General features: G+C 40.4%; 1 protein-coding gene across 1 annotated transcript; it reads left to right on the forward strand.

Annotated features, from left to right (window-relative positions):
* The first annotated feature begins 16,845 nt into the window (after positions 1-16,845).
* ALG6 (ALG6 alpha-1,3-glucosyltransferase) lies at positions 16,846-55,746 on the forward strand. The gene is made up of 14 exons (XM_063427867.1): positions 16,846-17,003; positions 23,496-23,580; positions 24,026-24,115; positions 24,886-24,974; positions 26,535-26,617; positions 27,038-27,102; positions 31,249-31,434; positions 36,965-37,100; positions 47,680-47,765; positions 48,777-48,861; positions 52,102-52,172; positions 53,309-53,377; positions 53,795-53,993; positions 55,501-55,746. Exons 1-14 carry the CDS (start codon positions 16,922-16,924, stop codon positions 55,696-55,698), a joined length of 1,524 nt encoding a protein of 507 aa, XP_063283937.1. The 5' UTR covers positions 16,846-16,921; the 3' UTR covers positions 55,699-55,746.
* Positions 55,747-72,089: the final 16,343 nt, after the last annotated feature.

Consider the following 72,089-nt stretch of genomic DNA (forward strand, 5'->3'; position numbering starts at 1 on the left):
AAAGCGAGAACTCACTGGCGGAGGACGAGTCAGTGCTTACAAGCCGCCCGATCGAATGGCACACCCTGGTGGCAACGCTCACGAGCACTAGAAATACCTAGAGGCCCGGGACCGGTTAAGAGACTCTGCTACTTGTCTGTGGGTGAGAGGCAGGAGCATGCAGGCATGCAAGGATGGCAGCGACCCCGCACACTGAAAGGTGGACTTACGATATCAGGGGCTGGCAGCCTGCCATCAATGGGCATCGGCTAAGCAAACCCACGCGCTGGACTATTCAATGCATAGTTTATTAGCCTTAGCATCAATCGATACACTGCTATTAGAACACATTACTATATGCCAGGCAAATTTCAAAGTGTTTTTCTTTTCTTTTTTTTTTTTTAAGCGTATTTTCAGCGTCTTTTAAGCATGTTTAAGCAATATTAAGCATATTATACTAGGGTGCAATGGTTAGGGGCAAATATGTATGGTAGTATTACAGTCGATTTACATGATATAATCTGTGCCCGTCCTGAAAGCTGGCTCATAAAGTAACACACGCGCCAGTATTACCACTAGTCTAAGCACTAATACGTGCTGTAATGCCTTAGTCAGCAATAGCCATACTTGGAGAATGCATGAAAACCCTCCCCCCTAGGAGCATATGTTTAGTGCATGAGAAATGTTTAAAGGTAGCCAGTTTAATGTTATGTTGTGTGCATTTTAGTCATATGTTCGCTCTCACTACAGACGCTAGAAAAACTTGGTGATTACTGTGATAAACTAATGGTTAAGCAGCCTACTCTGATACCCAGTCATGACTATTGTGCCTCTTAGGCAAACTCACTATGTGCTCTTAGAAAGCTGCAAAAGCTTGTTTCAGCATCCTACATTACACTCATCCTGCCTCAGACTGCATTGATGCCTAGCTCAGCCTGATAATATGTGCATTTAACATGAGGTCCATATACCCTACACTTGCCTAAGCCAGAAAGACGACCAACAGGACACTCACTCTCACCTTGCACATAGCCTGCACTACCGACACAACTCACCTACACCACACTCCTTCCTCACGAACATCGAACACTCTAACTCTACTCTGGAAACTCATCTACTCTGAAAACTGTTCAGTTAATCTTGTTTTATGTATCCTAATATAAAAACGTGCATTTACCCTTGCCACTGTTTGACTTGTATAAAACGTGTACGCTTTTGTGGCGTTTAATCTTGCAATGTACTCACCTGCACGACAAAAATAAAGAATTAAACCCCCCCCCCCCACAAAAAAAGGGGGAGGCAGGGGGTAAGTGAAAGGGGAGGAGAAGAGAAAAGGAGGGGGTGAAGAGAGGGAAGAAGGAGGGGAAAAGGTAAAGAGGGAGGAATATAAAGAGGAAGGGGAAAAGAAGGGAGAGGGAGAAGTTAGTAAGGGGGGTGGGGGGAGGTTGAAAGAAGGGTGGAGAAGAAGCAGCCACAGACGATTTGAAGGCAATAAAAGGGGCCAAATAGTGAGACTAGGCTGGCACCAGACAACTTCAGAAATCAACCGCCAGACGACTACATCACTGTTCATGTGTGAGGTAGATATGTCGTCAGGTTACGCCTTAGTTACAGCAGCTCTAGTAGTCTCTTGTCTAAGCCTCCTTTCCTGCTGTGGTAGGGTAGCAGGGTGTTCAAAACCAAGAGAGTAAAAATGCAGGGGGTCCGGCCATTTCATATTTAAAGAAGGCAGATAAAAAAAGCCTCCCAGGCATACAAAATCTGCAAGAGTGCGGACAGTGAGAGGCCACTCAGGAGTAGTGACTAGCAAACCAGTTAGAAATAGCCAGTGGTATCTGGATTGTTGAGACTGAAGTGTCCTTTTAGGGACCTCCTATAGAGCAAGGTGGACAGAGAGAGATCAGAATATAATTGCAATTCATGTTGTTGTTGGCTAACCTTCCTGGTCTCCCAGGCCACTCTAAGGATTTCCCTCCTTCACTAGAAATGCCCCAAGGCAACACACAACATCCTGTGGTGGGTAATCTGGAGTTTCCCTTGGTCAATGTGCCCTTTGACTGAGCCAGGACAAAATCAATGGATGCATCAGCATCCTTGGCTAAGAGGCCGTTAAATATCTACTTCAATATTGCGCAAAGGTGGTCGGGTGAATCCTTAATTTCTGGGAGGCCCTGGAGGCCCAGCTACTCAGTCTCCCCCTAGTCTCTAAATGCAGGGCCATGCTATGGAGGCCAACATAATGTGAGATAATTTCGGATGTCAGGGTATGTGCAGTCTGAAGCTAGTCACACGTGGCCCCTATGCAACCCACAAGGCCTTAGTGATATTTATGTTGGGCCTGTATATCGAGGCTAGTAGTGTCCCATGCACAGCCGCCAAATGCTCCCAGGTTGGGAGGGTCTTCAGTAGGGGCAGCTAGTCCCGGTTCTTCAAGCTTGATGACTTGCTGCTGGATGAAGCAGTAGGGGAGATCTCCTGTGCCATCCGAAGCCCTCACTGACATTGGCTGGATCGCAAGGTTCAGCAGTGACAAAAGGAACTGCCAGAGCATAGGAGTAATAGTACCCCTTTTAGCTTCAGCATGTTTCTGTGTACTTGAGCATCTATGAATCTTCCTCATAATCAGAGTCAAGCAGTGATTTCAGCCTTCTGAAAGGTATCATGCAGGCATCTTCCTCAACAACCAAACCACACACCCCATTTGCATGTTTTTACACATTGAACAAGAAGGAGGAACATGAAATCTCCTTACCTGTCTCAGAAAAACCCGCAACTCTGACGGAGGATGCAAAATTTGTCAGGGAAAAAAAATGCACATTCCACCTCGTTTTAGCCGCTGGAAGTGATACATTTATACGCCAAGTAAATATGAAAAAGTAATGGGAAATAAACGACAGGAAAGGCGAACTAAGGAATATTTCTGCACAAACATGAGAATAAAAAGGTGTAAATAGGAGAAATGCCAGAAATAAAGTATAAAAACTAAAAAACAGCACTTTTTATAAATAATTCCCATTTTTTTCTGATGATTGTGACATAAAGTGATTTATTAGATGGTGCACTTTTGCCATTACCTTTATACATCGCCAGTTTTTTAACCGCGTAAAACATAATTAGATCGCTTTTCGGTTTTAGCCAGGCTTTGCAAAAATTTTCAATTTGCAAAAATTCTCTTAGTTAGCTATGCCTTCCATTCAGCTACTCAGCCCTAAATGTGAAATTCACTTAGAATCCACTCTGACTCCTCACATTAGTTAATATCTCCGACAATTTCATAGTCAGTGAAGTTGTACATATTTTTTTTCTAAATCTTGTTCCACCTTATATTTTGGAATATGGTTACTTAAACTATTTAGTGAGTAGTTTGAAATTATAATTGTAATATTTTCACTGCCCAGTAACGAGGATATATGTCCCACCTAATAAAAATAATGGGGCACAATTCTGTAGGACGAACACCCTCCGTTTTTTATTTATTTTTGAAACCGAGCAGTTCACTGTTTCTCTTTTTTTTAATTTCCGCTGATACATCCAGCTGATTCAGTTAATGAACATATAGCTAAATGATTTGTTAATGTGTTATATTATAACCGTACATAAAAAAATAAACGCTACATGTAAAAATTTAAAAGATATTATTAAAGGAGAGAGGATAAAGTGAAGGTAGTGTCTAACAATTTAGTAGGCTATTGAAATAACATGAATTAATATTGATTAACAATTAGAGGAAAATCACTTTTAGGTACATGGTTGTATTTAATTATGGCAAATTATCTCTGAAATGCACACAGTAAAAGCAATAAGCTCTCAATTGAAAGATAAATAAATGATACACACAAGAAAAGCTGCAGTAACGGGTAATAATTTGGAGATCTATCAATCTATGCACTGCATTCTAACCGATAATTTGAGCATTCTAACCGATAATTTGATCATTTTGAAAACAGGATCCAAAATTGGAATTACATTATGATATGATAGAAAAGGTCTGCAAATTCTTATTTTTTTCCCCCTAAAATAATTTAGCACAGCTACTTAAAATAGATCCTTAGGAGTCAAGGTAAATAAAATTGTCATTGTTTGGTTTCTAAAGCATTTTTCAGACAAATACAGAACCAGGTAGCTTTACATTTAACATGTATTGCTAAATAGGTTATAGGATCATAAATTATACAAATATACAAAAACATATATCCTTCTAGTTTTAAATCTATAAAGACTACTAAAAAATTATTCTTTCAAGATAAAAATATTGAAATGAACTTACATTGTATTTTCACACGGTGCTGTTCTCTATAATGTCAAAGTATTTTTATATTGGTGGCATAATTAAATATGGAAATTCGATGTGACAAAATCTACGTCATTTTGTCACTTTAAGTAGAGAAAAAAAAATGTAAACTTTATTTTTGTTTATTTGGAAAGATTTATGGTTGCACTAAATTATACTCTGAAACACCCAGAATAGAATGTGCACCATGAAAAACCGGTTCAAGCCTCCGAGATCCTCTGTGCTATTTACACTACGCTGTGTGCTGAGGTCTTCTTCCTGTGATTAACCAGGACCTTGTCCTTCTCACATGCTCTTTTTATAGTCACAGGGGAAAGTCCCCAATTTATATATTATTGGATAAGCATTTTTGGATAACATTTTCAGATACAATTTTAAAATATTGTTATTCAAAATATTAAAATATTAAAATAATTTCTCATATATACAAAAATCAATATATCACAAAATATAAAAAATATTACAATACTTAAATATTTTTCCAGATATTAAATTATTTTGACTCTATCCAAAACTATTAAATCATTTTTAAAGTTTATCCAAAAATATTACATTGAGGCCTAAGTCATAGGGTAAGACCTAGCTGGGAAAAGAGCTTAAGGGAGGAGGCTGGGGTGCATGATGACAAAATAAGGGTGAAGAAAATTTTAAAAAAAAACTGTCGCAGTGGTCCGGAGAACAAGGAATTGCCTGGAGGGTGTGCAACAAATCAAAACCAGTAAATTCCAACAGATGTTCTTTTGGTTTAATATTGAACATATACTCTTATATCTCTTTACTGAGAAGCTCTTTTTTATGAATATCCAGAGAAGTTTGAATAAAAAATATCAGTACAGGAAATCTGTCATTGTCTATGCACCTTTTCTATATGTGTTTGCCAATATCTTGTTCATTACACAATCTGTACAAGATTCCATAGTACACCTCTTTCTGAACATCAGATCTGCTAAAAGACTGAATGGCTACAAAATCGTGTTATGAAAGATATTAATGTATCTAAGATGTTCGAGCTTCTGTAAAGCATGCTTTGGACCCCGGCAATATCTGAAGATTTGGCAGGAATGAAAGCAATTACTTTTCCTAATTCATATTAAAGTCATTATTGGCTGACCCCGACTTTGCATTAAATCTGTTTTTAGTGCTTATTTAATTTGATTGAGTGATGCCTGCTGAGAAATCGGATACCTCGTTGATCCAACAAGGACCAAAAATAGCTGTCCCCCCACTTAGATTTCCTTTGGTCCATTAAACCCACCTCTTACATGGGAACTGAAGTGTGGACTATAACCGTCTATTTTATATATTCCATTCAAGTTCTAAGCACTACAGCGGTATCATACTTAAGGTCAGTTAAAAAAAAATATTTCTAATTACATCTGTCTGAAGTTTATTACATAATCTGTGGATTAAATTCTGATCTTGGACAGGACAATGTGTTTGTGATGGGTTTTGCCAAAAATAAAAATGACTGGATATGGATATGTTGCTGTATAATATTTCAGGGGGATTGCTACCAGAAACAGCCATAAATTATACAAAACACACATACCTACACGGAAGTCAAGGAGATCATGTATTTTATATCTCGAGAAAACAACATGTTCTCTCTCTATTATAACTTGTTCTCTCGAGAAAACAAACATCTTGTTGTTTTCTTGACATAACAAGTCATAAACAATATTAGAAATACATGGCCTTTCTGACTTCCGTTTACTTCCATATTGAACAAGTTATCAGTCTTTTAATGGACAATACTCTCACGGCCTCCAATATTCAATTGGCTCAGTTCAAACTTCAGACAAATATATTGTAAGTGTACTTACTTAAAAAAGGCTCTGCTTTATTACCGTTTTAGTGTTAGTTGTAATAAATCAGTACTTTACAATATAATGTGCTGCGCTCAGTTCTTTTTGTTCAATCTGGAGATTTATATAAATCCATGTCATGATTAATAAACAACTGTACACATTAGTTTCCAAATAACATACATTGGAGGTTAATCCTGTAGTCTGGGTTACGTAGATTAACTCAAAGACCTTTGACTTAACTAACACACTCCTACGATGTATATACCTGCTACTTGGACATTCGTATTGTCTTTATCTTGTTCCCACCTTCTCGATCGGTAGAGATTAACGTGACAAAGTCAGTTCTGAGTTTTCTTTAAAGATACAGTTTTTACGTATCTCTTCAGAAAACTCCACGTATCATCATGCAAGTAGATATGTTAGGTTTGGGGTTGGTCACTAAGCTCGGAATCTGATTGTGGAATATCTATATGGAGAAATTTCTCCAAAAAGCTGATTTAAATCAATGCGATAAATGGGTGCAGAATCCATTCGAAATTATTTCATTTTTTTTTTTTTTTTTACTAAATGCTGAATTGACTTAAACTGTGCCCATTTATGGATTGTCAGCGGATTAATCTAAGCCAATGATTAATGTCCAAAGTTGGTATACTAATTTGGAAATGTGAATTTCTGTTTTAGCGTATCACTGCAGACTGGAAGGACAGTAGGCACTCAACAAATCAAAGTAAGCATCAGGCTATTAGTTAAGATTTGAAAGAGTACCTTGGCACAGTGTCAAGGGATTTCTGGCAAAATAAACATTAAGTGGCGTCGCCAGTGATGTAACTCGAGTAACTAGTCACGCCCATAATGGACGGACCGCCCTACTGTAGGGAGCTGTGAGCCTTACAAGAGGGAGCGGAAAAGACTCCTCACAGGAGGTCCCTCTGCTCTCCTCCCATTGGTAGTTGTTGTCCTGGCTAGGGAATATAAAAATGAAGTGATGTGATGTCACTCAATTCCGACACTGGCAATGAAGCCAGCATGCCGAAATCACTGATGAAATTTGCCGTGCTGGGGATGCATCCTAAGCAGGGCAAATCAAAGAAGAACAGAGGTGGAGCGCAGGCAGAAAGGAGGACAGCCAGGAGTTGGGTGTTACTTGAAGAGTACCCACAACACCCACAACGCGTCGCTGGAATGGAGGAAAAGTGATTAAATCTTTACACTGAATACACCATGTAGCTTTGTGATATAAGGCACATTCAAAGTGTCTTTCTTTGTCCATTCGTAATGTTGGGAGATACGGGAATGGTGTTTCCAGTGTTGAGTGGAAACCTGCCACAACAGCAGTCACACAGTCGCAAGCACAAAACAAGACACATAATACAAACACTAAGATACGGAGATAGAAACAGAACTGAGCACAGAATTGTCATCAATGTCTACATAATTCAGCTATTTTTCAAACATGGCTAATTTGGCTTAAATTAGCTTTTCATTTCTTTTCTATTTTTTAATTCCGCACAATTCAATTTTTTTTTATTTATTAATGGACTGCTAAATTAGTTTTTATCAAGAAGTCACAGCTTTATACTCAACTATGCCACAGAAGCCCCTCAGTACCCCATTAGTCCTCAGCTCGCTACAGCCCTGATCTCAAAAGGTCTCGATTTAATATTTTTGTCTAAACCTTTTTCAAATTGTTTAATATTTTTGGATAAACTTTTAAAATTATTTGGTCAAAAATATTAAAATATAAAAAATGTATAATAAGAAAACAATGCATCAATATATACAAAAAAAATCTAAGTATTAAAATGTTTAAATATTTTTCACAATATTAAATCATTTTTAAAATGTATCAAATTTTTTTAATATTTGGAAATGTTTCCAACAATATTATATCGAAGCCAATGATATTCAAATTCCTAGTAAGACTGCAGTTGTGCACATCAAAAAATGTTGCTGCCCGTTGATACTGCATATTTCTCAAAGGGAGCGATGGCTAACTATTTGTCTTGAAGGGGGCGGAATGGGGGCTCTTAATTTATTAAAAAAACAGAAGTCCGAATAATTCCAGGACGTTTTGATACATATGATAACTGACACTATATTACAATGTAGTCCCAAGAGTCTAATATTTCTATGACACCAATAAGTGAGCAGAGCCCTGTTTTATAACCTTATCGCCTACTCGAGTTTCTTCCCTTGCCAGCTGAAGTCAGCAGAGCGGTAAAGATCATTCGTATAGCAGGAGCGAGTATGACTGTGAAAATATTCAGGAATGCAGCAGATGAAAAACTTGGACAAGTCTATAGTATAAATATTCTCCGCTGTTGTATCTGTTACGTTGACTTGGATTTTAAATTGCTCTTGACCTCTTGGATGTCAGTATGGAAATATATTTTCCTCCGAAGGCAATACTAATCATGCTTGGAGAAATATCGGGCTTCACCCAGCACAGGCGGATGGCATCTGGTAAGGGGTACAAGAGCTAATTTAGGAACAGGGTGCAAGCCCTTTCAGGGAAACATTGGAGGTTTCATTCACTAAACTTGGAAAATTTAGCAAATCCAAATCCGAATGGAAAAATCCAGTCTAAGATAGCCAAGCTAGTCAATAGGGGTGGTGAGGCAAATCTGATGCCACCTGTACCTCCCAGATGTGATCCAAACAGTGGGATATCTAACAAAAGGGCCAAACACAGAATAGGGAAGAATTCTGAGTGTTCTCAAAACTGGTCTGCTTTATGTGTTCAAAATTATTAGTGTCTTCTGAAAGGAGTCTGAAAAGTTTCACCAAAAGGAGTAAAGATAATTAACGATCGAGGCCAATTGCTGATAAATAGTATACAGAATTAGGACATATCAATATGTACACCAAAATAGTGTGTACGTCAAAAATCAATTTGTGTAGGAGAGGGGGGAAAAATACAACCCCTTTTTTTTTTTTTTTAGAATAATGAATAATAATAATAAATGGAATGCACCTGCCACAAACTAACACAAAATAAAATAAAAAATAAAACAGCTGAAGAGCAAATTAGGTGAGTATTCAGAAAACACACCATAACTGATAAATTGTGCAAAAAAATATTCCAAAAAAAGGCACAAAAATAATCTAAAAATGGTTTCATAAATCTCCCCAGTGTATCATTTCCTCTCCTATGTGGACTGATTCTACTCTAATTGCCATTCCATGAAATTTGGGAGGCTGTTTGTTTCTAATGCAAGGGAATTGATTAGAGTATTAAATGGGCACTATCACTTATCTGTAAATTACACCATTACATAAAAACCTTGAAATCCCCAATAATTTGTGTTAACCTTTGTTCATGTAATGTCCTGTGCTATTTTACATATATACCAAATATTTAGCAACTACCATCACAATCCTGTTCAGTCCTGGCACAGCCAAGGCACATATTGTTCCTGTTTCTCTTCATTCCTCAGTGCTCTCACTATCCTGACTGCCAGGTGCAAAGGGCAAAGCTTATAACAATGACTGACAGGGAGACACGATGGAGGCACCCAGTTGCAGGATAAAGGTAAATGCAGTGATGTAGCTTTTATACATTTTATTCAGGGACATGTTTTTTTTTACAAGATGTAATAAAGTATAGATAATCCTTGAAGAGGGTTCCTTATATAGAAATGTATTTCTGATTTTGATGTAAACGAGGCGTTCTTATTACACAGTCAACATTTTTATCTTTAATTGATGACACGGTCAAAATGATTAAGTTAAAGGGACACTCCACTGCCCAAATACAAAATATATAAAAATCACCGATTAGTAGCTATACCTAAATGAACTCTTGCATGCATTTAATTGTGCATTTTTTTTCCACCAGGAGTTATATCTAAAAACAGCTTGCAAAAACTGCAGTGCTCTTGTCTGTTGCTTTTGTAAGCCCTTCCCTTCCAAACCGCACCAAGATTTTCTGTGGCTGTCCAATCACAGACTTCAAAATGCAGCTCAATTAGAGGTATTTGCAAGGCAGGTGCTCTGGGCAATTGCTGCCTTTTAAAGCTCAGTGCAAATAAGCTAACCAACCAGGAAGTAACAGGCCCTGTTGTCTGTATGAAAAAGCAGGGGGTGTAACCAGTATAATTTATAAAAGTGTAAATTTCTATTGAAATCTGCACTTTTTTTCACAATGAAAGAAATAGGACACACTATTCACACATAAAGTTTCTCAGCAAGCTAAAGTTCTTTAGGGGTCTGGAGTGTTCCTTTAAATTTATGATCTAAAGTTAGCAACACTACAACAGTTAACTTTATAGTACTCCAGTAGCAGTACAAGGCGCTGAAATTTAAAGAAAGTTCTTGCCTAATGCAGCTCAAGTTTTCTCAGAAGTAGGAAGAGCTCTAAACAGATAACTCTTCTCAGTCCATCATACGGAGAATGGAAGATACAAAATCTTTTAGAATGTAGAAAATTCAAACACTATAAGGGTTCTGTTCTGTTTATAATATTCACTTCAAGTGATTGACAGCTGTCAGGGCTTTTCACTAAACACTACATTTCAACGAATGTAGGACTCGGTTTAATGTTTTTTGAGTACGTAAATTTTTTAAAAGATATTTTTGGATAAACGTTTAAAATTATTTTTTCAAAATATAAAATATTAACAACGATATCATGTATAAAAAATATATCAACAATTTGAAAATATCAAAATATTTTCAAACTACTAATTCATTTTAACAATCTATCCAAAATTATTAACCCCTTAAGGACACATGACATGTGTGACATGTCATGATTTCCTTTTATTCCAGAAGTTTGGTCCTTAAGGGGTTAAACCAAGGCCTACATCTACAAAATTGAGACTAAATTATAGTTGATTTCCTAAAATTAGCAATTCAGGTTTAGGCCTCGATTCAATATTTTTGGATAAGCGTTTCAAATGAATTCATATTTATTCAATAAACTTTTGAGATGATTTATTATTTTAAAAAATCTTTTAATATTCCATTATATATTAATATCATTTTTAGATGAAATATTTTTTTTATACTTTAATATTATGAAAAAAAATTTTTTAAAAATGTATCCAAAAATATTTTAAAAAAAATGTAAAAACCGCATCCAACAATATTAAATCGAAGTTTGCAAAGATTTGGTGCTTTAAGAGGTTCTGCAGCAGCTGAACTATTTTAGTTCCCCTTATAGGTGAGAAGCCTCTAGTAGACAAGTTTACTCCGGTGCTTCCTAATTATAGTACGCTTGTTTGGAGGCTGGTGAATTCCTCAAATCTGGGTAGTGAAGAAAGATGTGTTCAGCACTGTCAGGCCTGCCAGCGTGGCACAGTTGCCTCGTATTTAAATTTAACTGTGATAATGGTGCTGACCATATAAATGTTGATTGGAGACAGTTTGTGCTGGCAAAAGCATTTAATGGTAATAGTTATCTAGTTCAAACAAGTTTAAGTGTGTGATAATCACTGGAAATGCGTAATGAATTGGGGATAGCATGGTAGCCAGGAGCTAAAATGACTAAGCCAAAAAAGGAAAGATGAGGGTTAAATCTCAGTAATAATTTTTTTACAAAAAAGAAATGTAATGAGAGAACAGAATGATAGTTGGCAAAAGCCGAGGATGTTTAATCTATATTATATACTGTGCAAAATAACTGTTTGTTGCCAGAGTTATGATGTCAAGAACTGGGATGGAGGATGAGCCAAGTTTATGGGTGTGTTGGCTAAACAGTGAATTGCATTTTTATAATGAGATACAAATAATCAAACAGTAGTTTAAATCACTATAGTAGCTTGGATTTTGAAACAGGGTTGTGTCACTTTACTGTCAGATCACTGTTTAGTAAATAAACCCCACTGTTGAATGTATTCTTAGTTATGGCTAGGTGAGACAACAACAACAAAAAAACACAACAATTTTAACTCAGGAAGAATGCATTGGAGGCATTAAAAATACAATTCTTTAAGTAATGAAAAAGGTGTCAATGTCTTCTCCGCTACCCTGATATCATTATTGAATTATTATAAGGCTGTTGATTGGAAAGAAGACACTCCTGGCTCTTAGAAAATTGAAAACATATATTGTGATATAAACTTAAATGTGGTTCAGGAATAGTGCTATTATCAATTCAATACTAAATATAATAATAATAACCACATGCAGGAAAAATATTTTAAAAGCTGTGGGTAATTAAGTTAAAGGAAAAGAGACGTGAATAAAAAGATTAATGGCTTATTAACTAAACAGGGAAATTGTGTTAAACACAATTGAGTAAATTTGGCCCAGACTGCTGACGCCGACTGTCAGGATTATCGACTAAATCTGGGAGCTAAGGAAATGGGACATTCTCAACTCAGCTTTAATCAAAGTTTGACTTTTGTTGCTGGAATTCTGTATTCTAATATTTAAGTTACCAGAATTCACTAATTAGTAAGTAAGGGCCGTAGTGTACATTTTTCAAATTTACATTAAGGCAGATTCACTAGAATGTGAATTCTCAAGAAATGACTGGGAAATTTAAAATTGTAGCCAAAAAAAAGCTGAGATGGAGACATTTTCAAATTCATCCATTTTGGCCTTAAGTATAAATTTCCCAATCAGTTCATGACCATCCACAGCTTAGCCGAAACAATATCCCTATGTGCAGAGACTGTAGGTGAATATCCTACGCTGGGTACGTTTTACATATACAGAGTTTATTTCTTTTTTCACTCACAATTTTTATTCCATGACTCTTAGTTTAGTGATTAAGCCCCGAATGCTGGTTTTTTTTTTTTTTTAATCTCCATACTCTACAGATAAAAGGAGCTTTAATTTTGGATCGCACATTTAAAGTCAAATAGCCGAACTGTAGAACTCAGCTAATCTCTTAGAGAATGTGGCCAGATTTTTACATCCCTTTAGAATTCTCTACAATTCTCAGTTTAATTAATATGCTCTCTGTGTTTTGCTGTTTTAATCTATTTCTACCACAAAAATAAAAATCTCAGTACAACTGTAAATCATGTGGAGGTTCCAGTTCTGCACAAAACACATAAAATCAAACATTAAAATCCTAAAGCCCTACATGATACGGTGAAGGAATTACTAGATATCTAAACGAACAGCTCAGCATTTAACCACATGTCCATGCCTGGAAAATCCCACAAATCACATTGTCGCCACCAACCCAGGACCCGGTTAGTAACTCCTGTGTTTAAAATGTAACCCTGCGTTGTCCATTAGATCAGGATAATTCAATATATATTAGCACATATGCAAAAAGTCCAATAAAAGTGAATTTTGTTAAAACACAATGTCCCCTTGCTTTCCATCATAGCACAAACACACAATGTGTAGTGTCCTTACTTTGAACCAAGCTGATCGACCCACGCAGAAATCCGTCACCTCCTCTCAATAACTAAATTTCATGTAAACCCATTGAAGCCTAATTACTAAAAGCTAGAGAGGACAGGATCGAACCCCCCTAAACTCCCCATGTATTCACAGATATTAGTGGGCTGAGTTTAAGATAGTTGTGGAGATGTTTATTAGATCTATGTATTTAGAACTACACTTGGGCCTTTGATGTGAGATCAGGACCAAGCCCTTTGAAATCTTACACTCGTTATTTCACATCTTCTCAGGGAACAGAATGCAGCTTGCAATCCCAGAAACCTTAGAAGATGTAAGAGAGGATCTAGGCATTTCAAATCTCCAGTGAAGGAGGGAGGGAGCCATTACAGACCCCTCTAACTCGAATCGACGGCCTTCGACCTTACATGGACTAGAGCAGGCTTCCCCAAACTCCAGCCCTGCAGATGTTGCTGAACTACAACTCCCATGATTCTATGAATGAAATAGATAGGCTGAGAATCATGGGAGTTGTAGTTCAGCAACATCTGGAGGGCCGGAGTTTGGGGAAGCCTGGACTAGAGCTTTCTAATGTCTACAAATAAGGCGGAGGAAGCACCCAACGCCATCTTTAATCTGGTCAAAAGAGAAAATAAAGTTTAATCCTCGATATTTAGGAACATGCATGCTTAGACAAATAAATTGGTGGTTAAAGGGACACTATAGGCACCAAATCAGCTTTAGCTTAATGAAGGAGTTTTGGTATAGAGACCATGCCTCTGCAGTATTGCTGCTCAATTCTCTGCCATTTTGGAGTTAGAGCACTTTGTTTATAAATCCCTAATCACACCTTCATGCATGTGACTTGCACAGCCTTCCTAAGCACACTGTAAATCTAATGTTTAATCTTCCTTTATTGCACATTCTGTTTAATTTAGAATTCATTATCTCCTGCTCTGTTAATAGCTTGCTAGACCCTGATGGAGATGCCAATATGTGATTAAAGTTATAATTTACAGAGCAGGACAAATAAACTTATAAAGTAAGTTAACACCTGAAGATTAAGCCATTCATTTTTTCATGCAGGCTATGTGAGTCACAGTCAGGGAGGTATGGCTAGGGCTGCATGGACAGAAATAAAAATTAACTCTTAAATTGCAGAGAATTGAGCAGTAACACCCTAGGGCATGATCTATCCACCAAAACTGCTTCATTAACCTTCAGTTCTGTGGGTGCCTAAAGTGTCCCTTTAATAAACCATTGAAATGAAATTAAAATGCTGGTGATGAACTTGGTTTGGAGGCAGTCATGTTTAAATAATTCTGTGAGTGCACCATTGGCGCGTTCAAGATTCACTGTAAAAATATTGACGATTAAAAGTCGTCTAAATTATTTCACTGTAATGAGGATGATGCTTTGTTATACTACATTAAAAACACTGCGACAGCAATTATTATTATTATTATTATTATTGCCATTTATATAGCGCCAACAGATTCCGTAGCGCTTTAAGATATTATGAGAGGGGGGATTTAACTATAAATATATAGGACAAGTACAAGAAACCTTACAGGAACGATAGGTTGAAGAGGACTCTGCTCAAATGAGCTTACAGTCTATAGGAGGTGGGGTATTAAACACATTAGGACACATGACACAATTCAGTAAGTTTATAATGGCAGGCATCATTACAGTATGGTATATATATATTATCAAGTAGTTTTAGGGGTCATTAGAGTTATGGGGGGCAGGGGCTTAGGATAGTGGGTACCTGCCATTAAGATGCTGTGAACTGTAACACTTACTTATCCAAGACAGATTTCAACTTATGTTCCTCTCCCTAGCTAGAATAGCCAGAGCCAACATTTGTTCCTAGATACATACCATTTCATACTTCTCAAGTGTCCTGATTTAGGAGGGATAGTCTCTATTTTTTGCCCAAATCCTTCTGTCCCTCTTTTCTAGGAGCTCCATATTGTAGTTGTGTCTGAGTGTATAAAAGAGCTCCACAGCTCTAATACTCACAGTTTTGTATCTTCAAACTACAATAAACATGTTCAGAAATCAAAGTGGTGCTGGGATACAATCAAAAAGTGTCATGATCCCTGCCGCCCTCACATGCAAACTCAATGTCCTGCCACTACTAGAAAAGGTAAAGTAAGACCTGCGTTCTTGGATGTCCCCACATAATACATGGTTTGGTAAGATCAGCATTTTAAGAATGGTTGTGCTGCCGCACTTCCTGTAATTATTCCAGATTCCCTAGTTCAAGCCCTAAACAACATGGAGGCCTAGGGCTCTCTGATCTCTCCAGATACCACAAAGCAGTCCACCTCCAACGAATACTAGAGTGGGTAATTGAACTCAGGATCCAGTGGGAAGCTAGCTTTTCTGATACTCCTTTATGTGCTATACCCTGGCTCCCACCAAACCAAAAAAACAGAAAACAAGCAACCACTCAGCCATATCTGATATGTTATCCCAGGGATTGAAAACCTTCGGCACTCCAGATGTTGTGGACTACATCCCCCATAATGCTGGAAAAACATCATGGGAGGTGTAGTCCAAAACATCTGGAGGGCAGAAGGTTGCCTATGCCTGCGTTATCCATTTGGAGACGGATGTCAGGGTCAAGTGGCCTGTCTTCCCCTTTGTGTCCCCCCTGTGACTGGAAACCCTGCCTTTTCCCCAGCTCGCAAATACTCACCATACCCGGGTCCCAGAGGACTTTTGCTACTTCCCTGCTGAAACTTGCTGCTGTGATTTATTGACATTGTTTGTCATGTTTTGTTCACAATTTTATTTCTTACTGTCTTTGCAAAAGAACATATGTACGAACGCTCTACGTTGACACTGCATCTCTGTATTGTATTGCGTTACATACTAAATAAATTCTAATCTAAAGAATCAAAACAAAAACAAAAAATAAGTCAGTCTGTGGAAATAAAACACATTGTTTTTGTTCTTTAGTTGCAGAAATTGTAAATAGTAAGTCACCTGAAATCTCTCAGAACAGCCTAACTTCTGCTCTCACACCCCAAATATAAAATTGTCCATTTGAAATGTTGGGAGGGATGCCATATCTTCACACTGATACTTACTAAGCAGTGCTTATTATATATTGAATGTGCTGCCCTATAGTATGCAGCAATCATATATTGCAGTTCCCTATCTGCACCATGTGAATTCAACTATTTTTATTTGCTGCCCATAAATGTGTATTCATGTGTCTGAAACACATATATTAAAAAAACAAAAAACAAAACAAAAAAAACACTATGTTATAATGCTGTTTGCTATAAGTGTAACTTTCTCCATGGGGTTAAAAGGACACCTTGCCCTCATCCAACATGGCTGCCTGGAAACCTGTTTGCCCAGGCTTTTGTATCACCATGGTAACGCAGGCAGCGTTTGACCTCATAGCATGGCGCCGGCTGGCGGAGGCGTCGCCCTCGTGACGTGGAGCTAATGCTGAGTGGCTTAGTTGGAGGATGAGCTGAAAGAGGAAGAGAAGGGCTGAGTGTGAGAGTGGGAGGGAGCCATGGAGACCCGGGCACTGGCAGCTCTGGCTGTGCTGCTGGCAGTCACTGTGAGATGGGCAGTGTCCCTGGGGCCCTATTCAGGTAAATTAGCTGTACACCTGCAGGGGAGGGCATGCAAAGGTTGTGCTTGGCTGAAGAGCTGACAGTCTATTCCTTATATTTCCATTGTTTGGAAAGCTTGCATCATGGTACAGTGCTAGCGTGGTAAAATAATAATAATAATAATAATAATAATAATGTCCAGCCAGTGGAATACATTAAATTGGGGTTTTAGTTTCTATTATTAATTATTATTATTATTATTATTTTATTTATTTAGAGGGGGAGAGGGGGATATAAATACTGTTATCTCCAAGGTAGTCCTTTTTGATGCTTGTTGCTCTGGATTATGCCTCCTATTGTGCATAGTCAGCTTTGAGAGTGTTAGCTCTGTACATATTGTGTGTCAATGTGCACAAACCATAAGCACAACGTGAACTGTGGTCTCTCTAATGTCCCCTGCTGTCAGTCTCTGAGGCTGCACACACCTGATTCACTAAACTGGACTGGACTACTGTGGATAACTGCAGCATTATGGCTGCTCTCCATTTACAGTGTACTACCACCCTTCCTATATGATGAGTGGAACTTTCTACTGAGGATTAAATGGTTATTCTTGAATCACCTGAGTGTTTTGGGGATAGCACCAGACCACATAGACCAAAACCAGAGGCTCTTGATTGGGGAGGGGTCTGTCTCTGTTTCTGATTTATGTTAATTCTCCATCTCCAATTGTTTCATTCTTTATATTTGATTTTTAACAAAAGAAAACAAAACAAAACATTAAAACAGGACTGGACAAACTGCAAATCCCCAGATGTTATAGAACTACAATTGCAATGATGCTTTGCCATCCATTAGGATATAAAAGCATTGGAAGTTGCACTTCTACAACATCTGATGATCTACTGTTTGCCTACCTATATTTAAATATAGGGGTTCAGTTTGTAAGTATACATTCTGTCTATAGCTAGCTATTTTTTGAAAATTTGCTGCAGCTGAAATGAAAACCATAAAACGAAGATAGGTACCTCCTTGCACTGTGAGTATCCCTTTAAGCACCAACACATTCTGCATCATGGGACAATATATAAGGGGTTAAGTGATACAAAAAGGAAACAGAACTCTCCCTTTAAAGGGGCAAACTAATCACCATTATACTGTAAAATGTAAATACATACCATTGTCGTGGTTATGAAGCTGTTAGCCCAACCACTTACTTTGCATCAAAAAGTTTTTAATATATTTGACAAAAATGGACTCTCAAGGCATCTGTGTCTGTATGTTAATACAGAAGATCTATATCAATTTCATCCATATTTGACTGCCATAAATAGGCTGACCTATGGTGGAGGATGGTGCCCACCGCCTAATAGCATCAAAACCACTAACATGTGCTTGTAGAGGTTATGGTACTTAGGCAGATCCTTTAAACATCAGATTGTTTGGTATATGCTCATATCTAATGGTGGGATGTTTACCTTTAATAAAGCATACTTCATCCAAGTTTATAATGGAATTTAGCAGAGTATGTGGTTAGAATCTGTATCATATGATCCTCAATATATCCTCTAGTTTCACTTGTGTCCACAAAGGTTGGATGACATTTTATACATAAACTGAAGTATTTATTTATATATTTTTTTTTTTATATTTTTAATGTTGCACAATTGAAACTTGTATGATTATTTTACTTTAAACAATATGCATTTGTAAGGTGGGAAAAATAAAATGTAAAGGTAGACATCCACACCCCTGCAACTGGGTGCCTCCTTCTTTACTCCCTGTCAATCACTGTTATAAGTTATGTTCCTTGTACCTGGCAGCCAGCATAGAGAGAAGAGGAGAAATGAATCATTGGAAATATTTCTCCTTCTCATTTGAAATCTGTGCCCTGGCGGTGGCTGGACTGTACTGGGTTATGATGTAATTTATGAAATCTTTAATTGAAACTTAAAAGTAAACTGAGCGTCACATAAAACATGTTAAGTTATAGCCCATTTTAATTGTTTTATTTGTGTAAATTTCAGAGAAGTGACTGTATCCCTTTAAGTGTTTATGTATAATTTTATATAGTATTCACAATGTATTTATTGTGCATTATTTGTGGCGAAAACTCCACAGACCTTGTGTTGCCATTGGCTGGAAAATACTTTGTCTATTTGCAATTTGTGTATCTGCACACTGTTTTGTTATTGTCGGGAAAGTGCATTATTAGAATATCCTTTGTTATGTCTCCGTTCATCACTTTGTGGTGTCCGATCCGCATGCATGGGTACTATATGGCACCTTCGTTCCTGTGCGTCCAACTTATCTTGTTGCAGCTACTTGTTTGTTAGTCCACCTATTGTCCATTGCTGTGGAGTTTAATAAATAACAATACAAACTCTCATACATACAAATTTATTTTGTAAATGGATTTATCTTTCCAAACCTCAAAGAAGTGGTATGGGTGCAGTGGTCCTGTTACTTTGACCCTGCAGTGTAAAAAAATAAATAAAATATTTATAATTTTTTTTTTTTTTTTTTAGAAACTGCAATATTTACATCACAGAGTTAAATCCACCTCTAATGTCTGTCTTCCTGACCGCTACAAGAGGCCATTCCTCCTCCAGACAGAGTAAAACTCAGTCTGGGAATTAAATGCAGCTGGATAACATTTGATTGCAGGAGCGCGGTGTTCGGCTGCATATGCGTAACTCCAATCCATCGCTTCTCTATGAGAAGTGGTCATTGTGCCTGGAGCCTGTATCTGCAAACACAGAGTTTAACACCTTTGCTGCCGGAGGTCTAACTCCACATACGGCAGCATCATTGGGCAACCTTAGCCAGCCCGGAGCAATAGTTCATGGGTGGCTAATATTAATTCTATTCATATTGTTGGTTGGGAGCAGTCAGCGGACGCTTTCCGTCACTGAAGGGCCAGCTAGATGGACTTTTGGATTCTGCACTGCAGGGACCCAGGTAAAAGCAGGTAAGTTGGAAAACTGTTTGCCCCATTACCGGGACACAGGGCTAGGGTACTCCTGGCATCATCAGCACTACAGTGGGCTTTGATGCTTTGACTGTTTAATGCTATATTTCATTGGATTTATATATAGTTCTAATCTAGTCCTAAAACACAATTTTTTTTTTTTAACAAGGCAAGAAATATTTCTTAATTTACCTAAAACACTATTTAAAATCTGTATTTCTTTTTAAGTCAGAGCATTCAGTTTAATGAATTTTGATGAGCATCCTCCTACTGTAAAGAAGTGATAAGAGATTTCATTGAACTGGAAAAAACATATCTCGGTGATGACTGGTTGACACAGCCAATTATAGTTCAGGCATCCTGATACCAACCAGCGATTTGTCCGGCCCTTCAGTATAGCACTGCGATTGTACAAGCTTACAAGTCGAGGGTGATAACAAGCCTCTGCAGATGCCGTTACGCTGATGGATATTCGTTCCTTAAGGAGCCGAATGGACTGTTAAAAAACAGAAATAGAATAAAGAGGTTAATCACATTAGTCATGTTTTGATTTCTGGTCAAAGGAACATTAATGCTGAAGCGAACAGGTGCAAGGCTATGTAAGCCAAGAGCTCTTTTTCAACTACTGAAAGACATGCCTGAGTTCTTAAAAGGAATTCTACAGTGTGACACTTTCCACCGATTAAATGATTTACTGCAAGAGGTAACTGGTATTTGCTGCAGCTTTGCTAGGCCAGGCCATTGGGGCACTGTGAAGGTGCCTGTCTCACTGCTGGGGTACCAAGCAGTAAAGATACCTACATGGTAGAGACTTTCCTTGCCACAGGATGGAAGTAGCTTTGTGAATCCACAAGAATGCAGCTATCATTCAGCGACTGACAGGCAGACCACCCACCCATTAACGTGTGACTACTGCTGCCTGAAACTACAGTGTCAAAATGCTATCAATAGCAGTGTAATCATGTACGGCTGTTGCATCACTTGGTTGAGTTGTCATGGTAACCCTATTAATATAGACTGCAAAGGGCAAACCCATCAAAACAATAAATATAAATAAACACATTGAGGATGGTTAACTTAATTTAAAAAAAATATCTAAAAAGTAATGGTTTTCTTCACGTGGCTCAAAGATTGATAAAATTAATTGCTGGAAAATATGGCATATATTCAAAAATGATTTTCAGGACGCAAAAGAAAGTACTACTAAATAAAATAAAACAGTGCTTTACTAAATTGTTAAGAAAATTAGACCTGAAACTGTTGGCATGACATTGATAAATCTGTCCTATTGTCGTTAATGCACAAAGAGATTTTTTTATTTTATTTGAAATATAAGTAACTATATTACTAGTTGTTGTTGTTGTTGTTGTTGTTGTTGTTTTGCTTTGTTTGTTTTGCTTTTTTCTGAATGAACGAGTAAAAGCTTTAACCCCTTAAGGACCAAACTTCTGGAATAAAAGGGAATCCTGACATGTCATGTGTCCTTAAGGGGTTAAAGGCTTTTATCCCCCCTGTCCGTCTAGGGCAGACAACGCAAGGTGTATGGAGGATCCTCCGAAGATCAATGTCTGAATCCCACAGCTATCAGTTGTGACAGCTGCTGGGATTGGACATAACTTGATGGCGAAACTCCTCTTCTTTTCAACCTCAAATTTACCATAAGACAAAATGGTCCCTACTTTGTCTTCCAGTATCTCTGGATTGTGTTGGAAGTTCAGTGTAATTCCAACGCAGTCAGGATCACTATTTCATAAAGAATGTATCTTAATTGAATACTGAAAAGCGACTGATCCGCTTTAAATGGAAATATTGTAGGAAGATCTAAATGGGGAAGTTCCACTTCCAGTCCAAGTTGTGCATGTCGTGGGCACGGTGCTGCATGTAGCAGTACAAACAGAATGACACTTATTAGCAGCGTTGTAGAGATTCTAAAACCAATCTGCAAAATTCAGGCTCAAATGGCCTAACCACGGCTAAAGCTGAGTGGAGCCTGGAGTTTGCAATTCAGTTCTCAATTCACTACACTTTGCTGTTGAGTGAACTTGACCTGATTTCTGTTTTTAACTACAAATTATTTCGTAGCCAGTGCCCTACAAAGCATGGCGTTCAAAACTTTTTATAGCATCAACTTTGAACATATTTCAAAGTACATTCGGCTAGTTTATAGTGGCCTGGGCCACATCTGGATGAAGCATTTTATAACAAATGTTTTCAGTATACTCTTTGTAGTATTAATACTTTTTTTTTTTTTTTTTTTAATAAGCTAAATCTCAGTTTAGTGGTCTGGGTGCTATGTCCCTGTCGGTGTATCCCTGGAATGTTAAACATTGCCATTCTGCTGAAATGGCAGTGCTTACAGTACAGGGTTTAAATGCCTCTAGTGGCTGTTACACTGACAGCCACTAGAGGCGCTTCCACAGAAATAGGAGTGAAACAATACTATTTCAATTAGATCTGATTGGTGAAGCACAGCTCTTTGCAGTGCATGCGTATTAGCCTCCCATGAAAAAAACATTGGATTGGCTTAGATCATCAAGATTGAATATCTCAGTCAAAAAGGGGAGGGACTGGGAGGGTGAAGCCAGACCACCATGCTAGCTGGCCGCAAGTCAGCATAGCTCCTGCAATTTATGTATAAGTTTGTATTTGAGTAAACTCCATAAACTCACCCAAAGCCAGGAAATTAACAGAAGACAATATAAGAGACTACTGGGGCCACAGAACTCCTCTAAATCTGGTGCCTTGGCGCTACTACGAAACACTGCAGATTCTGCGGCCTACTTGAGCTGGAAGTGCAGTGGATGGCCGCCGCTTTTCTCTCTAATGCCTGAGGGCTGTGCAGTGGCGCATTGTATACCATCTTCCTGGCTCTTCCCCCTCCCCCCCCTCTATGGGCCCGCTGGAGGGAGAGGAGAGCTATAAACTACATGGCTACAGGACACGGGTATATACATTTGTATTTCTAACACTATAATGTTCCTTTAAGTTAACTTTTAAAGAGTCTCACATTTTTTTCAGGAGTACTAAAAAGTGGTGTAACAAACAACTTTAAAGGGTTATTCCAAGCACCATGACGATTTCACTGACTTGGAGTCGTCATGGTACTTGGAGTCTATATGTGGTACACATAAAGAGTTTACCCCTCTGCTGCCGTAGGTGTAACTCCAGCTCCGTCAACACATATGGCATGGTGACAACAGACACTCGATGACTGCACACCCACCTTCATGTCACCCATGTCCCCACTGGCCTCCCTGACATCTCTCCACCTCCAGCAAGAAGGAGTGATGCTAGCATTGGAGGATCAGGCTGCAGGGAGAATTTAGCTCGGGGCTGGAGTAGAGAGGTTTATTTTTTTTTTTTTTAAAGTAACCCTTTAATTAGAAAGAACAGTTTTTTCGTTTATTTAAAAAAATAAGTCAGAATAAAATAGTTTTTTTAAAAAAAAAATAATGTAAAATTGTTCTACCTTGAAATGGAAAATGTTTTATGTGAAGAATAAATGCACCCATTGCAATGGATTGCTTGTTCTATATTTTCCCCTTTCCGTGTCTTTTCAGGAGCTGGGAAACCACCAATGTTTGGAGATTATGAAGCCCAGAGACATTGGCAAGAGATAACCTTCAACCTTCCAGTTCACCAATGGTTTGTAGACTTTACTTAACATCAAGTATGTCCTGGCAATGTATTCTTTAATCGAATAAACCATAGCATTGCTGGCGAATCATACGTAGCAAGAACAATTGTAACTTTTTATTTTTTTTATATACTAGTAATTTATAGACAAGTGCAAAAGTATAGAAGATAAACATACCATAGCTGAGGAAAGGATGGAGAATGCTCTTACCGAGCAAGGGACCAAGGACCAACCATATTTAAAAAAACAAACAAAAAAAAAACATACTTCAAAACAGTGGATGGCAACCACAGACTTGTAGCGCCATAACCACTACAAATGAGCTGTAGTGGTTTTGGTGTTTAGAGCGCCTCTTTGAGCTCTCATACACTGGTAATTGGGCAGAAGACGGCTCCTCTTATGCTGCTGCCCCTGCTTGCTTTGCTTGTGCTAAATGTGTGCATTTATCCACAGGTACTTTAATACTACGGACAACAATCTTCAGTACTGGGGGCTTGACTACCCGCCGTTGACTGCTTACCACAGCCTGTTGTGTGCTTACATGTAAGTCATCGTTCTAGCTAATGGTCCTTCCGGGAGAGTGGAAGTACTGCAGCTAAAGTAGTTTCTTAGGATTTAATAATTGTTTTCCCACAATCCAATATGAAAACCATGCTGTCAACCTTTGAATACATGTATAAGGGGGATTATGAATGCACTGTTTTACTCACCCATTTGGGAGTCAATGCGTGCAAAAGACTTTATAATTTTGAAAGAAAACAATATTTTGTTAGATTTTTTTTATTTTTTTTTCCAATTTTTTTTTTTTTAAATATATTTTTTTTTAGTGGGTAAATGTTAGATGCTTTCTGTTAACTGAGGCATTCTCAAAACAATTGTCGTTTTTTGGGGGAGGGGGGGGGAATTCTTGTATAAGACACCTGAAATATGCATACAAGGAAAAAAACTAAACAGATTTTAGCTAATCTTAAGTAGGTTCTGGAAAAGTGTTTAGAACTACTGGGTGATCCCCCAAGAGAGGCAACAGTGGAACTGCTCATGTGTGATTTTAATGTGTTCTGGAGATTGCAGATCACCGTGTTTTTGAGCAGGTTTACTGGTTTTATTTACAAACCTGTGAATCGTGCAGTAACTGGGCAAATAACTGATTTTGAATGTTCAGCTGTATTCCAAAGTTGCTTTTTATCCTTCATTCTGCAAGTCAGCTTAGTAAACAAACTTCAGTGTTACAGTGTATTAAAGCCAACCTTTAATACGTGGCTAGCTGTGGGTCATTGTTGGCTAATTGTGATTTTTTTTTGATTTTTTTTTAGTGCCAACGTGTTGGAGCCAGACTGGGTCTCGCTGAACACCTCCCATGGGTATGAGAGTCTCCAACACAAGCTGTTTATGCGGGCAACGGGTACGCATATTTTTTTACTCTTTCTTTCTTTAATTTTGAAACAAAATGTTAAACAGTAAGCAGTGAAAAGAAATGTGTACACTAAACAGTACAAAGGAGTTGAGTAGCTTGCAAATATCCAAGTATCATTCATATAGAAGTAGCAACGTTGTTTTAAACAACCAAAAAAAAAACCACAGAAACACAACAAACCAGTAACCGCCCAACATGAGACTTGAAAGAAAGTCACTTTAGTTAATGGCTACTTTTACATTGCTGTAATTCATTTGTATTTACAATAAAGTATACGCAAATCTACCTGTCCTCTCCTGATCTCTCCCCGTCCCTCCCCGTCCCTCTTGACTAGTGTCTCTGACTGCCTCTCTGCTGTTTCTAAGTTGATGGCTGCCCACTTCCTTAAGCTCAAATTCTGGTCTTTCCTCCCTCAAGTGTTGTTACTCATGTGTCTGTCTCCCTCCAAGTCAACGGTGCTACCATCAGCTCCACCACGCTGGCTCGCTGCCTAGGTGTTCTCTTTGACTCCGACCTCTCCTTCAAGCCTCATGTTCAATCTATTGCCAAATCCTGTCATTTCCATCTCAAAAACATTGCGCGCATCTGCCCCTACTTACCGCCAGATGCGACTAAGGTGTTGGTCCATTCCACTGTCCTTTCTCGCCTTGACTACTGTAATCCGCTTCTCAGTGGTCTTACGTGCTCCCAACTTGCGCCCTTACAGTCCATAATGAATGCGGCGGCGAGGCTCCTCTTCCTGTCCGCCCGCACCTCCCATGCCTCACCCTTCTGTCAGTCCCTACATTGGCTTCCTATAAAATATAGAGCTCAATTTAAAATTCTGGTTTCAAATCTCTACATAATGCTCCTACCTTATACACAAGTATGTCCCGTCTAGGCCCTTATGATCTGCTGAAGACTTACGTCTATCTTCTGTCCGTACTCCCACCTCTGATGCTCGCCTTCAAGATTTCTCGAGGGCTGCACCGTTCCTGTGGAAATTGCTTCCCTCCTCCATTAGATGCTCACCCAGTCTCCACTCCTTCAAAAAATCGTTAAAAACCCACTTCTTCATAAAAGCGTATCAATTAAACTGTTAATAGCTCCCAACTGGTTCCTCTTCTGTCACTAGTCTAATACTATCCTTACCTTTTGTGTCATTTACCCCAGTCCCTCTAGCATGTAAGCTCATTGAGCAGGGCCCTCAACCCCTCTGTCCCTGTGTGTCCAACTTGTCTGGTTACAACTACATGTCTGTTCGTCCACCCATTGCAAAGCGCTGCGGAATTTGACGGCGCTCTATAAATATCATAATAATAATATATTCATTGAATAAGGAACTGTAATCGAAGATAATTTTACCAGTTGACGTAATCAGAACATGGGGATCTAGTCTGGTTTGTCCCTTTAAGTAATCTATTGACACTGAAGGTTTGGGGTATTTCCTTTCCTTTTTAGTTAGATTTGTATTTTCTTTTGCCCCACAAAATGTAATTTTTTTTTATTATTTTGGCACTGTGCTCAAATGTCATGTATAAATGTTAATCACCTAAATGCTTCGTGTAGTTCTAGTTGCAGATTTGATCATCTACATCCCTGCTGTTATCCTGTTTTGTATCTGCCTGAAAGAAACACCGGCCAAAAGAAAAGTAAGTTTGCGTTGCAGACACAGGAACCTGGCTAACTTGATCTCAGCCTATGTATGCCTTCCAGGGAGAATGGAATTTAATGGTGCCAGGGAAACCTGTTTTTAAAAAAAAAAAGAAAAAATTCTCCTTAAAGCGGCTCCAAAACGAGCATGGTGCCTATAGACCTATAGCACCATAACCACTTCAGTAAGACGTAGTGGTTGTGCTGCTTAGAGTGTTGCTTAAAGTTACATGCATTTAAAAACAAGGTTGTCTTACTGACACATCACTATCTCCATCACTGATTGGTGGAGTGTGTGCTGAGATCACACCACATTGAATGTAAAAGTACATTGAACTAAAGCTTGATATCGCTAGTGCAGTGGTTATTTAAAGATCATTTTGTTTCATAATGCTTTTTTTCTTTTGCTTTTTTTTTAGATCTCATTGTTGTTCTGCATTTTGCTGTATCCTGGTCTTATCCTCATAGACTACGGCCACTTCCAATATCCTTTTTATTGTGGACATATATACAGCATATAAAATGACCTAAGATCTAGGAGAAAAAGGAAGCTACAGGTAAGAAGGAGCACATCAAGGTGCCTCCTCCAACGTTGCTGGGGGGCAAAGCAGCTCACACCCTCTGGGAACTGGGTTACCTTATCCTTCCCAGAACCTCAACCTGGATCGGTATTTAGTAAAAGATAGAATTTATTATTCACAAAGAATAAAAATTAAATGCTCTACCAACGGTCCTATGCGTTTGGTCCATGTTGTGTACTTCCTCATGGGCCAGTGTTATACAATCAGAAAAAACTAACTTACAGAGCCATCAGGTGTATAAAGCCCTCCAGAGTTTCATTTAAATGTCCCTACTTGGATCTCATTAGTCCAGCCATCAGCGTAGTGTCTCTACGTTAAATTGAAAATACCTTCCTCCGTTTCTTTTTTTTATGTCAATATTTCCCTTCCCTGACTGCTTTACTCTCTTCCGCTCTTTTTCTTTTTAGGAGAGATTCCATCTGGAGAGATGTAATCCTGTTGTAATGGTCGTATGTCTCTCTTCTTGGGGGGGAAGACATTTTGTGATCCTGTTTTCTTTTGGGTTTCGACCCCTCTCAAAAAACACGGTCGGGAGATTTTCTCTTAATGGGGACCCTTCTTTTGAGGCCCTTTTGATTTATTAAAGTTTTTCTAACCATACAGGCATAAGAAGAGTGTTGCTCACTGTTCTAATAAGCACCTTCTTTTGGTATATGGGTATTCTCTCTCTGTTATACGGGATGTTAAGAGAAGAGCTGAGTATAATACGGGTGATGTTTAGGGGCTCAAAAGTGTCAAGGTAGTTAAGTCTAGATTTATCACAATGATGGGTAGCGTCCATTAAAGGGACACTATAGTCACCTGAACAACTTTAGCTTAATGAAGCAGTTTTGGTGTATAGAACATGCCCCTGCAGCCTCACTGCTCAATCCTCTGCCATTTAGGAGTTAAATCCCTTTGTTTATGAACCCTAGTCACACCTCCCTGCATGTGACTTGCACAGCCTTCCATAAACACTTCCTGTAAAGAGAGCCCTATTTAGGATTTCTTTATTGCAAGTTCTGTTTAATTAAGATTTTCTTATCCCCTGCTATGTGAATAGCTTGCTAGACCCTGCAAGAGCCTCCTGTATGTGATTAAAGTTCAATTTAGAGATTGAGATACAATTATTTAAGGTGAATTACATCTGTTTGAAAGTGAAACCAGTTTTTTTTTTCATGCAGGCTCTGCCAATCATAGCCAGGGGAGGTGTGGCTAGGGCTGCATAAACAGAAACAAAGTGATTTAACTCCTAAATGACAGTGAATTGAGCAGTGAAATTGCAGGGGAATGATCTATACACTAAAACTGCTTTATTTAGCTAAAGTAATTTAGGTGACTATAGTGTTCCTTTAACTAAACTCCTCCTTTTTATTATTGTCAAATGAATAAGCAAACATGACAGTCAAACGATATAGCAGTGGGACACGCAGGTCTCCATTCAAGGTACATCAGCAATAGTCATTATGGATGCGCAGATCCACAGCGGGTAGGCATACAGATGAATGTGGAGCGAAAGTGGCTGCCTTGCTCTATGTGGTCTTGGTGTGTATAGTGACCAGTTTGCCTTTGTACAAATAAGAAAGCGGTGGAGAACAACATAATCGTTTACGAACTACGGGACGCGGAGGTCCCTAAAAGGGTAGGTCAAAATGGCTATAGTAAGTGGATCGTAGCGATAGCATGTAGCATTTCAGTATTATTTTCAACAGCTGATCATTAGCTGAATATGTGTGGTTGTTGTCGTCGGTATAGTTAGTGTGGTAGACTTGGAGCTTTATGTGGCGGTGTCGCCAGTTGTGGTTGTCAGTGTGTGTGGTGTCGTGTCTGTGGAGCGTCTAGTCCTGTGGGGCATCACCATCCTCAACCGGGTTCCCCCTCACGTCCATGATTTAAATTTGTCGGTCATCCCATTCCCTATGGGTCGGGGGGAAGGGGTGAGGGGGAGGGCCAACCTCCTGCGTCTGCTCCAGTGAAGCTGGTGTTGGGCCTGTCATGTGGGGATCAGGGTAGGGTCAGGTCTGTCTCGGGTGTCCTGTTTTCCGCTTAGCCCCCAAAGTCATGTCAGCATCAGGTAGCTATGTGGGCGTTGGGGTAGCCGTTAGGTAAGGGCTCTGCCTGGTGAAGCTAGGTGTATGCTTCGTATGCTAGCGAGGTCCTCAACTGTAGTCCCCCGCGGGAGACCTCGAGATTTGAGGTAGGGTCGTGGGGGCGTGAATGCGCGTGGGTATATATCACGATGGTCGTGTTAAGGTTCCCTGTGTGCCCCCTAGGGTACGGTAGTCTATTGCCAGTGGACGATGTCACTGCTAACCCCGGGTAGCCCCCATGTACATTGAGTGGTTGCCCCTTGATTCGGGGGTCATGTATGCATCCGCCAAGTTGGTGGCCAGAAATAGATTCCCCCAATCCCTGCCCTGGGGACTTAGTGTGTCCCTGTTGTCTATTATTGGGATCCTGTGTGATTCCTCATGTGATATGGGTTTGTACCCCCCTGGGTCCCCAGGACGCCTCCATCAGTAAACTCCTCCTTTTTAAGTCAATGTGAACTTCTCTCCTCAGTTGACATTCTTTGCAGGTACCGGAGTAATCAGGGGAAAAGAAAAGACACACAGGATTCTTTACTGTATTGGGAACTGTTAAGAATTCAAAGTGAAGTTCAAACTTAAGGAACAAGTTTGACTGGTGTAAAATTTCAAATTCTCTTTGAATTCCACCAAATTTTATTTTTTTAGTAAATAACCCTCATAGTGTTAATTGTTCAAATGGTGGCTCACATTACCTGCTTCAGTCAACAAAAAATTAGCAGGCTATTCATTAAAGGATTCAAAGTGAATGTCAAATGTAAGGTCAACGTAGCTAAAATTTGAAAAATCTCTATTAGCTGTGGTTTCATTTCAGCTAATCTGGCCTTAAATTTGAAATTCACTTTGAAATCTCCCTTTAGTAAATAGCCTGTTGTATTTTTTTAATTTTTTTTATATTCATAAGTCTTTAAGAATCTTTTTCTAACTGCTAATAAAACCGTATGATCATTCAGCTATTTCTTTGTGTATTTACCTAAAAATCTGAATTGCTTGTCATTGTAACTACCGTATTTTTCCATGTATAAGACAACCCCTATTTTTTTTAACTTAAAATGAAGAAATAAATATGTTAAACATCACATAGAACAACTTTGATATTTTAGAGGTGACTTTTGATTCTCATGCCTCCCCTGAGGTACAGTACTCTGTGACGTTAATGGCTCCATAGTGCATGCTGGGAGACTACAGCTCCCACAATACAGCAGGTGGTGAGAGGGCATGCTGGGACATCACATATAGGGACCTTCCTCCTTGCAACAGCATTCAGAAGTGGATCAGGTGATGTAAAGTCTACAGGCCCCGCTTCTTGTCCCTCAAGGCCAATGACCTGGATCCAGATCAGGTTCTAATTGGTAGCTAGAGCAACATGGTCCGAGATTATAAAATGGCAGGATCTTCCTCCATCTTCCGTTTTTATATAATACAGACCTGCTCTCACTAGGGCTGCGGAGCTGGGAGACCAGGTATGTGTGTGAGCCATGGCACACTGAAACACGGGGAGCGCCATCTTGGCTTAGGCCCCCACGCACAAGTGTTTATTTTTTTTTAACCCCTGCGGTGACATTCCATGTATTCCAAGACGACCACCGTTTTTAGACTAAAAAGTAAATTCGAAAAAAACATATAGTCTTATACCTGGAAAAAATACGGTATATATTGAATCTAAGGTTTATTAATATATATGCATGCAATAGGACATGTGGGGGTAGATTAAAAAAAACTAAATAAAACAAAAAAAACTAGTGCTATTCTGGAGCAAAGTGTTAAATAGGGAGCAATCACTATGAAAACGATTCGGGTGCCTCAACATTTAGCACTTTGCACCTGCAATAGCACCTGTTTTGCCTGGAGACATTATTCTTCATTAGGACCTAAACTGTCTTCGTTATGTATATGAATCGAATTTTAATTGCGTTGCACGTGTGTATATATAACTGTATAGAATCCATACCATATTGAGTATTCTCCTTAACACAGGCACACATATAATTCTGTAAGCCTTGGCTTGGCCTTATGGGCGGTCATTGCCCTCTCAAGTGACTGGATCCTTCTGGGATCAGTGGCCTTTTGCTTTGCTTTGAACTACAAACAGATGGAACTTTATCACTCGCTGCCGTTTTTCTGCTATCTTCTGGGAAAATGTCTTAAAAAGGGTCTTACAAGTAGAGGGTAAGTAAATAAACTGAGTTTTGCAATCGGGTTTTTCCCAATCTACCACATTTTAATACTTGGCGAACTGATGCCAAAAGGGTTTCCAAAAAGTAATTGAAAATTGAGTAGAAACATTTTATTATCTGTTTTGTTTGTTGGTTCTAATACATCTAAAATAATTTTGGTGTTTATCTGCTAAACTTTAAATTGTTTAATTTACAGAATTATAGACCATGATACAAAAAGAATAGGGAACCCAGCTTATTTGTTGTGCTTGGAAACTTTCAAACCATTGTAAAATGATACTTTAAATATCAAAGTAAAACAATAAAGCTTTAAAGGGACACTGTAGGCACCCAGACGACTTCAGCTGATTGAAGTAGCCTGGGTGCTGTGACCCTTTTGCACTTAGTGCTGCAATGTAAAATATTGTAGACCCAGAGAACTGCAATGTTTACATTGCAGCACTAAGTCTGCCCTCTGTGGCTGTCTAACAGACAGCCACTAGATGGCTTCTGGAATCAAAACTGACTTTTTGGTTCGTTATCTGACGCTGGACCTCCTCACAGACCTTCAGCGTCAGATTTTCCCCACAGGAAAGCATTGAATAATGGTTTCCTATGGGGAGGTCTACTGCGCGTGCGGCCATTGCTGCGCATGCGCATTAGGTCTCCCCTGCTGGCTGACTTCGGTGGGGGAGGAGCATGGGCGGAGACTGACCAAGCGCCGAGGGACATCGTCCCTTGATTCAGGTAAATGGCTGAAGGGGGGCCCAGAGGGAGGCAGGCACGCCAGGCGCCTATAGTGCCAGGAAAACAGGTATGTGTTCCTGGCACTATAGGATCCCTTTAACCCCTTAAGGACCAAACTTCTGGAATAAAAGGGAATCATGACATGTCACACATGTCATGTGTCCTTAAGGGGTTAATAACATTGTCACTTACTGCCATAACCATCTTTGGGAACATAGGACTCATGAACTAAACTGTGAGTTAATACTATCAAGCACAACTATACTAGATGGACAAAAGTATTTGGACACGTGACCTGGCCATTACACCAACAGGGACCTGTATGACATTGCATTCTAAATACATAGACATTAATATATAGTTGGTCCCCCCTTGCAACTACAGTACCTTTCATTCTTCTCTGAAGGCTTTTTACAAGATTATGGAGTGTTTCTATGGGAATTTTTGGCCATTCAGCCAGTAGAGCATTTGTGAGGTCAGGCATTGATGTAGGAAGAGAAGAACTTGTTAGCAGTCTCCGTTCTAGTTCATCCCATTGTACAGCGCCACGGAACTTGCTGGCACTATATAAATAATAATCCCAAAGGTGTTCGATGGGGTTTGGGTCAGGGCTCTGTGCGGGCAAGTTAAGTTCTTTCACACCAAACATATCAAACCATGGTTTTATGGACCTTGCTTTGTGCACTGGGGCACAGTCATGCTGGAATACAAAAGAGCCTTCCTCAAATGGCTCTACAAATTTGAAAGCATAGCATTGTTCAAAATGTCTTGGTAAGCTGATGCATTAAGATTTCCCTTCATAAATTCAAAGGGCCTAGACCAACCCCTGAAAAAGAGCCCCATACCGTTATCCCTCCTCCACAAAATCTTACAGTGGACACAGTGCAGTCAACGTAACATTCCCCTGGCATCCGCCAAACCCACACTTGCCCATCAGCCTGCCAAACAGAGAATTGTGATTCGTCACTCCACAGAACACGTTTCCAGAGTCCAGTGGTGACATGCTTTACACCACTCGATCCGACACTTGGCACTGTATTTGGTGCTCGGCCATGGAAACCCATTCCATTATGATACTGTTGCACAGGTTTTGTGCTGAAATTAATGTGGCCAGATCGGCTTAAACAGAAACAAAAGTAATTTAACTCCAAATGGCAGAGAATTGAGCAGTGAGACTGCAGGGGCATGGTCTATACACCAAAACTGCTTCATTAAGGTGAATATGTTTTGGTGGTTATGCTTTCCCTTTAAGAGGTGTGTCCTTATACTTTTTGTCCATTTAGTGTATGCAGGCTAAGTTTAGCAAATTCAGTTTTTAGAGAATATGCCCAGTATACTTTGTAAATACCCAATATATTTAGTAATGTAGAATAAAAGCTAGTCACTGTGGCGTATTATTTCAGGGAACTGCTTGTGAATTGTCTTTAGTGTATTGTATTTAGGGAAGCATTAACCATTAATTATGAGTTTAAGAGCTTTGAAAGCGTTTCAGAAATTTTCTGTATATACCCCACAGTGAAATATTAGGTGCAGAAGCATTAGACTAGCAATTCATTCAAACCTCTGAAGTTTTACACCATTAACATTGTGCTTTAAAAAAAAAAAAAAAAAAAAATCAATAACCCTGAATTTATTCTAATTTCGAATGAATTATGTGATTATGCCTGACCATTAGGCTGGCTACCTGGTATATTGGACAGACCAGAGCGTTGCGGTCTGTAAATTATTAACAGTATCTCCCTGTCTTTGTTCCTGCCAGATTGGAGTTCATAGGTCTTTCTGGTATTCCTATGTCAATACTTGTCACTCGACGGAGGAAAGTGACCCTTGGGGACAAGGCATGATCTAGAAAGGGAGGGGGGGCTACAAATCCTAATCTGACTGACTTTTAAGACATAAGAAGACTTGCACCTATTACTGTATTGAGTTTTGAAATAGATTTGCTGTGCAGTTCATGAATCACTGGATTTTAATTTTTTTATTTGTTTTATAGTCATGTTTAATTTGTAATGATATGTTGAGCTGTTGTTGCTATATTTGTAGATCTATATAACTACCGTACATTGTTTACTATAGCATAACACACGAGCGCTCTGGCTATCTGTCCGTAGTCACACTGTCACCTTTTGTGAGTTTGGATGCTGACACAAAGGGGGGAGATTTACTAAACTCTGTTTTAAAAAGTGGAGCTAAAATGTAAAAGGGGAAAAGTCACCAATGGAACGTCTCTGCTGGTTTCTATGTTGATTGTTCCACTCCAATATACTGTCATTCAGTATGTTTATGGGACTTGTAGTTCAGTTGTTCGCTAGATACAACAGAAATCTATAGTCACCTAAATTACTTTAGCTAAATAAAGCAGTTTTAGTGTATAGATCATTCCCCTGCAATTTCACTGCTCAATTCACTGTCATTTAGGAGTTAAATCACTTTGTTTCTGTTTATGCAGCCCTAGCCACACCTCCCCTGGCTATGATTGACAGAGCCTGCATGAAAAAAAAAAACTGGTTTCACTTTCAAACAGATGTAATTTACCTTAAATAATTGTATCTCAATCTCTAAATTGAACTTTAATCACATACAGGAGCCCTTGCAGGGTCTAGCAAGCTATTAACATAGCAGGGGATAAGAAAATCTTAATTAAACAGAACTTGCAATAAAGAAAGCCTAAATAGGGCTCTCTTTACAGGAAGTGTTTATGGAAGGCTGTGCAAGTCGCATGCAGGGAGGTGTGACTAGGGTTCATAAACAAAGGGATTTAACTCCTAAATGGCAGAGGATTGAGCAGTGAGGCTGCAGGGGCATGTTATATACACCAAAACTGCTTCATTAAGCTAAAGTTGTATAGGTGACTATAGTGTCCCTTTAAATACAACTGAGAAATCTTTGCTGTACCAATAAAGCAGAGGGTATAGGATAGCTCAGCATTGATACAGGCATTAAGATTTTGTGTATAGTTTTAATGCACAAAAAAAGACTAATAGATTAAATCCAGTTTGGAGTGTTCCTACACGGTTTTGTCCAGACACTCGCATTACGAAGGTCCGTTTCAGCGCATCCGTTCTTCTTGGATAATCTGTCCTCCATCTGAGGCTTGCATTTCACGTGCAGATTTGGGGAAAAGGCCTTTCCCTTTATTCAGTTGTCAGTCTATTCTGGCACAGGAAGTTGTGGTTCCTTAATTTTCTCCACACCTAATAAAAGCATGGACAACTAGCTGCTTGTTTGGGACATTGTGCCCAAGTGTTATGTTGACACTTTCGAATTCGTTCTAGTCATAAGCGTGTTTTATTTTCCTCTTGGACTTGAGAAAAGATCTTGTCGCATGACGGTTGAAAATAGATAGTTATTCTTCACACCTTATCACTGAAGATCATATCACATTCTTCCATGATGATTGTTTCCTTGTTGGCTTTATACAAGGACACGTTCATAATTTCTTGCCCGTTTGCTTCTTGCTCCTAAACATTAATGTATGCTCATTTGTAAACACAATTTATGTTTGTGCCTAGGGTCACTTGGCCCACCCGATCTGACTTCACTTTAGGAAGAGCATAAATCATATGATTATTTTTAGGAAGACCGCTACTCGAGATGTATTGAAAGGGACACTATAGGCATTAAAATAACTATCTTAATGAACAAGTTTTGGTGAATATATCATACCCTTGCAGTCTCACTGCTCAATTCTCTGTCATTTAGGAGTTAAATAATTTTCGTTTGTGTTTATGCAGCCCTAGCCACACCTCCCTGCATGTGATTTACACAGCCTGCATGAAGCAAATGGTTTCATATTCTATCAGATGTTAAATGGACACTATAGTCACCAGAACATCTTCAGCTTAATGTAGTTGTTCTGGTGAGTATAATCATTATTTTTTCATGCAAACACTGCCTTTTCAGAGAAAAGACAGTGTTTACATTGCCCCTAGGGACACATCCAAGTGGCCACTCCTCAGATGGCCACTGGAGATGCTGCATTGTAGGCAGCACTGCTGTTCAGCGTCTCCACGTTCTGCATGAGGATGCTCAATTTTCCTCATAGAGATGCATTGATTCAATGCATCTCTATGAGGAGGTGCTGATTGGCCAAAACGGCATTTGGCCCCACCCCCTTGCCAATTTTAGCCAATGGAATGCTTTTCTCCTGCTCTGTAAATGAAGTTAATCACACACAGCAGGCTCCTGTAGAATCTAGTAGGCTATTAATACAGCAGGAGATAAAAAAAAAAAAATCTAAATTAAACAGAATGAGCAAAAAACGTTTAAACATTTAGATCTCTCCTTACAGGAAGTGTTTAGGAAGGCTGGGTTAGTCACATGTACAGAGATGTAGCAGGGGCTGCATAAACAAAGGGATTTAACTCCTAAATGACAGAGGATTGACCAGTGAGACTGCAGGGGCATGTTCTATACACCAAAACTGCTTCATTAAGCTAAAGTTGATTTGGTGACTATAGTGTCCCTTTAAGCCTGCAATGTAAGCATTACTAAATGGCAGTACTTTATATTGCAGGGTTAAAACTAAAGTACCACTGCACCCAGATCACTTTATTGCTTGCCTTTCTGGACCTTCATGCCAAAATAGCCAAACTGAAAACATTTCTCCACAGATTTCCCAAATTTTTAATTCATTTTACAGTTGAACTTTTTCCAACCATTCACACTTATTGATTTTGCTCTGCTTGGTAGCCATTTCTATTGTATTACAGTTGTTTATGTGTTGTAATGAGGGTTTGCTTTGAGAATTCTGGACCTTTTTGAGGTCACGTCCTAATGCATTGCTTTTGCTGCAGGTTGGTTGTGTTACTCAAGATCGCAGTCACGGTGGTGGTCTCCTTTGCTCTTTGCTGGATTCCATTCTTGACGTCGACTGAACAAGTCCTCCAGGTTCTCAGAAGACTGTTCCCTGTGGGCCGCGGGCTCTTTGAGGTAAGCGAAAGTGCTCTGTTATTTTTCAGGTCTTTCTGAACCCCCTGTCAGTGTCCTCAAGAGTTTTGTTTTCTGACATCTTACACTTGCAAAGCTGTCTCATTTGAGTTGAACATCCAGGAATTCCGGAAACTGTCTTTAATTTTATTACATTTTCAAATGTTTAGAAGGCTTTTAATTCACTCTGACACCTAATGCCTTCTGTAAAGGCAAAGCCAATGGCATTTTATGCAAATTAACTTTAATTGCCCATAATTCTGATTTTAACACAGACAGACTCCTTGATCCCTAAAAAAGTCCGCATTGCTTAACCTCTCTGAGTTTGTACATAGTGCCTGAATTCGAAGAATTATGGAAACCTTAAAAAAAACATTAGATTCACTTTTTTTTTTTAAATTCTTTATTTATAAACAAGGTAAGGTAACCACAGGCACGTGGAAGCAGTATAAAGAGATACATAGTGCAGTAACATTGTCCCACATATATAAAACCGTTATTCCATGAACATACAGTTGGTTTGAAAACATTACGTTAAAGAAAACAAAAATAATAATCAGTCCACAGTTTTCATAGCTCGTGAGAGTTCCATTGTTATAGATGCAAGGACATGTGTGGAGTTACACCTTGTTGTTTTTTATTTTAGTAATATAGGAAAATAACAGTCCTCCTCTGTACACCGCTTAGGTCTACGTACATCCTTAGCGTGTTAGAGCTGTAGGCCTCGGTTTTCCGTCTAAAAAGCCACAGAATCCCAGTTTTATATACAAGGTTAGTTGGTTTACATGAGATCTTTGACCTCGTATCATTTATGGGCGTCGCCTTAGGCATTGGATCGGCACGTATGCGATACAGTGTCCTAAGCCTTCAGTGGGCGGTGTCACTTTGATAGAGGACCGAGCGATGATAAGGCCTGGTGTACATGGAGTCGGACGGAGAAAGGGTAAAGAAGATAGGGTGGAGGAACTTAGTGAGAAGAGGGGGAGGGTGTGGGGAAGGAAAGGAGGGAGGGGAGGGTGGAAGGAGTAGGTTCAATCCGTAGTAGCGTGTTACAATTATAGGAAAGTGTCATGGATTAAATTTAAACTGTAAGGCATTGGGCCCTGGTGGAAATCAAGGTGCTGCAAGCATCTTCTCCAAGCCATAACCGGTCCCGACGAGGACGAAGTCTCGGGCGGGGTTCCGGGGGAAATCCCCTTTCCTCTCCCTTAGTCTCCGATTCCGCTGTTTATCCACGGGGCCCAGACCCTATCAAACTTTTTAGTAGTGCCTCTAACTAGCGCCGTCAGCTTATCCATAAGGAAAGCGTCCTTGATCTTTTGCACGACTACGTCGACAGGGGGGGTGTCGGGTTGGAGCCACACTTGGGCCAGGGCTCTTCTGGCAGCTAAGTTCACTTTGTGCAACAGGTTTTGTTCCACTCTGGGCCAGTCATCAAGAGGTCTGGCCAGGAGGAATACCCATGGGTCCAACTTAAGCTCTCTATCAAAAATATCCTTCAAAAGTCCTACCACCCGTTTCCAAAAGTTCTGTGCTGCAGGGCATTCCCACCACATATGTATGTAGGATCCCTTCTGGCCACAGCCTCTCCAGCACAGGTCCGTGGGTGTTTTGCGCATTTTATATAACTTCACCGGGGTGGTATACCACCGAAAGAGGGTCTTATATGCCTGTTCCTGCATGGAGACACATATCGATGAAGAGGCTGCTGCCTCCCAGATCTCCTGCCAGTCGACGCCTTCCAATTCCTCCCCCAAGTCCGCTTCCCACTGAGAGATATATGTGAGGTCACCCCATTCCGTCGTGTGTGTACTCAGGTGTGTGTACAGAATGGAGATGAGGCTCCTGGGAAACCGTTCTTTGAGGCACATGGACTCGAAGAAGGTTGGCCGGCTCAGTGCACTAGCTTTAATCATAGGGGCCTGGGCGAAGTCTCTCACCTGGAGGTAGCGAAAGAAGTCGGCGGGGCGTAGGGTAGCCCTAGTCTTAAGTTCGTCGAATGTAACAACAGAGCCGCCGTCATAGAGGTGGCAGAGGCGCTGTACCCCTGTGCCTTCAATACCCCTAAAATCCCTAGCGTTTAGTCCCGGCGGAAATGCTGTGTTTCTCAAGAAGGGAGTTAGGGGGGAAAGTCGGGGTGACAAACCATATTTGGTTGATGAGGCATCCCAAAGTCTCAGAGAGTTCGCAATAGCTGGGCATGCGATGTGTATCGATGGTCTACGGTCCCTTGGGACCCACATGAGAAATTGAGGCAAGTCTGGTCCCATGAGGGACGATTCTAAGTCCACCCACCGCCGTTCCCCTGGAGGGGAATGCCATAAGGCTAGCTGTGTAAGTTGCGCTGCCTGGTAATAGAAGTGCAAATTAGGGAGGCCCAGGCCTCCTCTCGTCTTCGCTCGATAAAGAACGTTCCGAGAGGTCCTGGGTCTCCTGTTCTGCCAGATGAATTTCCCTATTGCCTGTTGGAGTGCGCCCAGGTCTGATTTGGTTACTTTAACTGGGAGGGCCTGGAACAAGAACAGAATCCTAGGGAGAATGTTCATCTTCACCGAGTGGATTCTACCGATCCATGAGATCGGTTTATCCAGCCATTTCTCCATATCCGTCATTAACGTACGGATCAGAGGCGTATAATTTTGTGTGAATAGTCGAACAGGGTCTGCCGTTAACCACACCCCCAAATATTTTACATGATCCCTAGCTAAGCGAATCTGGTATGTGTCGCCTATGGAGGTTATGACAGGGTCAGGCATGCAAATCGGTAATGCGCAGGATTTGTGCATATTCACTTTGTATCCTGCCAATCTACTATAGTCAGCTAGGACACCCGTTAACGCCCTCATAGACGGAAGTGGGTCAGCCAGGGTCAGTAAGATGTCGTCGGCGAAACCCGACACAACGTACTGATGGCCCCCCACCGAAATCCCATGGATGTCCGGGTTGTCTCGTATTGACTGCAGGAGGGGTTCTAGGGAGAGGATAAACAGCAGGGGAGACAAAGGGCATCCCTGTCTGGTACCGTTTCCTAGGCCAAAGTGTGTCACCTTCGCCCCCGATATGCGGACCCGTGCTGTAACATTTGTATACATTGCTTGTACCGCAGTTATAAATGAGTCTGGTAAGCCAAAGTGTCGAAGGACTTCAAAAAGATAGGGCCATTTAACCCTATCAAAGGCCTTCTCGGCGTCGAGGGATAGAAACAATGTTGGGATTTTCCTATTCGCTTGCCTCCAGATGAGGTCAATGTTCCGCCGGGTATTTTCAAAAAGCTGCCGACCAGGTACGAAGCCAACCTGGTCAGGATGTATCAGTTTCGTCAAGAGGGGGTTTAGTCGGTTGGCCAAGACCTTCGCCAAGATCTTGGAATCGTGGTTGATCAGCGAGATCGGGCGGAAACCGCCCGGGTCGAGATCATCCTTGCCCGGTTTAGGTAACAATACCACGTCCGCCAATGACATGTCTCTGTCCGGGGCGCCACCCCCCATGAGGTCGTTAAACCACGACTCCAAGTGAGGTACTAGCTCCTCTCGGAAAGCTTTATAATAACTGCCCTCGAAACCGTCTGGACCTGGAGCTTTATTACCTTTCAGCATTGAAATTGCAACGTTTATCTCATCGGTAGTTATGCGTGCTCCAAGAGCCGCCGATTCACCTGCTTGCAGTTTTGGCAAAGCGAGACGAGACAGAAAGGCATGGGCATCGTACTCTTCCCGTTGAGGGTCTGAAGCAGTCCCGGTGGAATGGTTGTATAAGTTAGAGTAATATTCCGTGAAGACCCCTGCAATCTCAGTGGGGTCTGTACAGATTTTACCCGAAGCGTCTTTGATACGTGTGATATGCGAGTGTCCCTGTCTCGGGCGTAGGGCCCTGGCTAACAGAGTATCCATTTTATTGGATTTCTCATAATAGGTCCGTCTGGACCAAGTCATGGCCCTAGCCGTGTCATCTATGAGTGTGTTGCGGACCGAGGATCTCAATCTCTGCACTTCCGCTAGCGTGACTGGCGACTGGAGGGTCTTATGCTTTCCTTCTGCTTTCCCTAACGCCTCCAGCTGTGCGGACAGCAGTTGCGTTTTGCGTCTTTTCTTTACTGTGGCCTCGCGAATTAATATGCCCCTAATGACCGCTTTGTGTGCGGCCCATAGCGTAGCTGGTCTTACGTCAGTACACGCGTTTCTAGCGAAATATTCGAGCAGTTCTTTGCGGACAACCTCTACTATAACCGGGTCCTGTAGTAAAGAGGTGTTTAGCTTCCAAGACCACGGGGAGGCCGCACACAACTTATCCAAAGTCAGTGTGACCTCCGCGTGGTCTGACCAGGTGATGGAACCGATAGCAGCGCCCGAAACCCTGGATGCGGCACTGGAATTAATCAGGAATGAGTCTATCCTAGAGTAAGTTTTGTGAGGTGCTGAGTAAAATGTATAATCTCGACCATCGGGGTGGTGTGCTCTCCAGATATCAATGAGGCCTGTGCGGTGTAGGAAGGTGCGGAGCAATTTGTCTTGGCGGCCACTCCCGTGAGACCTCGGGAGTCCGTCGCGCGGGCTTCTGTCCGCCGCAGGGCATGGGGTGGCGTTAAAGTCGCCCCCCACGATAACCATGCCGTGAGGCAGACCGTTTACGACCTGGGTCATGGCGTCCCAGAAGTCCACCGAGGGGTCGTTAGGGGCGTAAATATTTATAATATGGATGGCGTGAGAGTACAGAGTTCCGGATATTAAAACAAAACGGCCACTCGGGTCCATCGTGACAGTACCTACTCGAAGCGGGCATCTATGGTGTAGAAGCACCGCTACCCCATTCCTTTTGTTTAATGCCCTTGCCTCGTGGGTAGTCCTGTAAGTGTGGTCCCTGAGAGTGAACTTCGCCGATTTCGGAATATGTGTCTCCTGCAGGAGTGCAATGTCCGGATTTAAACGCTTAAGTTCCCTAAACATGAGGCGACGTTTATTCGGTGCGTTTAAGCCTTTGACGTTCAGGGATAATAGTTTCAAGGGCATTGATAGTGAATAAGGGAAAGGCTAAACCTATTGGCCATTTTCACCAAATACCGGTGATAGATGGGTGGTATATAGAGTGGTGTCTCAGATCGTCTATCTATGCTCCCTGCGTCAGGGCCGAGCTCTGAGTCACCGCAGATTGAACCAACGCCTCCTTCCAAAGAGGGTACCATAAAACAGGGGGAAGGAGGGGGAGGAGGGCAAAAAGGGTAGAGGGGGGAGGGAAAAAGAAAAGTGAAAATAGAGAGAAAAAACAACGTACATAATAAACCCCTGGTCTTATTCGTAGCCAGGGACGAGTGGGGGCCTTGTATAGGCTCCCCCGGAGTCCGCATGGGGCTCCAGAGTCGCCCAGACATAGACCAACGAAAATATGGGCACCAACAGGGTGCCTAGTCGAATAACTTTTGCATGAAAAACGATGTAACAATGGGCGAGACGTCTCGCGATCCCACCAAGGCCAGCCCGGACCCACAGTCCAACAGAGGGGCCCCAACCCCGCCCCACCCCCCCGTCCCGTGGAGGACTCCGTATGCCCCCCCACCCCCAATCCCAGAGGGGATAACCCCCACCGACGAGGTCAGTGGGCGGGGGGGGGGGGGGGGAGGGGATGAACAGCTAAAAAATGCACCCCGGAGCAGGACGGGCGGTCCCGAGGGCAAGGAGCGCACGGTGAGGGGGGAGGGGGGGGGGGGGGGGGGGGGGGGAGGCAAATAAGACCCGGAATTACCAGCGGGTCAGAATCAGGGCGGAGCCCGTAGGAAAATATAACGCAAAACAACATGAGGCAGCGAACCTGGGGCGTCTAACCGCCTAAGGAGAGGGGCACAAAAAGTAAAATGATTTATCCCACCCGTCACCCCAAGGGGGTATCGCCTCCCTCGTATGAAAACTAGGGGGGGGGGGAGAAGGTTTAATATGGCGCATTGCATAAAACGGGGGAGGTGAAAGGGGGTCATCGGTCACTAGGGCCGAGTTGCCGTATAGGCCTAATAATTAGAGGCGGAGAGATACCCCCTACACGTCCCGGCTCGAACCCCCCGAGCTCTGTAAACCTGATATACACGATAGGGAAAAACCGACATGATTATCGTTTAGCGTAAAAATAACCATACAAATTCGAACACCGCCAGCTCCCTCCTCCCCCACCCCCCGAATGAAAATCAAGGCGTCCCGGGAATAAAACATCAGAGCAAAGCATAGTAAAGAACGACCATTAAAAGTAAAGAGTACGCCCACGGCCGCCGTGAGTTCGTGATAGTTAGTCAAGAAGGGCCGTTCGCCATCATTCCTTCGAACGCTCCCTATCCCGGGGCCACAGGGGTGTAGACAGAGTAAGGGCCGGGTGAGGATGGACGGAATGGGGGAGCAATAACGAACATATGGGAGTGGGAGAAATCCCTAGCCCACCCCAATACTAGTGCCCCCCCCCCCCCGATGGAAGGAAGATAAACATTTCTGGGCAATTCTATAAGGGGCCCCCGGGTCCCGGGTGAAAAAACAAAAGCGGGGAGGATGAGGGATTCCCGCAATCCCCCTCCCAAACAATAAGGGCCCACCCGGAAAAGCTCACCGCTCTGGGCCACCGGCCGCTCACCCAATGCCGAGTTAAAGGATCCGAAATCATTCGCCTGCTGTGTACCACTCCCGAGGTAAGGCAGGGAGGACCTCCGCCGAAGATCTCAAAACCGCGAAACCCTCCGGTATACGAATCCCGAGCTCCGATAGGAACGCAGCCGGATCGCCATCAGCATGGAGGACTTTCGTGCGACCATTTTTGAAGGCCAGTAATCGAAAAGGGTGACCCCATGCATATTTAATGGATTCCATTTGTAAGATTTCCGTAACAGGACGCCAGTCTCGCCTTTTCTTCAAGGTAGCAGGGGTTAAGTCTTGGTACAAAGCAAGGTCTGTCCCGTTATATATTATTGGGCCTTCTCTGCCACGTTTCATCAATGCTTCCTTTGTCTGGAAGGACAGAAATTTAATAATTACGTCTCTCGGTCTCTTATCATCCGCCCTCCTGGCACGGAGCGCCCGGTGAGCCCGCTCGATGTGCCATAGGTGTTCTGGCACATCGGGGAGAAGCGGTCTAAAGATCTTCAAGATCACTTCCACCAGGGACCCCTCTCCCTCCTGTTCCGGGAGGCCACGGAGACGGATATTATTCCGCCGCGACCTGTTGCCAAGGTCATCTATCGCCGCTGCGGCCATCTGCAGTTGGGACGTTAAGGAGTTTATTTGTGCAGCTGACTCGTTGTGGGCCTGTACTGTAGACTCCATCCTTTGTTCGAGAGCCGCCGTCCTCGTACCCAGGGCTTGGATTTCGGCCTTTACTTCCGTCGTAGTGCGGACAATTTCTGTGGCCAGGTATGTGCGTACCTCCGATAGTTTGGCCAATATTTGGCTGGCCTCCGAGTCCAATGCCCCTGCAGCAGCACCGCTGCCGGGGCTCGCAGGAGAGGTAGGTGTCCCCGGGCCGTCCCGACCGCCATCTTGGGTGGATAGCCTCGCGGCTCGTGAGGCCGCAAACATATCGGGGACCGAAGTCACCGATTCCGAGGGTTTTTTCACCGGTTTTCTTTGATTCCGTTTTTCCATCCCGGTCCCCCGTACTGGTGAGTCGGAGAATATGTCGAAAAATATCGAATTTCAGCCTTTGTTAGCCGTTGGCACTGTGGTTACAGCGGAGCTCTAGCCAGACACGTCCAGCTCGCTCGGCTGCAGACCACGCCCCCATTAGATTCACTTTTGACTACTTTTCTTTGAGCTTATATTACTGTAATTATGTAGATTTATGTAACAAGAAATATGAGCATTAATTGTTCAAAATAGACGTGTACATAGTTTTGATGAACTGGATGAGATTTGTGTTTTTATAGATTTGTCTGCTCGCTGTTTGTGAGAAAGGAAACCATGATGCATCACTGGTGTTTAGTGGAATCAAATACTTTTTTATAATGTTCCTGTTTAACCCCTTAGTTGCAGTAGGTGCATGCAGTAGTTTTCGTTCACCACCCAAGCATTGAGAGTGTTAACTTTCAGCTCAGCGCCATCTGCCAAGATATTAAACCTATTACACCATTAAAACCATTCTTCAGTCTTAAATTTTTTCCACTGTAATAGATTCCGTAGTAAGTCTGCGTGCCAGAATAGGCTCATAAAAGTACCCGTGGTAGCCCTCCTTTCTTTCCACTGTAATGTGCTATGCTAATTGTTTGCCATTCTAAGCCATCATTATTTTCTTTTATAGAAATCATTCTGTGGTTTCAATGCTGCCGTTATATCCTAGCAGAATTGATTTGTAATTTTGCTGTTTTGCTAATACTGGCTGGGAAGAAGATTCCTCTGTTAGTGTTTAAAGAGAGAGCTCTCTCACACACAGCACGGTGAGCAGTTAACAGCTGCTGGGACGCCCAAGACGTGATGTAAACCATAAACCATTAAGAATACCTCGCTCCTCCTACCCTAAAATAAAGGCTGCATTCACACATAGTAGTGACCTTGTGCTTTGCACACTAACCCTGTAATTCTTATAGAGCCAGAATTAACATGCCACATCTCCTCTTGTGTAGCATGTACAGCAGTATTTTTGGAGCAAAAATGAAACATTGAAAGTTGTGCAAAGGTGACGCAGAACCATTAAAAAAAAAAAAAAAAAAGAAAACACCCACCCAACTAACTGTAACCTAATCTACACAGTGCACATAACGTGTGTGGTAGCCTGGAGCGTCCCTTTAATAATATAAACCCATCCAGTATAACTAACTGTAACGTAACCTAAACGTGTGTGGTAGCCTGGAGTGTCCCTTTAATAATATAAACCCATCCAGTATAACTTACCTACACAGTGCACCCAACGTGTGTGGTAGCCTGGAGCGTCCCTTTAATAATATAAACCCACCCAGTATAACTAACTGTAACCTACCTACACAGTGCACCTAACGTGTGTGGTAGCCTGGAGTGTCCCTTTAATAATATAAACCCATCCAGTATAACTTACCTACACAGTGCACCCAACGTGTGTGGTAGCCTGGAGCGTTCCTTTAATAATATAAACCCACCCAGTATAACTAACTGTAACCTACCTACACAGTGCACCTAACGTGTGTGGGAGCCTGGAGTGTCCCTTTAATAATATAAACCCATCCAGTATAACTTACTGTAACCTACCTACACAGTGCACCTAACGTGTGTGGTAGCCTGGAGTGTCCCTTTATTAATATAAGCCCACCCAGTATAACTAACTGTAACCTAACCTACACCCTGCACCTAACATGTGTGGGAGCCTGGAGTGCCCCTTTAATAATATAAACCCACCCAGTATAACTTACTGTAACCTACCTACACAGTGCGCCTGGAGTGTCCCTTTAAAGAGCACATCGTATATGGCTGGTTTGGCTTGCTGGTGCGGGAACGATTCTTGATGTTCCAGTCCTGCTTGTCTACACAGCTGTGAGTCCAGCAGCAGCTGTGTGAGGGATGAGTTTCACAGGCATGATAGCTGTGCTTACAAATTTAATTTTGAAAGTGATCCTAGCACAACTGTTAATGTCTTTAGAGTTCCTGAAATGACTATTTAACCTGGTCACTGCCAGAGGAGCGAGCTTGTGCCAGGCCGCAGAGGTCTCGTGCATGATTTAGGGCAGCCAGGGAGGGTAAAAATAAAGGTGCAATTGTCAGCAGGTGGAGAAAGCTAGTGTGGATTGATTTAAAGAGGGACGGTTGTGTTTCTATTTCTGGTCTGGTGTTTTTATAGCAAGTAAATCAACTCTGGATTCAGTAAATATTTATATCTCTGTTGCAGTTTAATTTATAAAATGTGTTTCTGATGAAAACTATAAAATTGGAAAATATCTCACCAGTTACCTAAAGGGTTACTCCAACCAAGAAAAGTAACACTTGCCCTGCTGGTCTGCCAATCTAAAAAAATAAAATGTTCTCCCTCAGTCTGATCTTTCCCCTCTGGTCGTCGCTCCCTCTAGAGGACAGGGGTAGCACTGAAGTTGTGGCCGTGCTGCCATTTGCTGTCTGGTGCAGGTGTCAAACACCAATTTTGCACTGAATTAACATTAGCCACGAAACTCTGATTCCAGACTGGCTAATGACACCCCTATAATGCTGCCAAAGGTAGAGTTATAGAGGGGTTTTCATAGCCAAACACTACACATACAGACACCAATCACAATGGCCACTTCAGATCAATTAAGTGGTTATGGTGCTTGGAATAACTTATTTTTGTAAAAAGAAAAAATTTCAACTTGAGTGTTAGCTGAGTGAGCAAGGCATTGCCAAGTCATAACCTTCTAAGGTCAGCCATATGAAGTCAGCAATCCCTTTAATACAGCCCCATGGATTATGATAAAGGTGAGATCTGGTCATTTGATTGTTTTATTGCAGTGAAGAACATGGAGGGGGGGAAGCGAACACAAATAATAGAAATTATACAATTCTTATTACTATTCCTATAAACTAGTCTAGCCATCCTCTAAGCTCGAGTCTCTGTGTTATGTTCGTCATAATTCTAAATAATGTAAAAATACTTGGTTTCTTTTATTTTATGCCTGTTGTTTTAGGATAAAGTGGCCAATGTTTGGTGCAGTTTAAGCATCCTTTTCAAAATAAAGAATATATTATCTCCAGAGACACAGTTACGACTCAGGTAAGCCATTTATCCTATGGACAAAAGGAGTGTTATGTACTAAATGACTAATGGGTCTTTGCATAATAACTTGAAATGGTTTGGATGCACGCTGAACGATTAGCCTCCAAATGTTTACATGACGCTATGGTGAGCTCAGTATGAATGAGACCCACAAGAATCGCTTTGTTAACAAGTCCAAGCTTGCTGCTCGGAAAAACTTTCTGGTTGCGATCACATGGTGTAAACAAAGATCCTCCTGCTCTGTGACGTGTTTTGCCGATCATGTGGGCTTCATCTGACAACAGTTCTCTCTTTGCCTTCTCCTCTCCTACATGTGCATGATCTATACACCAAAACTGCTTTATTAAGCTAAAGTAGTTTTGGTGCCTATAGTGTCCCTTCAAGTATAAATACATATAATTATTTTTTTCATATAAAATATTTCTTATGCACAAGTGGCATTTTAAATGGTTGGCATTTAGCACTTATGATTCACTTATTTAGAGTTTCTAGCACGACTAAAATTGGTTTGCTATTGAAGTTTGTTATTGAATATCGCTGTTTAAGCGCTTCGCGTACAATACTGGTTATTATTAGTTTTAAATTAAGCCTTAAAATCTCTCCATCCAGGCAAAGTATAGATATTTTACATCTCTATCAAATACTTATCATACCTTGTTTGACCTGTATTTCTCGATTCCGAGGCAGATTGGGGAATTTTGCCTGGTTTCTGCTGCCAACGTAAGCCAAACTGGCAGATGGCAGGAACGTGTGTTTTTGAGAGGTCCCCTAGTACTTTATAAACCCAGGGAACCTGGCAGAACGGAGCTACATGTTCCCACACTCTATGAAAGGTGACATGGGCCATGTGGTCCCCAGGATGCCTACTAACCAGCAGGTAGCATCCAACTTCATCCTATTCCAGCACCCCACGTACGGATATGGGTGAAGATATCTGTGTAATAATGTTGGAAGGCTTGCATGTTATTGACTGATCTAATAACTTTGTGTAATTTTTTTCCCCTTTAGCTTTGCCTGCACGTTGCTAAGTGTAATCCCAACGTGTATAAAACTAACAGCAAGGCCGTCTTTTGGAGGATTTAAATTTGCTTTGGTGAGTTTGAACTTTGATTGAAGGGTGGTTGGGATTTTCCAAATCTAGAAGGTTGTTTTTTTAAAATTCTTTATTTTAAATTTTTGAATGAAACCGAAGTGGTTTACAGAGAGGAAGAGAAGGTTAATGTATAGTGGTAAGTATACAACACAATCTGTAGTGTAGGTTTTACATAGGTCCAAACTATAAAATATTTTTGTAATAATTTGAATGGGCACGGGGCCGACATAGGAGCAGAAAATGGGGTCGGTCTGTCCCTTTAAATAGCAAGTCGATCATTCAAGCTGGGATAGCCATGAGTCACCTTTTGGTACCCGTTCACCTAGGTTTAGTAGTGCTTTGGCTTCTCCAGTGTTTTGATATTTAATAGGTCAAACCTGGAATGTTAATAACACATTTCCTGATAAGTTAAAGGAACAAGCAAAAATATGATCTAGGATTGTGGTATAGCACAATACCAAAAGGCAAAATAGTTTAAACCAGTGCAGCTGTTGTGTATAAGCCGCTGTAGCCCCAACAGCAAGCAAAATATAACAATCCAAAGTATTCATCCACAAAGCGCAGCTTAGCGGAGGGCATTTATCACTGATAAAGGGACAGGGTTCAAAAACGTCTGTACTTTGAATGCTCTTTGAATAAACTTGGGCTGCACTAATGGGCCCCTTTAACTAAGCTGCACTTTGTGGATGAATACTTTGGGTTGCTATATAAATTAAAGGAATACAGTTTTGCATGCGCTGAATCGGTTACTTCCTACGCTGATGTCACAGCGATTCTAAAACCTAAAGTGTGTGCGCAGCGAGTGCCGCGCACGCATTAGGCTTTCCTATGGGGTTTTTCAGGACACTGAACATCCTCATGCAAAGTTTGAGAATGTCCACCATCGGTTCACGGAGAAAAACTGTGAAAATACAAGGAAGCGCCTCTAGTGGCTGTCTCTTGACAGCCACTGGAGGAGGAGTTAACCCTGCAATATGATTATTGCACTTTCTTAGAACCTTCAATAATTAACATTGCGTGGTTAAGGGGACAGGGGCACTACACCCAGACCACTTCAATGAGATGACGTTTTCTGGGTGCTTATAGTGTCCCTGTACTAAGATAATAACCTGTTTGATCACATACATATACAATGATGCATCACACACATCAGTTTACCTGTGTGTAAAAACATTCTTCAGGGTTATTTACTAAGCTGAGAATTCAAAGTGAGGACAAAATAGCCAAGCTGAAAACAATTCTCTAAGTTAGCTATGCTTTCAGTTTGACTACTCTGGCCTTAAATGTAAAATTTACTGTGAGTTCTCACTTTAGTAGACAACCCGGTTTGTCTTTTAGTTGGAACATGGTCTCACTGTATCTGCAATGTCTTAGGGAGAGTACAGGTTTATAGGCACACCCTTTAGGAGATATACCATGAAGGTAACCTCAATTCTGCACAGTAAAAGAAAAGTCAAACGAAATTTAGGTGCTATTATAAAGTGTGTGCGTTACACCTAAAGGAGCATTGCACCCAGACCACGTCATTAAAATGATTTGGCCTGGATGACTTTAGTGGTCCTTTAACCCCTTAATGACACATGACGTGTCTGACACGTCATGATTCCCTTTTATTCCAGAAGCTTGGTCCTTAAGGGGTTAAAGGGACACTATGGGCACCCAGACCACTTCAGCTCATTTAACCCTACAGAGAAACTGCACTAATTACCTCTCAGGGTTAACTCCGCCTCTAGTGGCTGTGTACCAGACAGACACTAGAGGGACTTCCGGGTGGTTAGGTGACCAAAACTCGACTAACACTAGACCTCGCTGTGCATGAGGACATTGAGCTGCTGCCCAGGAGTAGTGGGAGTTTGAGTGCAAGACTTATATTTGTATTTGTGGAATATAAAATAAAAAAAAATAATGCTCGACTCCACCTCAACAAAGAAATATAAAATACCTACATTTACATCTAAATGATCTACATTTAGCCAGCATTTAATGGTATTTAATTTTTGAATCTAACACATATCCTGTTGCCCCACATAGAGTAGCCCACATGGTTAATAAATCACATTTTTAAAATATGTTTGTTTAATGCTACCTTTTTTTTTTTTTTTTTTTTTTATTACTTTTAATTTCATCTTTAAATGTTTGGTTGGTTTTAACAATTTTATTGCATTTTGTGAATGGGGAGCCCGTGCGTCTCATGCTTCCTGTTTGAAGCCTCGGACCTTCATATAAAGTGGATGGGCAGAGCAATTGGGCAATGTTTGTACTAAATTCACCTGTTTATTACTGGGTTTAACTGCTTAATGTGAAATGGTGCCCCGGATCTCTGGGATGAAGTTCTGGTGCCCGGGTCGTCCTTTATGACAACACTCCAAGTACCATAACACTACAGCCTTCCTTTTTTGACTTAGGACTTATATCCTATTCACCGTATTGTGTATATAACATATATTAGGATGATGTTCCTTTAAGAAACAAGAGATTCTCTCTTTTTTTTCCGTGTTTTTTAGACACTCCTTTAGAAGAAGTAATGAGATAGTTGGCTTTCTAATCATAACATATTTTTTTCACTATAATTGTTAATTGCACTCTTGTGTGATTGGTCTGTTTATTAATTGTTCACTTCTAAATAGTTTTTGTATAAAGCACTTGACTATGGTTTGAAAAAGACACACTGTCAAAATGTTGCCTTCTTTGATGGCATAACATTACATCTCTCTTCACAGAATGCTGGAGACTTATTATTTGTTATACTTTTTATAGTGGTTTTGGTGCTAAGAATGCTGTGGCACCCTTGTAGTGGTGTAATTTGGGAAACCATTTTAGAATAATTTTACAATTTACCTGGGTCTCCCAAGTACCCATATCGCATTCTTTCTTCTACCGCAGGAGAAGCCAGATGCCTTCACTTAGCTAAGTTTAGCTGATTCAGGACCGCGCTCATTGGCTGACACTCCTGGCTAGTGTGTGTGGCCCTTCATGGCAAGATTCTCCTGCAAAGATAATCCGGAAGTAGGGGCTGCAGGTGGAGGAGCCTCGCAGGACCCAGGTAAGTTGTCAAATAGTTTTAAAACCATTTGACAACTTACACTGGGAGTGCACCAGGGTTCTCCTTGCACCATAACCACTATAGAAGTCTTTAGTGGTTATGGTGCTTGGAGTGTTCCTGTTAGGCAGTTATAGGCACATATGCTTACTGTGTCATGTTTTGACATTATGTATTAACTTGTTTTTTTTTCCTCCAAGGTAAACTGTTCATTATCCTTCTTCTTGTATTCCTTTCAAGTCCATGAAAAATCCATTCTTTTGGTTTCCTTGTAAGTAGTCTTTTAAAACTTGAAAAGCTTTGGTTGTATGAATGCCTATTTTATTAACCCTTGATGGAGTCTTTAAACATGGAAACTTTCTTTAACCCCTTAAGGACACATGACGTGTGTGACACGTCATGATTCCCTTTTATTCCAGAAGTTTGGTCCTTAAGGTGTTAAAGTTATTAGTTACTTTATCACTTAAAGAATATTTTTGACAATAGTGTGCTGCACACACGTATTGCTTCCTGCAGGAAATAATATAATTTAGCACTCACCCCTTATGGGTTTTATCCCTATTGGAGAATTGACATTTAATATTGTATCATTTTACACCTTTTATAGATATATATTTCTTTTAAATTTGGCTGCTGTGGGTTTTCCCTATGTTTAGAATATATTTTATTGTCATGGATATTCTGCAATTTAAAAAAAGCGATAAAATTAAGGCTTATCAGTGACATATTGTTAATGACATCTTCTTTCTATACAAAATAAGATAAAATAGTAAAAGTGGAGAATGATTTATTTTACCAGTTTGTGCAAATTAGCACTGTAATTATTGAGGTTTAACACTTCGATATGACATTTTAGATGCATATTCTGGAGAGGAGGGGTATACAGATCCAGCTCATCTAGTGGGAAAAAATGGTTTTGAGTGCAGAAATTGTTGAAAATTTAAAGTGCCAATTTGCGCTCTCTACCATCTCCCACATAAATGACCCATCACAAGATGAACTCTTAATTGTTTGCACACAACCCCCTCCCTCCCCCTCCACTTCCCCCTCCAAAAACTAGCTTGATGTGTGCTGGTATCATCTCTAACTAAACATAATGGCCGGTCATGTTATTGTGCATCAGGCTCCACATTTATTCACATCTTTAGGATTGATTACTTGAAGGCAGAAAATGAGTGTCACCTAGGAGTCCTTTACTCGTGCAATAAGGTCACCGTCACTGGGTTAGGTAAACTCCATTATATCATGGTTGTCCTGACACATCATATGTTTGGATGAAGGAGTACTCTTTGCTCCCCTCCTGGCAGGTGAAATAAATACCCCTGTGAATTGAGCTTTCTGCTTGCATTTCCCATCCACACCTTGTTACATTACACGCTGCTGTTTTTAACATATTTCTATTTCTAGGCCGGTATGTTTAATTATGAATGAGGTCCCACTGATTTCCACATGGTTTCTACTTATATCAACATTTAGGTAAGTTTAATTCAAAGCACAGATTCTGGCGAAGATTCAATAAATTGCTCCTGCGTTAGAATCTGCACTAATATTACAAACTAAAGTGTCTGAAACATAAGATTTCTCTCTCTCTATCTCAAAAGATGGATTTTAATAATTTTATGGAGCTAAAACATCATTATGCAATCCCAGTTCTTTTTTTTTTTTTTTGTGCTAAATTTTATGTAAAAATTCACATAAAGTGGAATAGTTGTATTTCTACAATAGCTGGATGTTTGCCTTTGGGCCTCTCCAATCTAACGAATTGCACAGAGCCAGAAATAAGACTAAATGTGTATCTTTCACTCCGTTTGTTCTCATACATTTCTTCCATCCTGTTATCAAACCTGTTTTTCTTCTGATATAATACCGGCTTCATTTCATATTTCTCAACAGCATGCTGCCCCTTCTGATCAAGAATGGATTATTCGTATCTTACATCATTACCACCCTCTCGTTCATTCTGTCCAGCGGTGCCTTGCTGTCGATACATGGGAAGATTTCCGAGGACTCTCTAAAACTGAAGCCATTTTGTATTTCCATTAGGAGATATTTGCCGTGGTTTAAAATCCCGGGGTACCTGATCAGGCTCCTAGTAAGTATGTCACACATCTAAACCAAACTCCTTGGCGGTTTTCTTCTTTCCAAAATATAGTTTGATACCAAAAGCACGGATTAGACTGCAGAGCATTGTTACTGCTCATTAATTATTTTGCTACAGGAGCTACATGAAAACAATAACTTCCTCTACAGAGTTTGGCCGTCTGAGCTTTGTACAGTCAGATTATCAAGAAGTAAGCCAGTTTTCTTTTTACCATTAACGACTTACAGAATATCCGGTTTACCAGGATTTGTGACCTCACGTGAATTCTTACCAAACCGAGTAAAAGACTGGTAGATATTGGTACTTTATTTATAAAATGCAAAACCTATATTCCATAGCCCAATGCTGCAGCCCATATCAAAAAAATTATTAAAGATTCATATGATCTATGGCTGCCAAACTCAAATGGACTCGGTAGATTAATAAAGACAAGTCCAAAGTACAAGTCAAATCTACAAAGGCAAGAATCTCAAATGTAGAAATATTTTTTCGTTTCTTTGATACAGTCTTGGATGGACAAGACATATTTTTGTTACTGTCAGTCAATCTGATACATAAGGTACAGAGCAGGGGTGCCTAAAAAGTAGATCTCCAGATGTTGTAGAACTACAACTACCATGATGCTTTGCATGCCTTTAGCATGCTTCAGAATGACAAATAATCATGGAAGCTGTAGTTTTAACACATCTGGGGATCTACCTTTTGGGCACCATTGGTATAGAGAATCCTATTTGCATGCTTATAATGTAAGGGCCTGGAGCGGAAGAAGATTACTAAAAAAGCAAATAATCTAGGGGGCATAGGATGCTCGAATACAAGTTATAGAGAGTACCAACGGAGAAATGAAATCCTTTTATACAGCGAACCATAAATATGGATATGACTATAGAGAGGGCTTCATGACAAAATATTTAAAGGAATACAGTGAAACACTCCATAGAGGGAACTCTCCTTGCAAGCAGTGGAGACACAGGGTAGGCGAGAGAAGGTATAGACAGAGCCTTGAATAAAACCTACATTGTAAGTGGGCTGCTGATTGTGTCAGGTGAGTAACCAGTTCTGTAAGTAGATTTATTATGGGTCTTTATAGATGTATGTAAACTGCACAAATAACTGTACTGTACAACGTGAAATGCCAGTTACTTTTGGCCTGGCTTTGACACCTCCTTGCGGTCTTTCAGATCCAGTGATCTTGCAAGAGAAGCTGCCTTTACTAAATCATCTTGGACCTCAAGTGCTTCTTGGATGATGTGTGAAATGCTCAGCAGTCACTGGAGAGCACACATGAGCCGGCTAAATCTGCTTCATGAGTGATATATATTTAAATCAAAGTATATGCCGTGTATAAATACTTGGGGTTAACCTGTTGAGATCAGCCAGGCAGTAATTTTGTGTTTGTTTGATAAATAAGAATGCTGGAGTTCTACACAAAGTGTTTCTTCTTCCTCTAAAAACACGTACATTATCTGATTGCGCTATTCTTTCTTTCTTCTCGCAGTTCCTGGGGTCATTATTGGTGATGGCAGCTCTGACATTTGCAAGTGCTGTCTTGGCTCCGCCTCCCAGCCTTCCCGACCTCTTTCCCGTGCTGATCTCTGGAGTCTCCTGTGCTCATTTCCTGATATTTTTGTTTTATTTTAATGTGGTTCATATCTGGAACAGTCTCGATGAAAGAAAGAAGAAAAAAATATCTTGATTTTTATTTTATTTTTACTTTTCTATATGTAATTTTCTTCTTTTTTTTTTTTTTTTTTTTAATTGGTTCTTGATAAATGTACTAAAGGATGATACGTGTATATTTTCGGTTTTATATTCATGGACCTGGAAAAAAATATATTTTATACAGTAAAATAAAATTATGGATGTGGTTGCAATTTGAATCCAAAATGATCTATAAATTGGCATTTACAGCTGGAAACGTTTCAAAGGCACAATTCTGCCCTATTAGTAGATGTGATAGTCTAATTAACCCTTTTATAACTGTAAACATGACTTTCCATCAGCGATAATGTCATTTCCAAAAATGTTAACTAAATTCTGTGTTCTGCATAGCCTGCAGAACTTTTTGGGGCTTAAAGTAAACATTATGATAAATATTATTAACTCCTTGTTATACCGGTTTTGGGCAGTGTGTTGTTTTTGCATTCCAAAAATGTTTTGAGTGTGATGACTTCAAAGTAGCATCTGAAATTATATAATTTTATTTATTTCAACAAATTATATTAATAGTAATAGACTTAGTGATTTACTTACTAAACTGTGATATTTTGATATAGAATTCATCAGTTCACCCCTGTTCATATTTGGGGGGGAAAAAAAAGCTGAATTCGAGAATTTTTCCAACTTGAATATAGTGGCCTTAAAGGTTCACTTTAAGAACCTTAACAACTTCACTGCAGTGTAGTGGTTATGGTGCCAAGAGACCTCTGGTGCCTTCCCATGGACACTTGGGGTAAACCAGGCAAGTGTCAGTTGTGTTACACTACAGTGGTTTTGCTGCCAAGTGCCCCTGCAATTTATTTAATATATAAACTACATATTATTAATGCACTAATGTGCCAGGAATATAGATTCAACATTTGCTTGTAATCACCGTAAAAGCACCATGATTGCTTGGGCATAAAATGTGTTATTACAGATGTGAATAGTGGCGGCTCATCGGTAGGGGAAATATTTATGTCTCTTTAATTCTGTAATATGTTTCAGTTCTGCATTGCCCCTCCCCCTCATTCGTAGATGTTTGAAAAGGCTTTCTTGAGAGCATCTAGGCAGGTTAAAAATGGGTCATGTTTCAAATACGCCCTTTTAAAACAGGTTTTGCACATGCCTAGTCTCCTCTAAGAAGGCATTTCCATTGAGTTGCAATTAGGGCAGCATGTTATTGGCCTCTCGACTCAGGCTATCATTGGCTGATAGCATTAGAGGATGGGGTTACATTACCCACAGCAGAGAGAAGCAAGAAGCCATCTTGGAAGCCGCACAGTAAGACACAGCAGCAGATCCTGCCACGTGTAAGTGTATAAAAAAAAAAAAATTCTCTTCCCACATTATCCTCAGTTTCTGTCTGAGGGCTGATTAGGCAAGGAGATTTACTCAAATATATATTTAATATATCTAAAGCCAGGGTAGGGGGACATTTCTGACACAGAGCACTGTGCTGCCTGTCACTAATCATTTTAATAACTCCTATTGCACATCCACACCATGTTCTATAAATTGCTCAGTCACTCTACAGCTCACACCTGAGACATTCTTGCTGTGGCTAGTTGAAAAGTTGTGAAGCTTCAAACTGCAGGACTGGGGCTGTGACTCCAAGGACTGATATTATTCAGATTTCAACCTGTTTTCATCTGTAATGATTGTTGCTTCTGTTAACCATGCCAGCTACTTCTTGGCTCCATATTACCACTGCAGATTAATCACATTGCCAGCTACAAAGGTAATAATCCGGATCCTGCTACTTTAATCCTGTGTACACTGTGTGCCGAGTGCTAATAGTCAGGAGTAGCTGACATGGTTGGAGTCGATCAGTATCATGCTGTTTTTACAATGTGCACACTGTGTGCTGAGAGCCAATGGGGTAGCTGACATGTTTCATAGCAGCAGCAATATTTAATAGAAAGCTAAAGTTATCATAGCTGGAGCAATAATGAAGGTGAGATCATGTTAAGGAGAGCTATGAGAGGACTGGAGCATTCTACAGAGCTATGTGGGAACCTCTGTATTGCAACTCTGTGTAATCCATCACAGTGATCCTGGCTGTGTGAGATGGTTATGGTATTTCCTTATTGTGTCCATCTTTGTGTGTTATTTCTCAGTATTTTACTTAGCTCTGCCTTTTTCTATTGGGCTCTCTGTATTGTATAGTTATCTTTGTATTGTGCATAGCTCAGTGTATTATATCTAAAAAAAAAAAAAAAAAAATCTCAGCTCTGTTTGTGGTATGGTTCTCTCTGTATTATATTCAGCTCTGAATATACTGCACTACTGTATAGGGAGGAGAAAAATTATGGGGGAGAAGTCTGGTGCCCCACCATCTGAAAACTTCCAAAAGCCTAGGTATCTGTCAATTTAAGCCTGCCAGGCGGTTAATTTCTAAGGCAGAGAATACTTTGCCACTCTGTTCAGATTATTCGATGGGATTGGATCGTAATTCCTATGTGTAACCTCACAAATGCTGGTAAATGTAGCCGTTACATTGTGAGGATTATTCACTAAACAATGAATTGCAAAGATCCAGGCCTAAACAGTGGAATTATAAAAATACCCCAACCGTGTAGTCCCAGCTTGACTCCCGAACTTTGCAATTGGGTCTTCAACTCCCACCAATACACTGTTTTGAGAATAAACTATTGTGCAAACAGTTTGGGATTGCTTCACCTATCTATCCTGAATTTCTTTACAAGGTAAAAGGAGAAGCGTTTCTACTCTTCTCTCGTGATCACACGGTTAATATTTCCAGGAATGTTAAGTGAGCTTTGGTTATTGTTGGTCAGTGGAAACGCTGCTTCGTTCCGATAAGGTTGAAATCAAAATGTTTGTTTGTCTTTTGGATATTGTAACTATAGATATTGCAGCTGTGCCCAAGGGCTGGCCACAGATCTGCATTCTACATATTGGGCACATTTTAGGACACCGTGCTAAACGCCAAATCGTAATACTAGAACGAGAGGTCATACAGTGAACGCTTCAGAGTAATGTGAGGAAGTACATCTTTACAATTTGGGCATTTTGTTAAATGCAAAAGGCTCTGGCAAAAAGGTAAGAACTTATTCCATGTTTTTTTTTACCTCAACAAACCTCTATTGGACCAACTATTTAAATTTACACAAATTAAACTCTGTAGTATATACTCATTCTACCAACCCCCTGTGGGACCCACACCCACAGAGATAGATATCAGTAAAAATAAAAATCCAGCGCACTCACTTATCTACTAAACAGTTATTTTAGTGCTAAACAATTTTGTTAGTTTTATTAAAAACACCTAATCTAGGCAAAAAAATAACGGCGGTTTAGTTACATTGAATAAGCCTGCCACAATGCCAATGTACCCCATCTTTGGCAGGTCCCACTCTGTCTGCTAAATGAGCTACTCACTTGGGGAAATCCTTCCATCTCGAGGTCTCTGCAGTACAAGGCTTAAATAGGGTCCTGAGATGAGGCACCTGTAACAGGGAGGGGTTCAAAACCAAGGAGCTGGCTAGACTCCTAAAGATATACATATATGAGAAAACAAGGGTTTGGCTGCACTCACCTAAACATGCTTAAATGGGGTGCTGCTGGGAGCCAATAAGTGCAGTAAAAATGAAAATCCAGTGATATCACCTCTTTGTCCTGCTGATGGCAGTTTGTCAATTAATTGCAGGGATTATGTGGTATATAAACCGTGTTCTTGTTGAAAACATTGAATTGGCCAGGAATGGCCATCTCCACGTGTTTTAAGATGTCAAAAGCAGCCAATCCTGATTTGCCATAAGAAGCACCATTTATAGGTTAAACAGAACACTCTAACGTTAAAAAGAAATAGGGGGGCATGGCCTGGAAGTAGATGTCACCAGTCACATTACCTGAGAGCTTCGGCAGTAGCAAGCATTCTGCAGAGACATCTGAAGAATATTATGACTTCATCTGCTAAAAGGCAACTTATCCACCTTATGATGACTATGACCCCCAAATCAAAGGAAACAACATTTATGCAAATATTCATGTGGTTATCACCATGCAAAGACCCACAAGATAGCGGAGTAATGGTGAGATTACCTCCAACTCTATATGCACGACTGCACCAATATCTGAAGGGCCCGTTCAAAGGATACTGGACATTCTGGCTTACCGCTCTGTGAACTGACATCGAGAAAATAGCAGGAGAAATTAGAGCAACTATAGAGGAACGAACTGCACACTGCACACCTTAAGGAAAAAAAACAGGAGATAATCCAGACCCACAACAATCGATGCCAGATTACACATCTAGAGGAATTTGTTGATAGACCAAACACAGGCTGGCAAAACCTCACCACTAGGCCTTCACAATCCCCCGGGACATGATTGCCTGGGTTCACTACTAAAGTGCAAGTGATGCAAGCCACTCGAGCACCTGAGTGCCTGTCAAGACACTCTGCAGATGTACGGTTATTCACAGATTTGTTGCCACCTACACTGGCCAGAAGTCGCATATTTGGAGCTTTCACAAGGTCTCTCTAGGATGCCCAGATACAATATAAATGAGGCTACACAACGTGGCTCAGCCTCAAGCGGAATGGAGTGGAGAAGAGGATACCCGCACATGAGGAAGGCTACAAGCTCTTACGATTGTTGAACATTCTGGTGCCTATGGTGGAGAATGTCTCTTTCATTTGTTTCACTAAACAGCGAACAATTAAACTCCCCGCATAAATGTAGAATGACTATCTTGGAAGCTATGAGGGTGAAAGCTTAAGTGGCTTTCTTCCAAAAAAACTAATTTTAAATAGGGAAACAGAAGTAAATTTTACTACCCAGTAGATTTTCACTCATGCTACAAATCGGAAAAATAATGGCATCTCCATATTGATCAACAGATCTTTCTCAATAATCATTAAGGGACAATCCTGCTACAATCCTATATTAATAACCTGCTATATACCCTTATCAATTTCTTTGGGCCCCACATTGGTGAAGCCCAGTTCTTGGGTTACCTACTTCAGCGTACTCAATCACTTGTCTTTGACAAGGTGGTGATAGGGGGAGACTCCAACTTAATATTAGACAAGGTCATGGATACATTCTTATTGATTTGAGTGACACTGCACACTAGGTCTAAAAAAAATATATATTTTAGCCAATTTAATAAACCAACTATTACTGGTGGTCTTGCCCAGCATCCAATATGGAAAAGGATGGAACTATCAGCTGGTGTGGAACCAAAAGGACATCCTCAATGGTGGGTAGTCCAAAATGCACAGTGAAACACACAGTCCTGAAATATCATAGGCAGGATCAACAAAGATACCAGGTAAGGTACTGTGAGAAGCATTTAAAGGGGCAAACATACATACAAATAGAAGACAAAGTGAATTTTGACTACATGTGATTATCTTGACAAAGGGTGGAGCTTAGGGCAAGTTCCATTTTCTTTGTCAAGATAGCTTCTCTTACAATCTTCACTTTTCTATCCAGTCCTTCCTCCGTAGTCTACTTTCGAGCTGGACTCCATTGAATATGTGCAGGAATTTCATCCCGTTGCCTATTCTGGATAGTAGGAGGCATTGTCACTGCCAGTAATTATAAGATGGTAGCACCTTGAATGAATTTGGAGGAAATAGATATTTAATGGAAACTGTAAGGAGTTGTAAAGTTGGGGGGACGGAGACACACATAAAAAAGGAAATACGACTGTGACAGAGACGATTCAAAAAGAGAGCAAGACATGACTATTAAAGAGACCACACTAGGAAGCAGATGAGATGGTGAGAGCCCCCAGGAATATGTTTGAGGAGCTGTTGCCTTGGTCTGTAAATGGGGAAGTGAAACAACTGAATGAAGTCAATTCAGCTGTTTGTGACTAGCCGAATCAGTAGTGTCCTGTGGAGATTCAGCTGACTTCAACGAACAGGTGAGCTACAGCTGGATTGAAGTGCAAATTCGGTTACAATAAAAAAATGTATGTTTTGGGACAAGCCGAAAAGTTTAAAACACCCAAATTGCAAGAACTGCTCAGTATCTGGGCGCTGTGTGTGTTTGTCTTTCGGCGTTTAGTGAATAGGCCCTTGTATAACCGAGATGCAGAATTTTTCCATATTAGATATTTTTCCAGTTTATGTTAGAAACTAAATCCCATTGGACATAAATACCTGAGAGGTTCTGAACATAAACCTTTTAAATAATAATTTGTTGAGAAGAAATTGAGTCGTATTTTGTTAGAAGATATAATTGCCCATATTATTATTTAATACAAGTAAAAATCTTTAAGACTATAGGATTTTTTATTTTAGTAATATTTTTCTTTTTGTATACTGAACCAGTGCCTTTTACTATATATTTGCTGAGAATACATTTTTTTGTTAAATCCACTTATGCATTATTACAAAATGATATTCAAGTAGCTCCCCCCCCCCCCCCCCCCCCCCCCTCAAAAGGACTAACTTCCTTGTTAAAGTGCAGATCTAGAGGTATATAGCAACTGTAGCGTGCTCTGAGCTACTTGCTCTTTTTCCACGGTTATAAATTCACAAAAGGCAATTTATCTTTCTCACTATCGCTGCTCTGTATGGTAGTGTTCGATTCACCAAGGCCAGGCTCGTAATAACCAAGACTGTGTATCAAACAAATGCTGATCTAATCATCTTATTTTGGCATCAGATGCGGCCTCCATCTATATCAATATTGACACAGTTATCTATACCTCTCTCGACACTTTTCAAGCATTTTTTTTTTCCTGATCAGGAAAATATTTTAGATATAGAAATGGACGAATGATTTGCGAAAGCTATGTACAGATTGTGCAGCTACCTCCAGACTTATGTTAACTCTTTTTCTTTTCTATTTATTTTTTTAAATTTCATTTATATTTATTGATCCTCACAGTCCAATAAAAGTCATCGCAATGTCAACTTCTAATAACCCGTTGAGTGCCAGTTATACATTGGACATACCTTCTTAAATCTTAAGGGTTAACGTGCATCCGAGCACATCCCACAATTTCAAACTTATCTTGGACAAAGTGCCCAAAAAATTCACAAAATGTGTCCTCAATTCAGGTTTACCAACTGAGCAAATTCCTGTAAAACCTACTGTTAACATCCTACAGTTTATGATCATATTAAAGAGACACTCCGAATACCATAGCACCCTACATGCCACTTAAGATCTCAAGTGTAGCATATAAAAAATAAATAAAAAAAAAACAACTTTTTTGATTCCGTCATAAATCTTACTTAGCATTTGTTGTTTGTGGACTATTAATGGGTGTCTGTTTTCACTAAAGTCAACTTTTTAATTTTATCCATAGCCAGTGTGTACAATCACACCTACTGGCTGAAAACAACGCATTCGTTGTCACTAGAAGAAGCATAAGGGCAATTTATTTAATCTGAGACACTGACCAGCTTTTGTAGCAGACGTAAATTAGCACAAAGCGAGTGGGTCGTGTGAGCTCAGAGTCATCAACTTCTGAGACATCAACATTTTTATTTGTCCTAGTCTTTTTTTTTTTGGAGAGGAAAAAACACAAATGACTCTCGTCTGCAGTCCCAGAACAATGCTGTTCCCAGTGAGTGCTTTTTATCGACAATAGATGATATTATTCTGTTTGACAGAGCAGTGTGGGCGCTTGTGTACCATCCAGCACATATTGAAATTGAGCATGATTCATTTGTCTTACAACATTTGGAATATAATACATTGTATTCTTTATAAATTTACCAGGAGGGGAGGAAAAAACCAACACACCAAAAAAACTGACGCACAACAGTATCTAAACCACATCATAATACAGGATTTAAAAGTAACAACATTTATGCGGAGTTTCTTTCCCATAATGAAGACCTGGAGAAGACGGCTGATGTGTAGATCGCTGTCATTTCAAGTTAAGAGAATACACACACATTTATCTATAAAGTAATTAACTTATTTATTTATTTATAAAATATTTTACCAGGAAAGATACAATGAGATTTCTCTCGTTTTCAAGTTTGTCCTGGGTCCACAAATCATTGCATTGATACAACAGGGTACAATAAAATATAAAAAACAATATTAACACACAATATATACAAAATGTAACATAGAACAGGTAGGAAATATATAATCACCCATGACACGTGCATTCCGTTTTGAGGTATGTAGAGAGGGATCTCTTAAAGGACTTTAGGCTTGGGGAAGATTTGAAAGTGTGCGGGAGGTCGTTCCATAATTGTGGTGCTCTGTAGGAGAAGGAGGATTGGGCTGCTTTCTTTTTGTATTGAGGTAGACTAAGTAAAGTGCTGGTACTGGATCGGAGGTTATCGGAGGAGGGAACAGCCGAGGAGAGCATTTATAGAATGTTAAAGTTTAATATCAGGAGAGATCTATTTAGCTTTTACTAGTTTGTATCATATTCTTAACCCATCTCTATGGTTTTGAGTTTCTCAGCCTGGAAAGATGAAAGGTAAAGTTTAGATTTCCCAGTTTCCATATGTACTTAGAAATCATCTAAATATATTAACAGGGATATTCACTAAAGGGGGAAAGTCAAAGTTGATTTAAAATGAATTTCAAATTTTAGGTCAAAATAGTCGAACTGGAAAACTCTGACTTTAGTAAATAACTTGGTTCGTCTCACACACACAATCCTAAAATGTATACATTTGTAAGATTTAGAAATAAAATGATGTAGCCTTGTGTAGTGTTTGGTCATGGTTCCTTTCCTTGTGGTCCAGTCCTGTACATCCATTATGTATCACAAGTGACACCTGATGCAAAACAAAAAAAAAAGTATATATCTGCGAAATACACAAAATGTCATGTACAAGTTGTTTAGATGATGTCACAGCGAGCAATGTTCTCTCTTTCTCCTGGTAGGTCTCTATCATTCAAAAAAATCAAATGGTCCAGGATATGATTGGTTCAAATGATCCATTTTTGTTTATTAACGCAGATACAAAGGTTGTGACATCATTTCAACCTTCTGCTGTGTTTTTTTTTATTTATTTATTTTTTGTCATGAATGGTGGGTATGTTTAATTTTCTATTTGTGTGTTGTCTGGATTTTGGGCTTTTTTTCACAAGCACCCTCCTACTCTTATGATTGTATTGCTATTTAAATATCTTCAATTATTTTTGCTTCTATCTTTTATTTTACCGAAACAATATGGGTATCATGCCACCCGATTACACCGCCAATACATCCAAATAATCTTTTGTTCAGGGTGATAAAGTAAATAACATTAAATAAATAAAAATAAAAAAAATTCTCATTTCTTGTGCGGGTTACAGATAAGTCAACCATACTTGATACAAAATAAATAAATAGATATTTTTTTATATACAATTTTTTAAGCTCAACAATAAATATCTATTAGTGGAAAAACCATTACAGTGTACAGTAGCAAAGGAAGCTTATATTGGAACATTACACTGTTAAAAAACATGTTTTACTGACCCACAAATAACCTTTATGGAGTCTATGACCTTTCCTGGCTGCATTTGACCTCCAAGGTCAATTGTAGAGCTTCGACTGTAAAGTATCTGAAAGATGAGACTCTAGTTAGTATAGCAGTGGTTTCACTCAACAAGCAACTTACTGAGCTGCTGGGTACAGTATCAGGGAGTAATGTTTGCAAGAACTAATTAATGGAGTATGCAAACATTTGCTTGCTCTGTATAAACTTGTTAAAGTGTACATCAGATAGCACCAGAAATTAACTTAAGCCAACTGCAAGTGTAGAAAGCAATTTAAAGTCACATAGGCAAGAGCACGTATGCGGTCACTTGGCTATAACGTTGGGTTTAAAGCATCCACTATACTTTAAAAATAACTTTTTGTTTTTATTTGGGGAAACCACAACGAACATTATTTAATTTTTTTTTTTTAAATAGCGTGGACATTTTATCTTGCGCACACGCTTCCACCACTTATTAAGTTGCACTTTTTTTCATGTTTTCAGATAAATGTTAGGCTACCTGGTTAAGATAACACAGGTTGAAATTCCGTAAAAAACATCTTCTTTCTATGCAGAATTATTTTGGGGAGATCAATATATCATTAATAAAGCCAAATCAAGCACAAAAAAAATCAAAGGATGTTTAATTGGCACAAAACAAAAAGTGGGGAAAAGGTCACACCAAACGCCTAACGCGTTTCGGACCTAAACGTCTGTAGACATAGGAGTGTGAGGTTTTTGAAACGTATTTCTACGCTGCCAAAACCCATCAATGTGAGATAAAATCAGCAATGTCAAATTCTCTGGTTATTTTTTTAAAACAATGATGAGAAGATTAATATTCTTTTTGCTTTGGTATTTTTTATTTTTTTATTTTTTAAAATATAATTAAATCACAGTTTTATTTTTACTTGTTTTACATTTGAAGAAAAAAAATATCTTCCTTCATTCCTGACCTGCGCCATGGTTTACAGCAATTTGTGTTAAGACCTCCCAAGGAGAACGAGGGTCAGTCAGTCAAAAAAAAAAAAAAAAAAATCCCAATCCAATAAACTGCTATTCGAATAAAATATCTCATAAAGAATAAGGGAATTTTTACACACAGCACTTTCCCTGGAAGGAAGAAGAAGCGGGATAGAGTTTTATACTACACCCACCACTGGGTAAATAAACAGAAAGTCCACGCAGAGGTTATGTAAAAGACAGGAAAGGATACAAGGCTTCACATCCATAAAATGTGTAATTTACATTGAGATTATCTGCTTGAGTACAGTGTAAAGTTTAAATTAGATGCAAGAAACTATATCTAGACTTGCACCTGCCCCGTGCCCGGAGCCATTTCTAACTGGTATTTGCTGAGCAGATTGATTTACAGGCATTTCTCCTTCCCCTTTTAAGATGATCGAGGCAGATGCGATTTTATGTCCAAACTGAAGACCCCTTTTTCTTCTAAGATGTGTTTGATATAAAATATGCTTCCGGATTAAATCCCTATATTGAAAACATTTACCGCGAGGTTCTGACTGTAAAAATACATATAAAAATTAAACCACTTCAATCCATATAATAAAGTTTTTTTAACGCAACAGCATGGCCATAGAGTCTGAGCTCACCTGTCAACATTTAAGGTTACCTCTTAAAAAAAGATTGCAGTGTCCTCAATTTTAGCACAGTCCAACACCTAAAAGGTAGTTTGTGCTAATGATACCGGAGAAACTGACGGAAGCCAAGCACAGAGAGATGGACACAGGTTTCTTCAGGAAGGAAGAGATTCTTTATTGGATCACCGATCGGGACTCAGAGGGACTAACGTCACCAAAATACAGCAAGTTCTGAGCCCCGGACAATAGTGCAGGCTCCTTATATAGGCACATAACTCCTCCCATATTAGGCTCCACCCGCACATTCTCTTAACCAATCAACACAAATAAGAATTAACTTCCTGTTTGACCGCATGGCTTGTCCAGCACAATGGAGGAGGGGGAATACTACATCCTGTATTCTTGCACATGCTCCGTACACTACTGATCGTATCTTGCCTCGTGCAACCAACTGATCGATACGTCAGCATATGCACGTACACATGCCACGTGGCAATCTCGGCCTACTAAATTTATTTTCACCGAGATTCCACCACATTCCCCCCTTTGATGCCTCTTGATATTTTACAATTACTTGAGGCATCACTTAACCTTGGTTTGCATACACCACAAGTTACCTTGAACCAGACCAGACTTATCTTATGATGTGAATCTTTTAACACTCATCTTCCTGCATTGGTTCTCCCTGATCTAAAGCCTTATACTTATAAATCGCCATTATCTGTGCAGCAGCCTTCCTCTCTGCTATATTTCCTATCAGGCTTTGCACAGACCTGACTACTAGGGGTATAAGACACGGCAGGAGTAGACACAACATTAAAATTAGTAGGACTCCACCTACCACTGCCTTAAGCCCTCCAAACCACTCATACCAGCTACCAAACCAACTACTTGGATTGTACCCTTTCCATACCTGAGTAGGCACATGCGCTAGTTTAACCATATGGCTAGTAAGCTCAGCTATTGCTTGCCCTTCGTCATCTATTTGAAGACAGCAATTGCTCAGGTTAAACTTCCCACATACACCTCCCTCTACTGCCAAAAGGTAATCCAAGGCTAATCTATTTTGGTAGACTGCTGTCCTCATCCTGGTGTTATGCTTCGCTAGAAGATTGAGCGCTTGTGATGTTTCATTTGTGATAATCTCAACCACCGCCTGTAATCTTATAATACGGTTGAGCATATAAATAGGGGTTCTGTAACCAAAGGTACCATCCTCAGCCCACGTGGCTGGCCCATAATAATCTATGATACGCTGGGGAGGCCATTCATTATCTTCCCAGGTGCCTATCTCTATGGGTCCCCTTTTCTTCCTATGATTCACATCATACACTTTAACACCTAAAGTCTCACCTGTTTCAATCGGTAACAAGAAGAAGGATGGTTTGAGCATACCCAACACACATGCCCCTTCCCAGTCCTGTGGCAACTCCGAATAGGCTTTCTTACCACAGATCCAGTACAAATTTGCTGGGGCTCTCCAGGTAGATGTGATGGATAAATCAAACCACACATCCTTTAAATTGGCGTATCTAGCAAACGGGTTAGATGGTTCTGAGACATTTGAAGCCGACCACCAAGTTGTATTCTTTGTATCATCATCATAAGCTTTTTGCCCTAGACAAGTTAATTCTCCTACAGAAGTATTATACATTATTCCTTTCCTTGCTATGCAAACATAACCTATGATGGAGGTCTTTAATCTCCACTCAGATTTACCTCTAACACTCATATGATAATCGGCTTGTGTAGATATTAATTGGTCAACTGCCTCAGAACCGGACATTACCTCCTTTGCTTCCCAAGGCCATTGGTCTCCCATGTTAGTACCTCCACACACATAGCAGTTGGTAACATTAAGACTACCGGCAATACTTTCAGCTAAATCGATGAACAGGTTTTTAGCATTATGGGGGATCTTATTATCTATACTCATCTCTTCATAAAAGGAATGGTATACTTGATGAGTTTGGGAGGATACCGTATCAGTCTCTATCCCTATAAACAGTAATGTCCCAGGATCTAAACCCGTCCCGTATATTTGAAACCCAAATAAATTGCCATATTTGTCTAAGAACTTATCGGGGTTATTTATAAGTATATGGATGGGATTACATTCCATAGACCTACAATATGGGCTAGTCGGCAACTTAGTCACTATCATGTCTTTATCTACTGTCTGTCCCCAAGTCGCCCACCCCACACAAGACCAATATGGGCAAAAGTTATAGTCTTTATTTGGGCATCTAGGACTTACATATTTATTTTTACTACTGGGACAAATATATTTATCATTAGACCCATACGTCCTCTCCCATCTAAGATCCCCACATACATTCCACGGCTTTCTACCACTCGATATCGCTTTACACGCATCAAATAGCAGAACACCCGAAGAATGTACGGATTCTAACACCGTCTTATTAATTAGGGTCCCCTGAGGATCTCCATTCCTGAGAGTCAACCAAATTGTACGAGGTTGATACTCCGGACTGAAGCACTTAGGTTCTCCTACTCCTAAATGGCACACACTATAGTCTATATTTAAGTATCTACATCTCGATACATCTCCTTTACACTCGTATTGTGAATGCCAAATTAGGGTTTGGGAAATATGGTTACCTGTTCTCGTAGTCTTAATGCATACCTCACAGCTAGGAGTGTCGGTACCTCTACCTTCCTGAATATAAAAACACATATAAATAAACACTATCAAAAGCACATCTTTCGCCGTCATCCTCAGTCTTCGTCCGTGCGATGGCGCCTCAGCTTCCAGGATGTGAGGGCTGCAGGGAATGGAGTTCTGCTCGTCTTCACAGGTGTCCCTTCGAGACTTTCCTGGCTTATACACTATGTGTTGGTAAGCGGACAGGCTTTATTATGGCCTTCTCACTCACGCACCAAATCCCAAAAATAATAAAATTTGTAATCCACAATAGTTCCTCGTTACTCCGACTGAGTAGTGCGTTTTAACCGGATCTTGCAGGGATTCTCTGGATCTGCTGTAACTTGCCAAGAATCGACTGCTGCTGGCTTAACCCTGGAGTGATGTATCCACGGAGTCACTTCGGCTACTTTTATCGCTGTAGGGGTAGACAAAAGAACAACATAAGGACCTCTCCACTTGGGCCCTAACGGTACATTATTCCACTCTTTAATCCACACTTGATCTCCTGGATGATAACTATGAACAGGGGGATAAATATTCACAGGTAGTCTATCTTGTACCCATTTCTGTACCTCCTCCATAGTCTTACCCAACTCTACAACCTGCTGCCGGGTAATTCCTTCTCCCAACTGACTCAAATCCCCCCTTAAGTTACCAAGTACGGGAGGTGGTCGCCCATACATAATTTCAAAAGGAGAGAGGCCCATCCTTCTGGTAGGGGTACTGCGGATTCGCAATAGAGCTATGGGTAAGAGAACGTTCCACTTAAGTTGGGTTTCCTGACACATTTTAGCCAACTGGTTCTTAATAGTTCTATTCATTCTCTCTACCTTACCAGAACTCTGGGGTCTATATGCAGTATGAAGCCTCCACTTTATACCAAGCATATGAGTCAGTTGTTGTAGGCACTGATGAACAAAAGCTGGACCATTGTCCGATCCTATAGAACAGGGTAGTCCATATCGGGGTATTATTTCTCGTAGCAGGAATCTTACAACTTCTCCTGCTTTCTCTGTACGAGTAGGACATGCTTCTACCCAGCCTGAATAGGTGCACACAATTACCAGCAGGTAACGATGTCCACCCGATTTAGGCATCACTGTAAAGTCTATTTGTAGATCGGACATGGGGAGTCCCCCCATAAACTGGACTCCTGGTGGCTTTACTGGTCCTTGTCTTGCATTATTTTTAGCACACGTCACACATCTTCGTACAATGGCCTGAGTCAAGTTGGACAATCTTGGTATGTAGAAATGTTTTCTGAGAGATTCTTCAGTACTGTCTCTCCCAGAATGTGTCCCGTTGTGATAATTTTGGACAATTTCTACCGCTAGTGATGCTGGTATGACTATTCTTCCATCTTCTAGCTGATACCACTTGTTCTCCAGATACTTTCCCGGTTCAGTCTTTAACCACTCCTCTTCTTGAGCTGTATAAACTGGAGTCCATTGGGACAGTGGAGTTGGTATAAGAGCAGCTATATGCCCCACATACTCCTGTCTTCCTGATTCAACAGCACGCTTGGCTGCACTATCTGCCATCCGATTTCCCTTGGTTACATCACCATCTCCTCTCAGATGCGCTCGACAATGTATGATACCGACTTCTTTCGGCTCCCACACTGCTTCCAATAGTTGTAGGATTTCAGCTGCGTATTTGATTTCTTTGCCTTCTGAATTCAGTAGTCCTCTTTCTTTATACAAAGCTCCGTGGGCATGAGTGGTTAAAAACGCATACTTAGAGTCCGTATAGATATTCACTCTTAAACCTTCAGCCAATTGTAACGCTCGTGTTAGTGCTATTAATTCTGCCTTTTGTGCTGATGTTCCTTTCGCCAGTGGCCGAGCTTCTATCACCTTGTCTATTGTTGTTACTGCATATCCTGCATAGCGGATCCCTTCTTTCACATAACTACTGCCGTCGGTATAATATTGAACATCGGGGTTCTGGATGGGAAAATCACGAAGATCTGGTCTACTTGAGAATACTTCATCCATTACTTCCAAACAATCATGTTGACTTTCAGTAGGTTGTGGCAAAAGGGTAGCTGGATTTAAGGTGTTTACAGTCTCTAAATGCACTCTTGGGTTTTCACACAACATTGCTTGATACTTGGTCATACGGCTGTTACTAAACCAATGATTTCCTTTGTAATCCAACAACGTCTGTACTGCATGTGGGACTCGTACATAAAGTTCTTGACCCAGAGTGAGTTTATCGGCTTCAGCTACTAGCAGGGCGGCTGCAGCTACTGCTCTTAGACAAGGTGGAAGTCCGCTGGCCACTGCATCCAATTGCTTAGACATGTAGGCAACAGGTCTTTGCCATGATCCCAAGTACTGTGTCAATACTCCCACAGCCATTCTTCTTTGCTCGTGTACATATAAGTAGAATGGTCGTGTGTGATCAGGTAGACCTAATGCTGGGGCACTCATCAAAGCCTTCTTCACATCTTCAAATGCCGTTTGCTGTTCTTGGGTCCATAAGAAGGGGTCGTGCTCTGTACCTTTGATAGCTGCGTACAGAGGTTTTGCTAGTATCGCATAGCTGGGAATCCATATCCTACAGAAGCCTGCTGCCCCCAAGAATTCTCGCACTTGTCTTCTATTCTTGGGTATTGGTATTTGGCAGACAGCTTCTTTTCTCTCTGGCCCCATAATTCTTTGACCTTCAGAGATATGGAATCCCAGATACT

This window comes from Pelobates fuscus, chromosome 7 (assembly GCF_036172605.1).
Source record: "Pelobates fuscus isolate aPelFus1 chromosome 7, aPelFus1.pri, whole genome shotgun sequence".
NCBI classification, from domain to species: domain Eukaryota; kingdom Metazoa; phylum Chordata; class Amphibia; order Anura; family Pelobatidae; genus Pelobates; species Pelobates fuscus.

Coding starts and splice junctions, on each gene's coding strand:
- ALG6 (XM_063427867.1), top strand. CDS start 16,922: ATGGAGACCCGGGCACTGGCAGCTCTGGCTGTGCTGCTGGCAGTCACT. Junction 24,975..26,534: donor GCTGTTTATGCGGGCAACGG/GTACGCATATTT, acceptor TGCTTCGTGTAG/TTCTAGTTGCAGATTTGATC. Junction 47,766..48,776: donor GAGACACAGTTACGACTCAG/GTAAGCCATTTA, acceptor TTTCCCCTTTAG/CTTTGCCTGCACGTTGCTAA.